Genomic DNA, 72,089 nt, shown 5'->3' with positions numbered 1-72,089 from the left:
TTCCTTTTTTTGGTTACAACGTGTAATTACATGGAGCAGTCAAAAGCAACAGGGGAAAAAGAAACTACGAAAAGAAGTCTGAACTATGTCACCCCAAGACTATTAAGTTCAATAATTCCAGCAGTGAATTCAAGGAGAATGAAATTCATGATGTTATGAAACCGTACATGTGATGATTATGACTGTCGTGACTGAAGATATCAGGGATCTGTAAAAACTACTCTGCTTGCATGTCAGTCTTCTCCATTTCCTATATGGGGCTCTTTCAGCCCTCTTAATAATTTCGCTATTGGTAATTGTAGATTATATTTTGTTTGAGAGCATAAAGACACTGTTGTTTTCTTTAAGAGATTGGTATGACTGGAAAATTGCCCTTGTAAGGAAAGACCTTCCACCATGGCAAAGACCGTCTGACGAAAACGCCGCAGTCTGTTAAAGTCTTTGAGATGTAGCACATCTTCTCAAGTTGTACTTCGTTTTTTATTTGGAAGAGAGAATTATTTTCAGTTCGATCAGCCCTTTCAAAGGTTTATTGAACAAACTAAATGAGATAGTAGCTGTCAGTGCTGACTGAATTCATATGTTTATTATCTAACGATCTAATAACGCAGGGGTCATTTGGTTCATGGGATAAAGTGGGATATCACATGATTAAGTCAGGGCTAAATTTTAGAGAAAAGACATCGTTTTCCCCCCGAACTTGGCATGAAAATTTACTTTAGCAGCTAAACTTAAGTTGTATTTATATACCCCCTTAATAACTTTCATTTCAATTATTTACCACCCTGAAAAAATAATACCACTCTCACAATGTGAGGTATATTACACTCGCGCCACTTCATTACCACATTGTTGCCACGTCATTGCCTTGTCAAAAATTACTTACCCTTCATTTTTTGTTTTTCTTTTATTATTTTTTCTCTTTCTTCTTCTTTCCCCCTTTTCTCTTTCTTCTTCTTTCCCCCTTTTCTCTTTCTTCTTCTTTCTCCTCAACCCCCCGCCGCCGCTGCCATACCTCCGCCTCCGCCGCCACCACACCGCTGCCACCGACGCCGTCATGATTGAACATAGCTCAGTTCGTGAAATCATGGGTAGTTCGTGCAATTTCTACATTTTTGTTAAATTCCATTCCCCATGAATTTCCATGAAATTTAACAAATGGCAAGAGGAGCGAGTTGGACAATTTCCATGAAATTTAACAAACAATAATTTCCATTGTTGTTAAATTCCAGTCCGTGATTGAACATAGCCCAAAAAGGAAGAAATTGCACAGTTTGTCCTTCAAATGGCAATTTCTTCAAATGGGTGTCAATGACAATTTCTTCAAATAGGTGTCGGGCAAGAGGACAGCAATAGCACAAAAATGAAGAAATTGTACAACACAGTTTGTCCTTCAAAGACAATATAAATACAACTTAAGTTTAGTTACTAAAGTGAGTGCTAAGTTTGGGGGGGGGGGGGGGGGGAGGGGGAGGGGTCGAATGATGTCTTTTCTCTAAATTTTATATTATGTTTAGTTGTAGATATAAATTTATCACGGGATAACTTAGTCCGCGAACCAAACAACCGTTTATTGTTAGAGTTACATTGACCGGGAAAATCATTAAAAAAATATTGCAAGTTCTGAAATTTCTGGTATTTATTGGAGTGAAACTGCAATTTGTTTTTAAGAAGCTTCACGTCACTTGGTCAACAAATTATGAAACATGTAAACGCCCATAGCTTTTAATGTTGGGCCCGTGTTTGCACGGCGGCACCCTTCTAGTTTAAATTAAAGGGATAGCTTGAGTCAACCATGTTTTTAATGGATTTTCTATCATTCCGTTAAAACAGAGATGGCCATTGCCATATAAAGAAATTGACAACATTCTTATTTCTAAGCATCATCACCATTTGCTACTCTTCCACAAGACTACATCTCAGCTTCTACCTTTGGAAGATTTTCTTCTTAGTTCTTCTTCAAATAACCCTGAAATCGCACAACCAAGAATAAAAGGTAAGTCAAGCAGTTAATTCCTCAAATAGTCATTGAACTTTTAGAAAAGTTTTACTGAAAGTCACTTTTGAATTTTTTTGGACAATAAGGTCATCAAACTATGCTCATGTTTCCAAAAAAGTAAAACAATCCATTTATGGTAATAAGATCCCTTAACCTATTTTTTAAATTATTAAACTCATTTGAGTATTTCTATTTTATTTCAAAATATGGAAAATATTAATTCGAACAAAAATTTCAGAAAGATGCAAAATTGTGTCTAAGTACACAATAAAATGACACAGTTGAATGGTAGTAGAACTGAGCACATTGCATAACTACAAATTTTTAAACTGACTGTAAATAATTTTCCTGATATATATAATTTTTAATTATCAAAAAATTATTTACTATTTTTATTTTCTTGGAGACAAACTTGTAATATTTTAATTTTATTTAAGTTTTATAAATAAGTGGATTACAATTAATATAAAAATGTACAGCTAATTGTAAAAATGTTTTATACAACTAATTGTAAAACTGAACCAAAAATGTTTTATTATTTTGTTTGTAATATATAAAGTTTTAGAAAGCATATATACCGCTAATTGTAAGAATGTTTTCATTTTTACAAAGTAGTTATCCACCATGATTTTTTTTCTTGAGAAAATTTATCCAAATATTCTACCAATAAAGCAAGCTTATTCTAGTACTTACAAACTAATTATAATAACATGCATCATGCATTTATATAGCGTCTCATATGTTTCAATTATGTCCAAGCACTTCTATTCAGTAAAGTGTTTAACTTCCGACTTTGAGTAATAGAAAAATACCAAAATAGTTAAAAAGAAGTTGATACAACAAAGAAAACCGTATAGCATACTTAAAGTGTGAATCGTTATATTTTTTTATTCTCATAACTTGAAATATTATCTTGAATATTTCTTTTCCATTATTAAATCATGAAAAATATTAATTTGAACAAGAATTTTAGGGTATCGAAAAATTGTGCCTAGGCAATGGATTTATAATTTATATATGGGTTAACGGGTCTTATGTCTAAAAATGGGTTGGTTTACCTTATTGGAAACAAGGATATAGTTTGATAACCTTATTGTCCAAAAAAATTCGAAAATTACTTTAGTGGAACTTTTTACAAGTTCAATGACCATTTGAGGAATTGACTTGTAAGTCAAGATAATAAGAAAACAATTAAAAAATATCCTAATAAATACATAAAGTGAAGCGCCTCTATTTCAAGAATATACAAATCAGGTTCATTACTTAAATATGGGTTTTACAATTGATACTAATTATCAAATTTTTTTAGGGATTTTTACACTCTATGTAGATTTAGAAAAGTTAATTACCCGGTTTAGCCCATGTTTCAAAAATTACCCGAGTTAGCCGCTTTCTCCGGCAACACAATCAGCAACAACAACTGCTGATGGTTTATTCTTTCTTATGCAATTTTTTATTCTTTTTGTTTTTTATGTATTTAAATTTTGTTTCACAATTCTAACGCTATAGTTTTATACGGCGTAGAAGTGTGTATAAACACCTCTATACATTATGTATAAACCCCTCTATGAATAAACACCTCTTGTATAAGTTTATATAATATTGGTTACTAGTGTAAAAGTGTTTTGCACCCCTTGTATAAATTTGTATAATCTTGTATATAAGTTTAAAAGCGTGTATAAATACTTCTTATATATTATTATACACTTTTATACAAGGTTGATACATTGTCTACTCCAGGTGTATAAAGTTGTATATTGTTGTATATCGTGAAAAAGTGGCTATGCTGGGTGTAATTTAAAAATATGGCTACGCAAATCTAATTTTGTATGCTAGATTGTATATTATTGAAATTTCCCCTTTTTTAAACCAGCTACACCGACGAGCTATAAATTCCTATTTATTTCCCTGCACCTCATTTAATAGTTAGATACAACTAGTAGGGGCGGAATTAGAGACATGTAAGGGAATCTAGTAGCTTTTGCACATATCTTGTATATATGTTAAGAGATCTACTAGATATCTATAGTTTTTTTAATTGTAAACTTAGTTTCTCCCTCCGTTCCAATTTAAGTGTCTTAGTTTAATTGGGCTCGGAAATTAAAAAACAAAGGGAAACTTTTGAATCTTGTGATCTTAAATTAAAGATGTGTGTAGTTCTTTAAATCTTACTATCTTAAATTTGCATTGGAATTGAAAAACTTATTAAATATAGAAAGGCACACTTTTATTGAGACAAACCAAAAAGGAAAGTAATTAACATTTAAATTTGGACGGAGGGAGTATTATTTTAGTATTAACTTGGGCTCGTGCAGGAACCCATAAACATCAAATTTTGAATCCACCTTTAACACTTAGGGCACACCTATGCATCTTGTGCGAACAATTAAGTTCAATAATAGTCAGGCTAAATTAAAATGTAAAAACTGCTAACTTGGAGCAATCAAGATTGGGTTCAATTGGTATAGGGCTAGTGAAGTTGCATAGCTCAGGAAGTTGTTTAGTTTTTGAATAATCCACTGGGGCAGCTTTCATGGCAGCTTTGAAGCACATACAAATATCTTTGCGGTCAGGTTGTGAGGCAGCAGCCACTTTAGCCAAACTTTGCAATCCAACACAACAATCTTGGCTAGGTGTTGCAGCCATACCTAGCACAAATCCTCCACAAGAAATTACTTTTGGTATAACATCAGTACCACATTGCATAACTGCATTTGTTTGGCCTAAAATTAGAGCCAGAGCAAACAAAGTCAAAATGGTTTTTGCCATTTTTTCTGAATTCTTGGGATCTTTTTTTTTTCTTTCAGATGTTTAATGGGTTTCTATGAGAAAATTAGAAGAAAGGCTTTTGAGAGAGATGTATGCATGACTAAGGTGGAAAGCCTATTTGTATTGGTTTAGAAGAGTTGGGTATTTAATTGTTTGGATTTCTAACATTAACGTGAAGCCATCTCTTAACTTGGTTAGTTGCATTGTATAAACTACTTCATCATGCAATTCTACTTCATCATGCAATTGAAGTGGGATGTACATTAGTTATGAGAAACAGAATTCAAACTCTAGCAGACATAAAAAGAAAAGAAAAAACGCTAAAATTCTAGTGGACAGAGCCACCTGTTAATTTGTTGGTGTGGAAAATATTAAGTACGCAATAGAATAATCAAGATGCACACAAGCTAAGGCTATAATTTCTCACAGGACAAAAATATTGGTATATAATATGTTAATGACATGCAACAGAAGCATGGATGGCCTTTAAAATCCCCACAATCTGGAGTAAATATATTGGCTCCGCAATCTATAGACTAATATGTATAATTTTATTCATGTAATTCATACCATATTAGTTGGTAACTGATTTGACTAATATTTTATACAATCTGATCTGTGTAATATATATAGGCGTACTAACTACAAACAAAGAGTATTGGAGATGGATGAATTTCGTTGCTAAACAACATATTTCCGTCGCTAAATCTATTTAGGGAGAGACTGGCGACACATTTGCGTCAACCGCTAATATGCTCGTAGCTAACTTCTTGCAATGGAAAATTAAATATGTTGCAAACCTTGTGACGGATTAGCGATGAATGGTACCCGTTGTCAAATTTAGTGACAGAAAATTTCACTGTTATTTTCATTAATTCCATCGTTGAATTCATAATTCGTTTTGTCGTAGGATTTAACTAGCAACGGAAATTCTATCCCAAATCCGTCGCTTTTTTTTTTTTTTTTTTTTTTTTTGTTCTGTTTTAGATCGTTTATGTAATACTAGATGAATCTCCCACAACCGAAAACTGATGCTGGGAAAAACTATGATGCTGAAAAAGTGACCGCAGGACTATGAGATGATCGAATGTATGCATTTTAGCTTTCTAATTATCAATGATTCATTCTCTTCAATAGTAATTTAAGAGGTTCGGAAAAGAAGAAGCTATGTGATAAGTGAATTCCGTTGAAGCTGTTAAACGGTAAAACAATATTATGTTCTAGGATGCCTTTTATTCATTTTTTGTACTAATAAGGTGGGTCAAATAAATTTTATATTTCTGGACAGTATAACAAATCAGAGCTGTAGTTATAATTAGGGTGATAAAATTAGCCCATAAAAATATGATATGTCCAATTCGTTTAAGTTTGAGAGGGTGATTCTCAACCATCTAAAAGTTTGGTTGACATACAATCCAAATTGACCTATGAGAAATTTTGTCGAACTATTAGTAAGTAAAAAGATACCTCTTTTTGTTTGTAATGTTATAAATCGCCATAATAAAGAATTTTTATTTATTAGGTACTTAAATAAATTATAAGAAAACAAACAAAGAAATTAAACTCTCATTACTAAAAAAACTGCCCAAAATCGACGGACTAGGGGTCGTCGGTTTTGATCGCGTCACTTTTGGGGAACCGACGAAGTCCGTCGGTTTTTTAATTCCTTTTAGCCTGGTTTCAGGATTTTGTAAATATATATAAAAAAAAAAAACCGACTGAACCTGTTAGTTTTTTAAATATATTTTTAAATTTTTTTATTAAACATTCTATATAAATAAATAAATAATTTTAAAAATGTAAAAAAACCGCCGCGATCCGTCGGGTTTCTTTAAATTTTTAATTTAAAAATTAAAATGAAAATTGACGGAGAGCGTCGGTTTGTTCATCAATGTGATGGAAAAATCGACGGAGACCGTCAGTTTGTTCATCAATGTGATGAAATTAAAAATCGACGAACCCTATCGGTTTTGCCGTCAGTTTTTGGAGAAAAACCAGAACCAGAAATCTACATTTTATGCAGCCCACCTACCAAAGCAAATGCAATTCAATTTTTAGCTACGAACCAACACTAATTGCTGCCAAATCAATTGCATGTAAAAGAGGTACAACATCAAAAACATACTAATTATCAATCAAACACATCAAATTCATTACTAAATATTCATCAAAACGATTTAAAAAGTCCATCAAAATTCAAACTTTTCAACAAAAAGTACTATTAGTTCTAAAGAGTTTCAGCATATGTCCATAGATGAAATCCTAACTAAATCTCATCATCTGGGGTCCGGGTTACGAATTCATCGTCGTCTTCCTCCATGTCTTCACCTTCTGGGGGGTGGGGGGGAGAGGGAACGGGCACACCAATCGTCCACATGCAATGTGGCTTAGAACTTGTGCCACAAGCGATTTGACAGTCTCTTACATGGCCCTGCTTTCTATCACGATCCAAAATTCAAAGTCGTGATGACACATATTCCCACCCGATAATTAAGCCAACCCAACCATTTACCAATTCAATTAAGTTAGATATGCGAAGTAAGAGATAAGTCAAATTCCCAAATACTAAGTCTTTCATTAAGAAAAAAATTCGGAAATACAAATACCACCCAAGACTGGTGTCACGTGTACAAGAGCCACACGAATACGATACAAGGTAGAAATCCATTAATACATTGTCTGGGTACAAATGAAAGACAAGAATAAATAAAATATAGAGGGAGAAAGGTGCTACAGATCAGGCGAACAACTCACCACGATCTCCTAAAATCATGGTGCAAACTCAAACGGATTTGCGGGTCCTACTAGTACTTGAAACCTAATCTGCACCACAAAGAGTGTAGTATGAGTACAACCATTAGTACTCCGTAGGTATCATAGGTCGAAAACGAAGGAATCACGTATAAAGCATATGAAGACTGAAATAAACACCAAGTGAACCAATAAAGCTGTAGTATCACTGTGACCATTTAAGTATGCTTCATATAATTCAACAAGAAATCAGGTAAGACACATAAGCATATGTCTCATAGGAGGAAAAATGAAATAAGTGGATAATGAGAGTATGAATGCAATGCATTGGCCAATAATAAATCCCGGTACACACATGTTATACGCCATGCCATATAGTCATGACTCATGGGGTACTCATGAGGTCCATATACCTATTGTTGACACCTAATTTTTGCCCTTCAATAATTTTATTTAATTATACAAAGTTCTTGAGTAACAAACTGAGTGAAATACACATTTTTAAAAGTAAAAAATGATTTTACAAAATTATTTCAGCGACATTTTGCCATTTCATATGGAAAAATATCATCAATTATATTATTGTATATCATCCTATGTATTTTTTTATATTTTCTATAATTTTGAAACATATTCGTTAGAATTTTAATTTTAAAATAGTGAGAACAATTGCTCAACTAATTGTTTTAAAGCTATTAATATCAAATTGATAAATATTTTACTTCGTTTAATCAAGAAATTTAATTAATTAAATAGATAATTAATTACGTCTCATTCTCAGTTTTATAATTTATTTGGCCATAATTGCAATTACCTTCAAAATTGATTAGAATTGAAATTGCTAATAATGTCACAAGTTAGTTATGGCCATAATCTAAATAGACAATTGTTTGCTATGCTTTAATTAGGGCTATAATTGAAATAACCAATTATCTTTTCTGCCTAGTCATATTTGAAAAGGCTAATTAGCTTCTATACTTTAAACATGACTATAATTGAAATGATTAATTAGTTTCCATACTTTTAAATTGGCTATTTGTTAAATTAATTGATAGCACATTTGGACAAAATTACCCTTATATATATATATGAGAAAAGACATCATTTCCCCCTGGAACTTGGCAGCAAAACTCACTTTAGCAACTAAACTTAACTGGTAATTATTTACCCCCCTAAACAACTTAACGATAATTATTTACCCCCTTAGCGGCTGGACCGATTGAGTGTATTACACTCGCGCCACGTCATTGCCACATCATTGCCGTGTCATTGCCACGTCAAAAATTACCAACTCTTCATTTTTATTTTTCTTTTATTATTTTTTTCTCTTTCTTCTACTTTCTCCTCATTCTCACCAACACCGCCGCCCCCCGCCACCAACACCGCCGCCGCCCCACCTTCTTCCGCCCTCCACCCCCACCCCGCATTGTGATTTCTTCATTATTGAAGAACACCACCACCACCATATTGAAGTCGAAGTCCACCGTATTACATCACAGAACTTCATCGCTTAAGGTGTCAAACAAGAAATTGATTAGGTTGAAGCCTTCATATACACACAATTTCATTAGGATATCGAGGCAAGTACATTAATCATTTCTTTAGCAATGCCATAAACAAAATGTGAAAGAACAAAAATACAACTATCCTTGTGGTGAAAGCACGTTTCATTGTACACTTCCATTACATTTGTTCTTTAGGAAGTATAGGGGAGTGAGTAGATTCATTTCTCCTCCACCAATGAGCTAATCTAATAAATAATTAACTTTCGGTAGGAGCCCAAACAATAAGCATTCAAGGATATCTGGCTAACTCCTCGCATTTTCATATTTTCTTTTGTTATTTCCTCTATCGTTGATGCTTTCCTTTCCAAAATACTCAACTCCTCTTGAACTCGAAAATCACCACACGGATCAATGTATTAAGTTTTCCTAATACTAATAACCCGGAGCAATACTGACAATATAAGAAACGATATGAGAACAGAGACGAGGCATAACTAAACATAACTAAAAGTACTTTTCTCCGTGGACTTTTAGTTAAACACAACTAAAAGTGCGCGACCCGGCATAACTAAACATAACTAAAAGTTCGCCCCCTCCGGCGGACTTTTAGTTAAACACAACTAAAAAGTCTGCGCGATCCGCATAACTAAATATAACTAAAAAGTCTCCCTCTCTCTCCAAAGATATTCACTTGCATTTCTAAGAAAGCATGCCTCGATCGAGCTTGCATTTTAATCTTCTTATCACGGATAATGTTCCAACTCACATGCTTAATCTCGGTTTACAAATTAACAACAATTAACATAAGTATGAATTCAGCTTGAGACAAGCAACCCAAGCAATAAGCATTCAAGGATATCTCAAGCTAACTCCGCATTTTCATATTTTCTTTTGTTATTTCCTCTATCGTTGATGCTTTCCTTTCCAAAATACTCAACTCTCTTGAACACGAAAATCACCACACAGATCAATGTATTAAGTTTTCCTAATACTAATAACCAGACAATACAGCAATATAAGAAACGATATGAGAACAGACAGGCATAACTAAACATAACTAAAAATAACTGTTTTCTCCGGCGTACTTTTAGTTAAACACAACTAAAAGTCTCATTTACCAGATAACTAAACATAACTAAAAGTCTGCCTCCGGACTTTTTTTAGTTAAACACAACTAAAAGTCCTATGTCGGATCGGCATAACTAAATGTAACTAAAAGTCCGCCCTCCAAAGATATTCACTTGCATTTCTAAGAAAGTATGCCTCAGATCGAGCTTGCATTTTAATCTTCTTATGCAGATAATGTTCCAACTCACATGCTTAATCTCAGTTTACAAATTAACAACAATTAACATAAGTATGAATTCAGCTTGAGACAATGCAACCCATAATTCCAAATCCACCGTTTGAATAACAATAACAATTGTCATTGTTATTGTTAACACAAACAAAATAACAATATGTAGCGTCCCGCCCCCCCTTCTTCGATTACGGTGGGTGCATTCAATTGATAACAATAATATTTCTTTGGAAGACAAGAATTGTAATTTCGGACGGAAGATTGTTCCTTGAATATGTAATAAGAAATTAAAGTAACTAGAGCTTAATAACAAAACCCGAACAACACTAGAGAGAGAAACCAACACGAAGAACAAAGCAAATGTCAATTTTATGCAAATGTCAACTTTATGCATTTGAATGACATTTCACGGTGGGTTAATTTGAGTCAGGTTTGTTAACTCAACAAATTTAATCTCTTTATTTGTGTCAAATCAAACCCATAAATTAAATCTATATACAAAGAAACAAAGAAGAAGAAAAAAATAGTGGGAACGTGTTGAAGTAGAACGCGAGAAAAGAGAGGGAAAAGAATAAGAAAGAAAAGGAAAAAGTTAATTAAAAATAGAAAATAAAATATTAAGAAAATCTTAATATATCATCCAATTAGAAGATGACATACGTACGGTTGGGATCACTTTTAGTGTTTATTTTTTCCTCCCACGCGCTTTTAAGAGATTGAGTACACTTTCTTGCCACGTCACCCGTTAAGGGGGTAAATAATTATCAGTTAAGTTGTTTAGGGGGGTAAATAATTACCAGTTAAGTTTAGTTGCTAAAGTGAGTTTTGCTGCCAAGTTCCAGGGGGAAATGATGTCTTTTCTCTATATATATATATACATACACACACATGTTTGGGCCTTCCCTTTTTCTTTTCCTTTTAAACTGATCGGGCCAAGTCCAATTGGACCAAGACCCGGCCCAAGTTCCTACAGTCTACGAGATATGCTACCAAACGACCATTACAGTCTTCATTTCAAAAGACAAAGGTTTCTTGTGGTGAAACCCTAGCGCCGCGTTGCTCTTTTCTCTCTCATCGCGTCATTGACCCAAAAATGACAAATTCGCAGTGTACAACTGCTTTATGGCAGGGCTGCTCAACCGATTTGGGCAAAGAAATTAATGTTTTGCCCTTTCTCCACCATGCTTTGGCCAAATGAGGTATAATCTTTCTCTTCTTTTACTTTTTCTGCAAATCAAGGTCAAACGAGTGCAAATTCCTTAATGGGATTTGTCTCGTTTCGATTTTGAATACTCATTTGTCATTAGTTGATAGTGATTCAAGAGGATTCAAGAGAATCCTTGAAAACAGATTGTCCCACATCGAATTTGAAAAACGCTTTAAGGGTTTTGGGGTTCTATATAAAGAATCCCACCTTCACATTCACACACACCTTACAAGTCTCAAAAATTTAAAAATTACACTAGTCTTTCTTCGAATAGAGCAATAGTGCCCAGTTTCGTTAGGGTTTTAGCTTTCAGCTGAAACCTTTAAATTATTGGGAACTTAGTCTAAAAAATTATTTTCTTTTGTGGCTGAGCATCGGAGGTGGAGGAATTAAGCTTCCCAAATTCATTTTCGACCAAGGCTGCACAAAGAAGAGGTAAACCCCTCTCCTTTCATTTATTTTTAGCAATTTTGTGTGTTTTCTGTTTATTTAATGTATGATTAGTGTGTGATGGTGTTTATGATAGTTTTAATTTGTGCGTATATGTTAGCTAGGTTGTCTGTCTAATCCTTGATGATAGTTTAGCTTTAGTTTGTGGGCCTTATTTGTATGTTTATGTGCTTTTAACTTAGATATTGCCTTGCTAGGTTAAAGAGAGTTATTAGCATGTTTATATGTTTGTTTAGCTAATTGTTGTTTATTTATGCCCTTATTAGATTTAATTTAGTTGTCAGCCTGTCTCTATGTGATTTATGTCTAATTTAGTATTAGTTTACCATAGTAGTGTAGTATGGCTTAATTAGTTTAGCCTAATCACTCTGACAAGCTTGAGTTAATATTCACCGGTGACAGGTAAGCATGTTTAGGTCCGAGGGTATCGTGCATACTTTAATCATGAATATTCCCATAAACAAGATTTAAGTAAAGAGATAAATACTACACACTTAAATGTTCAATACGAAACAAGAAATTAAGAAAATGAAGTAAAGGTTCAACAAAGTGCTCAACCAAATCTTCAACCCCAAAGTGTGGTGTAAGAACCCTAGCTCCCAAACTTGTGTAAAAATGGCCAAAGATGTTAATAAAATCTCTCAAGTGTTGCATTTATAGTTCTCAATAAAAAGTGACGAAAATGACTTTCAAATTTCAGATTTTCAGATTGCCTTTTTAGCCACTTTTTGCGCTTCTAACCAATTTCTCATTTTCTTCAATTTAACCTCTTTTGACTTGTTTTTCATTTGACTTGTTTTTCACTTGGTTTCTTTCGATCATTTCTAAATCACATAAAACCTGTAAAATGGAAGTAAATGACATCGAATGCACTATTTTATCAATCAAACGTAGCAAAAATCTAAGATTAAAGAATACTTATCAAACCCCCAAACTTAAACTATTGCTTGTCCTCAAGCAAATTAAATCATAAACAATCTCCTTCCAAGTAATCAACTCAATAGTGCACCAACATCATACCAAGTCAAAAAATCTACTTTAAGCACAAACATATGACTTTGATTGGTACCAACAATTAATCCAAGATATATGAATCAACAACTTCTCAAAAACTTGTTTTTTTTTTTCTTTTCTTTTTCAGATGCTTCAAATACCAAACTAACCAAAGTAGCAACCAAGTCGTGACACTAAGTAGGGATCTAGTAGCTCAGTTGGTTGGCTGCCTGAACTCTCGCCTTATTGGTGAGGGTTCGAATCCCCACATTGTAATCCCCTTCCCCATTTCCCCTTCCCCTACCCCCTATGTAATAATTTTTTTTTTTTTTTTTTTAAAAAAGTCATGACACTAAAGCTTCAAAATTTGTCGCTTTATCACAAAACAACTTTCTTTTGTTCAATCTTCTCAATTGGAAAATGGAACAAATTCACAACTCAAATTCGCATGTGCCCTCACACTCAAGAGATAATCTCGCACTTAGAAAATGCAATTCAAAACACAAATGAGATATAAAATGGGAAGAATTTACTCTCTCTCTTTCTCAAAAGTTGTTCAAATGCATACAAGTAGTACTATAGGCTTTCCGTTCATGTATTTCTCCATTAATGTAGAACACTTGGTTCAAATCAATTAGGACTTAAAAGACTGCAATGTAGGCTTTTGGTTAAGTAGGGGCATAATTTGGAAATAGTGACTCAAAACCTCCCTAAGCATTACAATTTTCAACAATCAAAGCACACTTCCTTCAAAACTTTTCCACTGTTTTCTTCATCTTTTCATTTCACCACCTAGTCTTCCCATTATTCACAACTCTTTGTTCTTCCTTCCTTTTTCTTCATTTTTTTCTTTTTTTTTTCTTTCAAAATATCAAGGGAGGTTCCACTTTTTTTTTCCTTTCACATTTTCACCTTTCAAGTAACTTCCACATCACACGTTGCCATCACCCCCAAACTTAGGCTTTTAGCCTATATTTACACTTTCAATGCACTTAAGGAGTTAGGTACCAAAAGATGAATCAATGAAGAACAAAGGGGTAAATTAAGCTTGTAACATGGATGTCAAAGAAAAGGTTAAAGACTCAAAAGGGGTTGACTAGGAAAAATATGCAAGGATAGGAAATTTAAGACGCAAAAAAGGTCTAAGGAAGGCCTAACATCTTTTTTCAAACCAAGTTAGTCTAGTATTTCGCCTTAAAACACATTCCGGGCAAGTTCTAGACTACAAATAATGCAAAAGAACTCTAAAACAAATGTCACCACACATGGCACATGCAAACTCAAGTGAAATATCCAAAATCCAATTGAAACCAATGAACTCAAAGAAAGTCACTTATAGCCTAAAAAGACCATTTAGTGAACAAAAGAGCCAAACATTGAATCAAAAAGTCACAAAAAGAATCTTTACTTCAATCATTTTTCTTTTTCCAAAATCAAGACTTCATATTCCAAGGTTTAAATAAGTTGGTACCAAGCAAGCCAAAAATTAGCCAAGGGACAAAAAATACATCCCAACACCATTTTTACTCCTAAACTACCTAAAACTCACTTCTACACCTAACCTACAAGGCTTATTTACCTTAAGAAAGTGCCCAACTATCTATCATAGGGACAAGCCGACTCAAAACTACCTAAAAACACCGGGTTCAAAAGACATTAGCATCCTCGGGAAAAGAACCACGATAAAGAAAAGCCAAGGATATTGCTAAGACATGACAAAACATGGGCATGCAAAAATAAACAAAAACTAGAATATCATACTAATATAAAAGTGACATAAAAAAAAGATCAAACAAAGAGTCAATCTACCAATATCCTCAAAATTTAAGCTTCTCCCTCCAAAGACAATTAAGTTCCTCCCCCGACTTAAAATGTTGCATTGTCTCAATGCAATTGTAGAGTAAACAGAGTGTAGAGGGGCTCTCCTGAAAAGATGGTGTCAACGAGCAGGAGCATAAGGGTGAATTAGAGGCCATCTTGTGTGAGAGTACATTTCAAGTAGCTCCCTAGTTTCCACCTCAATATAAATATAGAAAGAGAATTAGTTTCCTGGAATCATGTTCAAATCAAGCCACATTGCACCAAGCTACCAAATTACTCCACTTTAAATCATTTTCCAGCGTAATGGTATCACAATGGAGAATACCACACAAGACAACTCTTCATGGAATTGAAACATACCTAAAAAAGTACCATAATTGTACTGCTTCACACACACACACACAAAAAAAAATTAAAAAAAAATCATAAGATCCCATCAATGAACTTAGAAGCCACAAATCAGCATAAGATTGCACAAATCACCATGATCAAGTTCCTTAATGACATTCAGAGTAGGGCAGGACTTCTCAAATAGCATAAAGCAATAATTAGAGTGCATAGAGAAAATTAAGCAAGGCAAAGCACTCCAAGAGTCAATGCACGTCACTACTCCTAATTTTCCCCAAACCCAGACAATCTCCACCCAAAGTTTCTTCCTTATCAACTCCTTATAGTGCTCGGTTACTCAGACTTCACCGGCGAATGAAATCGTCTCTCAAACAATTTATCGAACAGATTGTGGGTATCCTACAGGTAGCTTAGTTTGAGCACCAACAGTGAGTGATCAACCCCCCCCCCCCCCCAAAAATGTTGGGAATTATAGTTCAATGAAGCACAATCACAAATCAATCAGCCAACAACACCAATATTGCACAATAAGTGCCCCAAACTCCACACCAAAACGAACCACATGAAAAGAAAAAAAAATGCAACAAGAGAAATTTAGGGGAGAAAGAGAAGAGGAGAGAAGAAAGAAATAAAACTAGATGATAACATACCTGATCAGTTGAGAATGATACCTAGAGAAGAGAGAAAGAAAAATTTTCTTTTTTGTTGTTTCTGATTGCATGCAGTTTACACAACATCAGCTGCGTTCTTGTGTCCCTTTTTCCGTGGTTGCTGATTGTGTGTGCGTGATTGTTGTTTTGTAGTATGTGTGCGTGTGTGATATGTGCGTGGGTGTTTGGGCTTTTGTGGGTGTGAAATAAAATGGGTGAGAGGTGAATGGTCTAAGTGTTTATAAAACACTTATCTGGACAGCTAGCTGAACTAAAAATAAGAGCAGCAGTGCACTTTGGGATTGCTTTGCGCTAAATTGCTGAGGCCTGATGCCTTAGGCTGCTCATTTTTTTCAAAGTTTTTAACCACAGTAGCCATTCTCAGTCAGTTTTGTGCATTCTTTTGCACTGTGCAGCCACTTTAGTACCCAAATACTATTCATCAACTTCAAAAATTGTGAAACTCGGTAGATTAATCAGAAATAACAAAATAAACATATCTAAAAATTAAAATCACAAAATTGAAGTAAAAATTAAAGAAATATGGGCTGCTTCCCATAAAGCTCCGCATTTAACGTCGTGGCACGACGTGTACCAATTTTACCAATTTTCTCTCCATTTTGAGGATACGAAGTGACTCCTAAACTTTGAATCAAGTTTCCAGCTATGCTCTTGGGGCGGTGGTATAAAAGCAAATAGGCCAACTCACGGGGTGTCGCATCTTACACTTTTTGGCCTTTAACTGAGGCTTGTCATTTTGTCTTCTTGGCATGACAAACTTCAAAATAAAAACACATTGGTATTCATCACCAAATTCCTCCATAGGCTCGGGTGGTTCAATTTCGGTATCACCCTCCAAACGCAATGTTGAAAAATGATTAGAATGCGGTCCAATGCGCTCACATTTCAAACTTGCATGAATTTTGACATTCTCACCGAAAAATGAACTAGAGTCTTAAAAAATTATAGTATAAACTCTTTCATTCAACTCTAGTATCATTTCTTCAACCTTGGCATCTTGCATTATTTTCTGTTGGGTCGGTTGACAATTCACCATTAGCTCCTGGAAATCAATCTTGACCTCATCTTTAATTGAAGACATCGTAAAATTACATTCCATGGCCCTTTGATATTGAGCATCACATTCCTCAATTTTTGCATTCAATTTGGCCTCCAATTTCCGGAGAGCAATTTCAAATAGCTCTACTTCTTGACTTTACTCAACATGCATTTTTAGAAATTCTTCCATCATTCGTGAAATGCCTTCACAAAGGATCCCCATAGACTCCAAGTTGTTGAGCTTGATTTATTAGCCAATCTTGGCTCACAATTTCCACCTTGTCAAGTTTTTCTTCAAGTTGAGAGTTGTTCCAAGCTTGTAAAAATCCACCCATGGTGAAATTCATGTCTTGACTCAAGTCTTCAAGTGCTAAATTTTGGTTTTTCACATTTTCAAGAATGGTCTCCAACATGAGAATTATCTTCTCATTTTGAACATTTGCAACTTCTTCCACTTCCATATCCCTATCATCATCAAAACGAAAAGTAGAATCGTCATAGTGAGGGTTCGGGGAAGGGAAGGACAAATAAGCACAATTATCCCAATGACCATTTTGACCACCACACCTATCATAAACACTCCACTCATAAGCTTGAGATTGTGCGCACAATCCGCCCCCAGGAGAATTCATACAATTTTGCCATGAGTGTGATCCTCCACAATAAGGACAAGGGTCATCAAAGTATGAACAACTACCATCCGACCAATTTTCATAATATGATGTCATTTACAGAAACTAAGAAAATAAAAAAAGACAGAAAATAACTACAACTATATTCACATGTTTGGATCAAAGCAAGTAAGCTTAAATCCCAAACCAACTCAAATACGCCAATTATTCCCCGGCAACGGCGCCAAAATTGATAACGTCCAAATCCACTCTTCAAAGAGAAAGTGTACACGGTCGTCGCAATATAATTTACCCAACTATGAGTCGAGGTCGTATCCCATAGGGAATAATATACTAGGCGATCAAGCAAGCAAGGAATTATCACCAACTAAGCTAAGCCAAACACTTTTTCAATATTTGGTTTTTGATTTCAAAATTAACAAAGATAAAACTAACTAGAAAGCAAGTAAAATGATCAATGACCACTAGCACGGATACAAGAGAATTTATACTCAAGTAACGATCAAATGTATGACGATTTTACAACTAAGATTGAGCCTATGTTAACAGATAATGATTTCTAAAATCCCATTGAAAGTTTTCCAACCAAATCAATGAATTTCACTCTAAGCTTTTCCAAGCCTTAGAGTGTGATATTAAACACAACCAATTAAATCTTAAGTTAACTTTCCTATTCCTAGCTCAAGTTATTAAATGGGGTTTAAAGCCCCAAATCCTTATTAATTAATCTTTCCTAACTTCAATTTTCCTCTTCCGAGCTCAAATCGAAGTACATGGGCGAGTTCTAGAGTTAGCTAATCCCTTAAGAAACATTAAAGAACAAGATTAATTAAAGAAACAAAGACCCATTTTATTAGAAATAAAAATCATTCAATACATAAGCAAAACAAGAGTTTTAATCCAAACTTTAATCATGAATATTCTCATAAACAAGATTCAAGTGAAGAGATAAATACTACACATTTAGATGTTCAACACAAAACAAGAAATTAAGGAAATGAAGTAAAGGTTCAACAAAGTGCTCAACCAAATCTTCAACCCGAAAGTATGGTGTAAGAACCCTAGCTCCCAAACTTGTGTTAAAATGGCCAAAGATGATAATAAGATATCTCAAGTATTGCTTTTATAGTTCCCAAGATATTCCCAATAAAAAGTGATGAAAATGGCCATCAAATTTCAGATTTTCAGATTGACTTTTCAGCCACTTTTTGCGCTTCTAGCCAATTTCTCATTTTCTTCAATTTAACCTCTTTTGACTTGTTTTTTACTTGATTTCTTCCGATCACTTCTAAATCACATAAAACCGGTAAAATGGAAGTAAATGACATTGAATGCACTATTTTATCAATCAAACATAGCAAAAAATCTAAGATTAAAGAATACTTATCAACAAACCTATTTCATTCACCTGGTTCGTCCATCTCTGATATCTATATCTGTATGAGCTGGAACATGTTCATATACCTGTTCCACCAATCTCTTTCATTCTACATCCGCCTTTGAACTGCTTCTGAGATATTGGCTGGAACATGTTGATTGACCTGTTTCATATATCTGTATAACTTTTTGCCTGCATCTGGCCAACACACCTCTCATCACTTTAAGCTCTTCTTCATACAATGCATTCGCTTCTAGGTCATTCATCCACTGCACCTGATGACTTGTGTTCATTCCTCCTCTTCATTTGATGACTCCTTTAGAACTTGTTTTTCATGTGCAAGACAGTGTACCTGTTGATAACGTCCAAATCCACTCCTCAAAGAGAAGTGTACACGGTCGTATGCAATATAATTTACCCAACTATGAGTCGAGGTCGAATCCCACAGGGAACAATATACTAGGCGATCAAGCAAATAAGAAATTTTCACTTTCTACACTAAGCCAAACACTTGATAATATTGTATTTTGAAAAAGATTATAACTAATGCGGAAATATAAACTAACCTAGAAAGCAAGTAAATGATCAATGGCCACAAACATGAATACAAGGGACTCTCAAGTAACGATCCAATATATTTTATGATTTTATAACTAAGATCGGGTCTATGTTAATAGATAACGATTTCTAAAATCCCATTGAAAGTCTTCGAACCAAATCAATGAATTTCACTCTAAGATTTTCCAAGCCTTAAGAGTGTGGTATTAGGCACAATCAATTTAACCTCAAGTTAACTATCCTATTCCTAGCTCAAGTTATTAGATGAGGTTTAAAGCCCTAAATCCTTATTAATTAATCTTTCTCAACCTCAATTTTCCTCTTCTAAGTCCTAGGGTTAGCTAATCCCTTAAGAAATATTAAAGAACAATATTAATTAAAGAAACAAAGACCCACTTCATTAGTAATAAAAATTGTTCAATACATAAGCAAAACAAGAGATTTAATCCAACACTTGATAATGAATAATCTCATAAAAAAGATTCAAGTGAAAGAAGAAAATACTACACACTTAAATATTTAATACAAAACAAGGAATTGAAGAAAGATCTAAGAAATTTCTCAGTAAAGTGGACCAATCTTCTCCTCCAATGGTATAAGTGATGAAACCCTAGCTCTCCAAGACTTGTATGAATGGCCAAAGATGATAATAAAATCTCTCAAGTGTTGCTTTTATAGTTCCCAAAATATTCCCAATAAAAAGTGACGAAAATGGCCTTCAAATTTCAGATTTTCAGATTGTCTTTTTAGCCACTTTTTGCGCTTCGAGCCAATTTTTCTCATTTCTTCAATTTGGCCTCTTTTTTATTTGTTTTCATTTGGTTTCTTTCCAATCACTTCTAAATCACATAAAACCTATAAAATGGAAGTAAACGACATTAAATGCACTATTTTCAATCAAACATCGCAATAATCTAAGATTAAAGAAGAGATAAGTTGGTAAAATACCAACTTATCACCTGTCTGGATAGATCGGACCTAGTTCAATAGTGTCTTGGTTCGATAGTGTCTTGTATTTCTTTTCTTTGTCAATCATAAAAACTTCACACCTTTGATCAAAAAATTCCCCCTTTTTTTTTTTATGATGACAAACCCCATGTTGAGAGTATTCTACCGTGTACCATGTTATTGTGTATGTAACCTATTTCAACCAGTTATTTTCTCTCTTTTGGCTCAATTGAAATAGGTTAATAAACATAAAGTGTGTATGTGCGTTATGTATGTTACTTTTTCTCTCCTTTCCCCTTTTGGTATCATTAAAAAGAGACCACCATCAATCGATTCAATTATCACTATAGCACATGATAGATCTCATGGATATATATATATATATATATATATATATATATATATATATATATATATATATATATATATATCGATTCTGAGAGACAACAATTCGCAAAAGAATCTCCATTAATTGCACGTTGCCCCCAACACAGATATATTAAACAAATACCCAGACCAATAAAAAGCAAAAAGGAAAACAGGAGATAAACATAGGACACATGCGATATCCTAGGTAAGACTAAGAAGAAGGTTTTGAGGTTGAGGAGGTGTCTTTGGTAAGTGCAAAAGAACCAACTCCTGAATAGTCCTTGTATTATCTTTCATTTCATTATCCAGTACAGTCTGCATACTCAAAAGTTGGGCATTCAGTGCTTCATTCTCTTACTCATACTTCGCTTGTAGCATCCCTAGTTCATAGAGCTGTTTTCCCTTTAAAGCCGCAATTTTTGCCTCTTTGACTGCAAGATGATTCCTTAACATTTGCAGCTATTCATCTGCATTCTCGACTGGAATGGGTTGATTAACTTGTTCCACAGACCTAATGACGTCCTTTGTTATCTGATATTACCATACTTCGATTGGTACTACAAAGTGGTCAAAGATGTCACCCAACCAAAACCCATATGCTATTTCATGCCCTTTTGTTGCCTAGAGAGAGATCTTGTGCATGTGTTGAATCGTTGATACTGGGCAGGTTAATCTGGACCTTGGTGTCAAGAAGCTCCATAAGTATCATGTCCAAGAAACTTTCCTCAACCCTTCCTTCTTTCATTGGTACTATCATGCGATGCACAACTTCGAAATACAGTTGATAAAGCTTAGGCATCACATTTCTTGGCACTCTCTTATGTTGTTTGGATGTTGGTTTACTTGAGAATTTCCTTGTCATCTCCATAACACTTTCCATTCCTTGAAGTGAAGGCCACTCATTCTAAGCATACCTTGCCCATCCCTCAGAGGGCACTTGCAAAAGTTCCCCCAGTGTTTGAGCACTCAACACTCAACATGATCTTAACTCCCATTACATTGTTGGTGAGTTGTTCCTCTTGACAAGTAGCGATGACATAAAACACTATAACTTGTTCTCTACACATCCTTATCTTCCTGTTTCTCTGAAGAAGTAAATTTCTCCACCCTTGATACTTAATTCTTTCTAAAAGCACATCTATCTCGGGCCCCCCATGACCAGTAACTACCTTACCTCTGAGTATTGATTGTCTTTGAATAGCCAACACCCTTCTTAGTGTTTGCTCCTTTGAGTCCTCTGGGTTATGATAATTTTTGATGTCCTTGAGGTCTTGTTCTTCCAACTCAGATGATTCATCCTTCTCAATTTTAGTTGATTCATCCCTCAATTTGAACTTACTCTTCTCTCTTATAGAATCAAGCTTGGAATTTCTCCCTTTTGCAGTAGTTTTTTTTTTATACCTGGAGGTTCGCGTATCTTCACTTTTCCTCTTTTTACAAGCTTTTGTAGGCCTGCTTCCTTTGCTGATTCAACAGGTGAGAGGCTGAGACAGGTTTGGTAGTCTTTGCTTTTGCTCTAACACTTCTTTTACTAGCTGTCATAGCTTTGATTAGTTCTTCTTCAGCTTTCCTCTTTCGCCCCCTGGTGTGTGGGGTTCTGTAGCCAGTTGAGGGACCCTCATGCTCCATCACTTCTTTATCGGGCTTCAGAACAGGCTCACCTGATGCCTTTCTGAGCCTGGATCTAACCTTTTTTCCCAGAAATTTTGTAATGAGCATGTCACTGTCATAATTTGTTTCACTCTCTGCTTCTGCCTTATCTGAATTGGGGTGAGGCACCTGTTCTTCTAGTTGGCCAATTTCATTTAACTGTTCCATGGACATCTGAATGTCAATAGTAAGGAACTGTTCTATGGTATTTACAGAAGGTTTAAGGTTTATATCTAATTCAGTTTCTCTTGCTTCTCCCTCACCTAAACTTTCTAGTACCTCAGCCACTATCTCCTCTACTTATTTTGCAGTTTTAAAAAATTCATCTTTCTCTTCGATTTCATTACTAACACCATCAAAACTTACCCTACCCTCAGCATCGTTTATTTCAACAGGCATGTATGTTTCATCTGTAGATTTTTGCAAGTGGTCCCCCTTACTGTGAGATTCCTCGATTTCCACTTCTGGTATATTTTCATCAGTTTTCAATTCACTTATGGAGGTTACTACATGGGCTGCCTGTTCCTTCCACAATCACAATTTTTGGAGCAACCACTGGGCTTATCTATTCCAAAGGGACTATATAGTAGGTTCCTTGTGATTCCAACATTCTGCATAATAGGCTTTTACATTCTTCTCCTTTTATTTCAAATAGACCACCAGGAATCTCCAGGACATCGGAGTGATCAGATGAGGATATCATGGAAGGGTCGAATTGAGAGTTATTTGCGAAAATTGGTTCATCTGACTGACACGATTTTGCTTTGGTTCGCTTAGGGTTTTGACATTATAGATGAGAGGTTGGGATTTTAGTCGTCGGTGTCCCTAAAGTGGATGACTCAGGGATGGTTAAGCTTTCTATAGTGTTTGTGCTGGGAGTACCGGGATGTAGTGGCTTAGTGGAGGTAGATGCCGGTTGTTCCATTGAAGGGGATGATGACTATAAGCCTTTCACTACAGATTTTCTAGTAGAAGGGAGATGTCCAAAGGGAAGCTTAGTCAAGAGGAGGTTTTGAAATTTTGAATAATTTCAAGGTGAGACGGTTTATAGGTTCTAGATGGGTTGCCCCATTTTACTTCTGTATGTTGGACCAAAAAAGGGTTAATTTTATTTTTTTTCACATAGTCTGCATATTTATTTAACATAAGGAGAGTGCACATACCTTTCTTTGAAGAATTCTTCATGATTGCATTTTTCAACCTTATTTTTGTTCCCCCTGTCAACTTGCTCCGGCGTTTTAGTAGCTGAAGAGACACCCTTGCATTATCTTTCTTCCTTCATTCTGAGAGTGAGAAGAATTTTGATGGTGATTCTTTTCGTGTCTTGAGCAAGCACTATTCATGTATCATTCTAGCTTGCTTCTCTGCTCTTCATTCCTTGCAAATTAATCAAGGTTTGCGCATAGGAACCCATGTGTGTCTTCGGTCCCTTTCGTTCCACATAGGTAGAATTGTTTCTTTCTTTATCCAATCCGGCGCCATTTTAACAAATTTGTTCCATAGACCTGTCCCATACTTCCTAATAGGTCTAGTGTATCTTCCCTTTTCTTCCTTATGTCTAATTATTCACTACGCTCTCTGGTTTGTAAATATCAATCCTTGGGTAAAGAATCCACTTATTCTTGTCATGCTTTAATCTCGTCGCTGCTCTATGTGTCTGACTAGAGAGGTTGGATATCAGTTTCGAAGTATGCGTCCACTAATTTGCTCTGACTAGATCAGCTCTTCTTTGGATAGTCTCTGTCTAATTTCCCTGCTCCTTCCCTTTTCTTCATGCAATTTCATTTTTACACTTTCTAACTCAGTATTGTTTTGAGTAGTTTGCTACTGTCCTTCATGGTTTGGTTTTCAACAGTTATCTTTAGAACCTCCGATTGTAAAGACAAAGTGGATGAACTTAGTTGAGCAACTTGTTCCTTTAGTGATCGATTTTCCTTCTTAGCCTTTTCTTTGCCCATTACACTTTTCATGAGTTCACCTTTTAAGCATATAAGGGTGTTAAGTGACTCAATTCTTTTCATTCCCATATCACGATGTTCATCAAGTAGGGTAATCATTAGGGACATGAATTTCTTCTTGGAGACAGGATTCAGCTCGCCTTTTTAAGTCATTAGATTTTACCTTAATTTGTCTCCTTTTCTGGTGCCTGAGTTGTCATGATCGCTATGGTTGTCTGTTTATTCTCCCCGTTACTGAGTTCTTCCTTCTTCTTTATTTTTTCTACTCTTTCTTCATTTTGCTCAGTATCACATAATGGACAGTCTCTAATACTGTGGTCCAACTTTTGACATTTGAAGCAACCCCTATCTTGTGCCCTCTTTAGAATTTTTCTCCCCTTATCTTTGGTCTTCATCTTCAGAAATCTTGGGAGAGTGTCTTACGCTTCTATCTACTGATTTTTCAGAGATCATGCTTGTAACGACCCGTTTGGTCGTTATAGTATTTTTGACGTTTTCGCCAGTTTTCGAACATTAATTAGCTCACCTTTAACCCGAGGGGACCGTTTGTTGACACCCAATTTTGTCCCTCGTTTACTCCGATTTAGTTCCGTGGGCTTCTAATTTTATTGATAATTTAAATACTTTTACTCATTACTATGTTATTACTATTGCTGCTATTATTCGCAAGTACCGTTACCTTATTATAATTAATACTTTAACATTACCCTCACGTTACTATCTATTTATTACTTATCGATCATAAAGTTAAGATAGATAATATTTCTTACTCTATTATTACGTTGCCTGTATATTTTTAGTTTTGCTTAGTATTATTGAATTGTAGTTTATTACTGTTAATTACTAATGGTATGAATATTCCATATATTTCTCAAGTTATTGATATAAAGAAGCTTAAAGAATGAAAGGGACCAAATTTGGATTTTACAAGTCCACGTTTTTACCTCAAAATGAGCCCACTTTGAAATCAATATTCAGCCAAACTGAACAGCCCCATAAAGCCCAATCCGAAATTAAGAGCAGCCCACTTCTTCTACCCGACCCGGCCCACGTCATCATTTTTCATTTCCTATACCTAATTCATTTCCTCCTCACAGCCGCATTATATTCTCTCCCTTTCCATTCCATTTTCAGAAAATAACCAAATTGCACTCAACCATGGCAGACCATTACCACGCCATTTTTGTGCAAAGACTATCTCTCTCTACCTTTGTCTAAGCGCAGTCTAATGTCTTTTTCTCGCTTCGTGTTTGGACAGTACAGCAGATTTCGAAGCTAGAGTCTCAATCTCACCATTTTGAGTACAAATCTGACCAAATCACGTGAACGGGTTGCAAGTTCATCCTCGCTTGCTGCTACATCTGCCGTGACCTGCTGCTTCTGCCGCTAAAAGCCAAACGGCTATTTTGAACATCGATTTCTATTTTGAAACTCCATTTTCGATTTCCCGCTCGAAGAACCCTAATCTGTACCTATAAATACCAACGTTTTGGAACCCTAGTGGTTCAACTTTTTTTAGCCGTCGACCAATTGAAAAAATACACCATCATCTCCCCCAAAGCTTGCTTTCTTTTGAACTTTAGCCGTGAAAAGTTCCTACTTTATCTCTGTTGGCTTCGAGCCATAACATAGATTTTTCAGTGTCATTCGCGAAAGAGAGTATAGATTTGGGACCTTCAAGCCTCGTTCACTGCACCCACAAGAGGTAATATCCGACCTCGTTCTTCCCTCTTTTCCGTCGACATTGCATTATGTGATAGAAAGATCATGTCTTTAGATCTTGATATGTTTGCATGTTGTGCGTTGAGATTCTGGAAGAGTATTTAATTTAGTTTGTTTCTTTTAAATCTGGTTATAAAATTATATATATGGTATAAGAATATTCCATACAGAGACATATGTGTGGTTTGGCAGACTAGTAAATTCTAATAACAAGCCATGCGAATAACTTGAAATGTTATGTTGAAATTTTTGCAAGTCCATGTTCCATGTGTCCATCTTTAGTCTATGCGTAGTTAGTTTGAAGCCATAGTGTGTGTCGGTTTCTCCTGCATGTTCATATACAGCTCAAAGTTGAGGTAATAAGAGAAAAAGAGGATTTTTCAGGGTGGTTAACCATCCCCTGTATGCCTATGATATTTTTTTTTTTTTTTGCTCTAATCAACAATCGTTTCAGCTTAAAAAATGAAACTGCTTCTGCGTACTATTACAGTTGATTTTTGCAAATGGTCGTTTTAAGAGTTCTGTAATAAACACTCTGTTTGGATGGTATGCTGAAATTTTCTGCGAGTTCATCGGCTAAAAGTTTGCTAGGAATTCATTTGTTTAGATACTATGTATATGATATGCCCCAAACATGATTTAGAAGTTAGAGACCACATCCGAAGTGTTTGAGCAGTTTCTTATGCAATTGGCGCATGAATATATTATTTTGGTGTTTAAGTACTGTCAAAATCATGATTCAAAGTTTAGTATTCGTTCTGTTGAGTTATACTTTAGGATATTCTGTTTGGTTTTAGTATGGGTAAGGGTACAGATCACATGCTTGAACATGGCTTTAGATATCATGAATATAGTTTTCCATTTCCTATTCTTTACCAGATTTTAGACGTGATTTCTACCTAAAATGCTATTCGTGTCTTTGTTCAAAACATTGAGTTATACTTTCCTAGTTTAATGTTTGTGGTTCACTGAATATAAACAAGTATCAAAGTAACGAACCTGTGTGTAAAATCTTCAGCAGGACGCTAAAATATGTACGCTTTCAGTTTTATTTCTGTGCAGTCATTTTGAAAGGGATATTCTGGGTCCTGCAGTTTGTTTAAACTTAATTTCCGAATGTGCTTAAGTATAAGTGAGAGTCTTCTGTTTGTTTTAATAAATTGCTACTCGGAAAATATGTTTCTACTTAGTACGTTACTTAGAATACTATTTCAGCAATTGCTCCCTGTTTTGAGCTAGGAATCAGATTCGACGAAATGAAGTTAAATGTTTTTCAGCCATCACGTCTCCATATACCGTCTAAAAGCAACCTTCTTTGTTTACTCTACCCTTGTATATATATCAATGGGAGTACCAAATTTGTTTGAGTTCATATGAGATTTGCTGAGGGCATGAGTGTTTGTGTTGTTTAGAGATTTCTAAAATTAAATAATAGTGTGATTTCTACTCTCTTTATTTCTGTTATGAATGTTTGAAAGGTATGTAACTTCCCTCTAATCGTTTGCTGTTTTATTTCTTGTTTCGCATGTACATCGGAGTCGAAGAGTTCCACTTGAGACTCGACGTCACCGCAAGACTTGAAATGCGCATTTGTATATCCTTCAGTGCTTCTCGCTCCCTTAAATACATCTCAACATGAATGAAAAGCGGGGAAAAGTGGACGAACACTCTGTCATAATTATCCTTCAAATTCCTATCTTAAAGTGTTATGCTTGTTGTTTCTTTTTTTTAGTTACCTAGGAAAGAATGTCTATTGATTGCTGTTGGTGTTTGCTGTTTTTTTAAAACTCTAGGCTTTGATTGTCCATTTGGTTTACTGTTGGTGTTTGCCCTCTTTTTTTTAAAAAACTCTAGGCTTTTGATGTCATTTGGTTTCATTTTTAAACCTCTGTTGGATTTACCTTCCGTAAGAATTACATAGGAAACTTATTTATTGAAGTTGGCTAGTGTTTATTAGATGGATTTATCATATAAGTTAAGTAAATTGTGATGTTTTTCTCAAACCTTAACTTTTCTACAAACGGAAACACCACTTCATTTTGACTTGAGTTGGGAAGAAGTATTTGGCTTTAGCCATTTGTCTGCAAGAAAAAAAAAAATTCAATCCTTTTCACTACAAACACTAATAACTTGTAAGAATAGTTTTCCCAATTGAATCTCCTCTACAAGTGTTATTTTAGATAGCACTATTATACTTTCGTTTAAAGCTTTAACAACATTTATAAGTCGTATTTTTAAATAGCGTTAGAAGTACTCTTTTATACAAATTGTTATTCTCTACAAGTCCTATTTTAAATAGCATTCTTATATATCTATAACTTTAGCAATACTTACAAATCTATTTTCTTTTCTATAATATTACACTTACACTTAGTCTAAGATTAACCATTATTAATGGAATTTAGAGGATGCCTAACACCTTCCCTCTAAGTTAGTTGAACCCTTACTTCAAATTTTTGGTTTCGAGACTTTAAAATAATATCAACTTTAGATAATGACTTTAATTAACTCTAGGTGCTCTAATTCACCGTAAATAATTAGGTGGCGACTCCTTAACTTTAATTAACCTCGAAATTACCGAAATGTTGTAAATCATTTTGACCTCAGTTGAAATGGGGTATAACACCTGTTGACACGCTTCCCAAGGTGTCTGGACTGGATTCGGGCAACTTTTGGGGAAAATAGGCTCAAAGTGAAAAATGGTTGACCCAAAGTTGACTTTTGGGCAAATGAACCTTTGTCGGAATTCTATCAATTCCGAGAGGTCCGGATGGTCGTTTAGAATTTGTGTGTGTTTTTGGTTCGGTTCCTAATACACTTGGATGCATTTCAGGACTTGGGTTGGGAATTTGGGATTAAGGCATCGGGGTTGACTCGGTCAACGAGACCACCGTTAGAAATTTTGAGACCACGGGCGTGTTCGTAGCGCGTTTTTATGTGAGACTATGTGTTTGGTATGTGAGCAGATGGCCTCGGAAATTAGTCAAAAAATCGGATCGAAAGGTGAAACTTGGGTTAAGTTTAGGTGTCGGTGTCACGCTTTGGCGCCTGACACCGCAACAAATAACACCGCTAGAGCGGTAGCCCTGCCGCCAAAGCAGTGAAGAGGATTTTAGCCTCGACCGCTGAAGCGGTCGAGTGACCACTGGAGCGGCACCGCTAGGGCTGTCCCAGTGCCGCTGAAGAGGGTGACGGGTAGTTTTGTAAAGTTAATGAAGTGTTAAAAAACCTAGACCCTCATTATATCCCATTTCAATATTTGAGCTTGAAGAAACTGCTCTTAAGGATATTTGGAAGAGAATCGTGGAGGTAAATCCTACTTATTTCTTCACTCTCCCTTTAACCATAATCATGCTAGATTCACCCTTTCCCCATTAATAAACCCATGGTGATGGGAGTTAAAAGAGGGTTCTGGAAGAACATTGTCCCTAGGATTATAAATGATAAATTGGTGATGTTTATGCTAGATATTGACTAGTTTAAGCTTATTAATCATATATCTTCCACTTTTAGCATTGAATTTTGGAATTGAAGACTTAGGGTTTATACCCAATTTGGAGGTTTTGCTTGAAATTAGAAATTAGACTAATCCTTGAGCTAAATCAACAATTAGTGGTTGGGTTATGATTACCTAGTACTCAATTTGATATTTTACCCTCGAATTTTCTGTTTTTCCCTTGTGGGCCCGTTTTTCCCAATTTCTAGGGTTAGAATTGACCGAATTGAAATAGTAGCAATATTAGTATCATTCTTCATGATTTCTAATATAGAATTCGATTATACTTAGACTACTTTGGTTCTGAAATTCAGCGAAAGGGTAAGGCAAAGGAGTGAGTTGTTGGTGTTGCGGTTCGACAATCCAGGTAGGTTATGGCTTACCTTCGTATTTATATTATAATGTCAGAGATAGCATGTAAACCTTCGGGTATGAAGTCGGGTTGAATATTGCCTTAGGTTGGGCCCTGTTGTGTATTAGGACTAGCCACCCCGTTATGTGTGCTTTGATTGTTCCATTGTGATGGTTTGATGCCATGATTAGTCGGTAGATATTGGAATCTGTTTTATTGTCTTGATTGAGATAGAATTGACATACCCGTTGTTGGTATTTATACTTGGATATGTTGTTGGCGTATATTGATATATTGTTGGCATACCATTGTTGCTATTGTGATATGATACATTGTTGGCATACCCCATTGTTGGTACTTGTGATTTTAAACTTGATTGTTGATGATTGATTAACGCATTGCACGCATTCTCACACATTCATGATGCATGGCCGATACGCGGTGATGATCCGGTATCGTTGATTGTGTGAAACTGATATTTGACAGACTCTTTTACTTGAGTGATTGTCAAAAGGCCGATGTCCGATGATCAATTCCAGAATCGTTGATTGTATGAAACTGATATTTGATAAACTCTTTTACTTGAGTGATTATGAGAAGGCGTCATGTCCGAGGTTCAATTTCGGAATCGTTGATTGTGTGAAACTGATATTTGACAGAATTCTTTACTTGAGTGATTGTGAGATGGCCAATGTCCGATGATCTATTCCGGCATCGTTGTTGCATGGCTAATTCCGATGATATCTCGGAATCATTGTTAGTGCATGGACTCCACGGGTCCCCCAGGGTGGTGCCAGTGAGAACCCCCAGTGGGCAAAGATCCGGGGTCCCGTCTGTCTGTTGGGCAAAGATTCAGGACGGGTGGTACTTAGACTTCGCGAGTCACGTTGGGTTGTGCTACCGAGACATTGATATTTCCGTCCAGAGTACATGTGTACACCTCATTTGCATGGAATTGCATTGCATTCATGCCATTATTGCACTGCATTGCATTATGACTTGATTGAGATGCTTGGTGATTGGATTGTGATGATTGGATTGGTTCGGATATATTCAGACTTGACATGTTTGGGTTTAGATGCTTTACACAGGCGATGACGGATACTCGATTGTGATTATATTGTCTTATGCTGGTTGGTTTATTTGCTTATCTGCTTTATTATCGAATTGTGTTAACTATGCTTAGTCGACGTGATGCCTACCGATGCGCGTTGTTTGTCTTGATCTGCAACTTGTGCATTCTTTTATGAATGCGAGTACCGAGTTGGATCCACTTCCGTGACCGTGGGCGATCGACGCTTGACTTTCTCTCGAGTTTCGGGTGAGCATGGCGTCCGCTGACCTTGAAGACTTTCCTATCATATGTTCTATTTTTATTTCAGAGACATAAACATTTATGTATTAGTATTCCAGATTATATTATTCTCCTTAGATGCTCTTGTATTATTCAGACTAGAACCTGAGGGTGTTTATTGTCTTTCGCACTTTCTACTATGTATATATAGATATATCGTAAGACTTACGTATTTGTTCTATTCCGTTGTTTAAATTCATTCTTTCGTGTATTTATTCATTGTTGGGTTGATGGTTCGCTTATCGAGGTGGGAAGGTAAGTGCCCGCACGGCCTAAGCAAAATGGGTCGTGACAGTGCTCCTTTTTATCAAGATCCTTTTCTCAAGGTGTTAACCTTATGATGAGAACCTTGCTCTGATACCACAAAAGCTTTGCATGACCTAGGTGTCCGTCCCAATATATACCTACTTCTCGCCTATGGACAAAACACGTTACCTAACCTATTCTACGAACATGTTTGAGGAATAAAAACAAACAGAAGGTAAATGACACATTATTTTTACGTGGAAACCACCCGGCTCACAAGGGCGATCAAAACCATGACCTGCAGACCTACAGGATTTACTCCAAACTCCACTACAACTGTGAGTCAATAACAAATTAAGTTACAAACTCTGCAACCTAATTTCTAACCTCAACCTTGCTACCCAAACTCTGACTAGCAAGCTATCTTCAAGTAGTAAACTCCTATTTGAAGCTACAATATTTGGTATCTACTTTTAAGCTTCGTAATAAGCGGATAAAGATACAACTCGATAGAACAAACCTTATACAAGATTGTAGACTTAAGAACTGGAAAACATTATTCAGTAGAACAACTCCTTCAATCCGTCTTCTTGCACTAGGCACGCAACCCTAGATTCTTGAATATTGTTGGATAAATCTTCTCCTCGCTCAATATTCTGAATTCTCTCTTTTTGGGTGCGCAAACTTCTTCTTGGTAAGACCTGGGTATTTATAACAATTGAAGCTCACAGGTCGGTGACAAAACCTTTCCTTTTTGGACTATAACACGCAATAAGGTTTTGTGTTGTACTTGGATTCTTGCCTTGTTGAGTCGGCTTCTTTTCCTTGTAGAAGGGTTACTAATCTCGACAAATATGGCAAGGAATCTTTCATACTTGACCGCCAAGTCTTTACCATAATTCCTCTACAAATCCTTGTTGTTGCAGGATTTGTTTGGAACACGTTCATGAACCTGTTTCATGCACCTCATTCGTCCATCTCTGATATCAGCATCTGTATGCGCTGGAACATGTTCATATACATGTTCCACCAATCTCTTTCATTCTGCATCTGCCTTTGAACTGCTTCTGAGATATTGGCTGGAACTTGTTGATAGAACTGTTTCATATATCCGTATAGCTCTATGTCTGCATCTAGTCAACTCACTGCTCATCATTTTAAGCTCTTCTTCATACAATGTCTTCGCTTCTAGGCCATTCATCTAATGCACCTGATGACATGTGATCATTCCTCCTCTTCTTCTGATGACTCCTTTAAAACATGTTCTTCATGTGCAAGACACTGTACCTGTCTGGATTGATTATGTTTGTGGACCTGGTTCAATAGTGTCTTGGTTCAATAGTGTCTCGTCTTTCTTTGCTTTGTCAATTATCAAAACTTCACACACTGATCAACATAAGCCTCTACAGAAAATAAACAATGAGTAAGGATGAGATAAATCAACTAAATCAGTAAAATCATTGTATCAGCATATAAAAAGAAGTATGCACAAATTCACCTCCATAACATGGTATGATGCTCAAATCATAATCAACACGGTAATATGAGAACGTAATGCAATGTAATGATCATATCTACTCATAACCCTGCACACACACTAAATCTAACAGGGTTGTTCGAGAGTGTGATCCATAGGGGACAATCGCGTTGTGCATGCACCGCATGGACGATATCCACGTGCAAGTATGCATAATATCATGTACTATCAAACTCATAATTAATAAATCAATCTCTATACGGACGGTCTCGACATGCTCATCTCATGATCTTTCTCAATTCATATGCAATCACATGTCAATGTATGACATATCAATATCAAATACAAAGAACCTCAACTAAACATGTCATCTTACATGCTATTAACTCTAACAAGCCTAGCAAGGCATCACTTATCATATTGTATTCTCTAGTTTTGAGATTCTTTCATGATATCAACAAATCGATCAATAAGAAGCACTAAAAATTAGATATATCATGCAAAATCACATAACATGAGATGTCACTCGGTACCCGTAGCAGCGATCCTCACCTCGCCTATACATCACCCCTTACCCCTTAACCCATTCATTAACAATTAATTGGAGCATCCCTCACTGAAGGTCAAGTCTTAACTTACCTCGATCTAAAGTTTCATAAGCTCAAAGAATCGTCTTGCCTTTTCTCAAAGTCTCCAAACGATCCCAATCTATTCAAAATTGAGTTTGACGCGATAAAATGAAGCCAACAAGACTCATATTGACAAATACAGAATCGGTTCAAAAGTCAAACCCAAGCCCTAAGGTCAAAATCAAAAATTTATTGCAAAATCAGTTTATCCATGACCCAAGAGTTTCACGTCTAAAATTTCACCACAAAATACTAACTAATTGACCTCCAAATTATAAAACTTCATCCTCATAAGTTTAGAGCAAACACCCCCAAATTTCTCAACCAAATGATGGATAAATATATCTATAAATGTGGTAAATCATAAGTTGATATCAAAATTAAGGTAATTAAAACATGAGTAGATATCAAAATTAAGGTAATATTCTTATCCCTTGCCGAAAGAGAAGATTGCCTCTAATACCACTCAAATCTGACTCCTAGAGCTCAAGATAGGAAACAAAAAGTCCAATCCCAATTTGGAAATTATTTAAGTATGCGCGTGTTGCATGTCCTTAATCGCAAACGTGGGGCCCACTTTGCGATCGATGTCAGGGATAATCCTGCTTGAACAGGCCAGTGCGCCTATGCCCTGTTCTTCACTAACATGATACGCACCACACAACTGCGCCCTAGTGATTAACCAGTCTATGCTATCGCGATGCACTAATTTTTGTTGCACCAGCAGCCGAAAAACCTAGTGTTTTCTCTTTAGCATTTTGGTGTTAGGAAACTTCACCAAACCTCTCAGGATGCAAGACAAATATGCAAACCACTTCAAAAACGCCCTACGAACCTTTTAAAACACTCAGATCGCCGATTCAAGATCGTCTAAGAACATATTTGACTGTGGTCAACTCTTATTCTTCAAATTCCGTACTTCTCAACTTCAGCGTCCGAATCACTTCCGAGTCCCTCGGGACACGGCCAAGCGATCCAACTAAATCCTAAAATACCGTATGAACCTACATGAATTTTTAACCTCAATTCTGAGTCCGTTAATCCCAAATGTTGACTTTGGTCAACTCTTAAGTTTTCAAAATTCCTAATTTTTATTTGTTCTTCTCTTAAACGCATTTGAGTCCCTCGGGACCCATGCCACCCGTTCACGCAAGTTATGAATCACCTAACAGAACCACAAAAAGTCTTAATTAAGGAAAAGTTCCCTAATACTCAAAATGACCGGACGGGTCATTACATTCCCCCCTCCCCCCCCCTAAAGACAGTTCGTCCTTGAATGTGCTCGGAATAGTACCTAAACAATCGAACAGCTATAAATACATGCTATAAACCTCCACTAGATTTCTCATGCAAAAATCACAGAGATAGCATCACATGTACACTTTAACTGTCGAACCCTTTTAGTTTAGCTCCAAAACCTGTATTTCCATTTATTCATCCCCGGAACTTTCTCAAACGATCGTTTCTCATTTATTTGAACCATCTCACTCTGAGTTACTTAACTTTTGACTATAACCATTCTTCCAAACACAATTTATTGCCACAAAAGATACCATCATAACCATAATAATTCCTTTTTCACAATAGTAACTCATTGCTAAACCTGTATCGGGACAAAAATCTCGATTTCTAACTTATATTTCTCTCACCCCCTCCAATGCCATCATTGGTATCTGGAATCCTGATAAATTATGTTTCCACACACCGTAAGTCTAAATCAAGAATTTCTCTTGCTAGAAAAGAACTCTTTCTTGTCTTGACCCAATTCTAAACATTTTTGCCCGAGATGAAACTACTTTGTCAACAAGCGACATCTAATTCCACATAAAATCTTCAAATAGCATGTCCGTGGCAATAGTAATTATCTTTTCGTGCCAAATCTGTAAAAAAAAAAAAAACACTGATCACCCAAAAGGCTTCCCTATATGCTTTCATACATCCATAATGCATCGCCTAGTATCTCTATAACTTATTAGAACTGAATGTATAACCGTCATCAACAAAATATCCTCAGGTCCACTCATATACCTAAAGAATACGAGGGGAAACCTATCATACCTCCCTTCGTAAGCTGTCAATTTATCAAATCTGATGAAACTAGTCAACTTGTGCAACCTTAAAAGTTCCCCGCTGATATATTCATATGACCTCTGATGTTTATTGAGCAATTTTGGCTCGGTATCTAGCATGTGATCCTATGAGTATCACTAGTAGCCACCCAAACATATTCTAAATCCTTCCAGAATAAGTAATAAGTTCATATGTCTATCGTGACTCGTTTCATCTTTCACTCATAAGTAACTAAAATTGTGCCAACATTCTCAATCTCAAATGTTGAATTCTACCCAGTTTGTAAACTCGAATACCGAGGAAATATACCTTATGACTTTACTCCTGATGTTTCTTTATTCAGGTTAGTCATGCGAACCTGGCACAACTTCAAGGATCCCGAATACATGGAATACTCCAATATGTGAGCCACTAGTCTTCTTCAGCGAAGACGTTCACCATTCAAATACTTCAATGCAAGGCTTGTGGCTTCGTACACTATACATCTTTGAACACGCCCTGTTATACTTAGCAAATCCAAATGTATCAAATAACGCAACTCATGCGCCTTGCCAAATACCAATCCTCCTATGTTGTTTGTAACTAACTCACACAACTTTCTATTTAGCTCATAGCACTCCAATGCAGTCCACCATCAAGAATGTAGTCCTACCTCAACTTTAGCCCCCTCATTCAAAGACGTTATGAAGTCACACACATTAGTACATCATAGATCACATTTTCACCATTCTTGTCACGTCAGTCAGCCAAAATATGGACTTCACAATTACCTAGTCATAAAACCACCATGGCATTTGCCATAACACTTAGATTGTCTGTAGACATCATTCGCACTTAACAGTTTACACTTTATCCGAAGGATGCAAGATAGTATCACCATAATCTATTCATAACTCGAGTAATCGCGTTGCTTTGAATTCAAGTCTTTTTTTTTCTGTAAATGAACCTTAACCCCCCACCCCCACCCCCGATCAATAGCAAGGTACTTTTATCATGATTCTTCAATTCCTTAATTGGACACATGATATAAAGATACGGACGCTTTGATATCCGCATGCTTGCCTATCGAGATTCCAGAAACGAAATGAAAATTTCCACCGGACATAACTTTCCGGTTCTAAGTCTTTATCTAGGAAAAGATAAGCGAACATAACAATAACACCCTAAGATTCAAGGGATCACGATTTACCCTATCGAGATCCACGACCACCATGCCAGTACAAACTAGCTCGTGCGTAGAGATAGGGAAGGTAGTTAGTTACGTCAAACCTATATTTATCCCATTATCCCTAATTTGCATCCCATCTAATTTTTGCTTGAATTCTACATTGCTCTCTACTATTCACTACAAACATTCGATTATACACACATTCATTCATCATTCAAGCAATGTAATTCATTCATCACTCAAGCAATTTACATTACTGTTCCATGAGATTGAACATGAATTTTTTTTCTTTTATTATTTAGTTCTTCGATTATTATTAACTGTCTTGCATAGATTTTTAATTATTATTCGTCTCTTCAATTGCTTAATCAAATATTACAAATAATTGGGTTAATTTCATTGTTAAAGATCCATTTCAAACAAATTCAATTGTTCCTAATAAACGAATCTTTGGCTAAACAGTTGGGGATGTCAGTTTGAAGTTGTGGTTAAAATTTGAAGCTAATAAAAATCTGAGCTATTTAGTATAAATATTACCCATTTTCGTGGGTCGAAGTTTATAAGAGATGAAACCCAATGTTTATATAATATTGTATAACTTGTATAGTAATTTAAAACAATAAAGCATGTATTATTAAAATTTATACAATTTTATACAAGGTTAATACGTTGTGTGTATAATATTGTATACTGGATATATAAATATTGTTGCAGAAATCAATTGGTTATAAACTGAAAATCTAACTACGTGGGTGTAATGTATTATATTGGGCTCTATATTTTTGATGAAATTTCCTTTAAAAATTTTATATTTCGACATACCTTAAAATCGAAAATCCTAGGGATCTAGTAGCTCAGCCGGTTGGCTACCTGAACTCTCACCTTATTGGTGGGGATTTGAATCGCACATTTTAATCTCTTTCCCCATTTCCCCTTCCCCTACCCCCTATGTAATAAAAAAAAACAGTTTTTTTTTAAAAAAAAATAATCGAAAATCAAATTTTTTAAAATTTAAAACTGAAAATTGGCCAACAAAATTGGAACCCAAATTCGCATTAATTGGATTTGTTCAGATGTTTTATTCTTTTTATTATTATTAGTTTATACCACCCCTACCTAGAAGGCTAGAACTTCTAGAAACATATTCTTCCCTCCCTTATTCCTATTCAAAGCTTGAAAAGTCTCTCACAGCCAACCGCGCAGACACGGAGGGCGTTCTTGAATTTAGACTACACAAATCATATTTATTTTATTCAAACGTTCACAGCATACTCAATCTTGTTTGATTATTTATTGTTTTTTCCTTCTCCCATTGATAGGAAAAAGGATTTTAAGCTCTCTGCCCCAATCATCAATATTTAAAAAATTAAAATTAGCTACGAACTTCATCGTTGTTCTAAATGTATTGTAGCTAACAGATTTTTTTTGACAATCCGTCCGGAGTTATTGTTTGATAAATGATCAGTATGAGTCAGACTCAATAGAATTTGATCAATTCTATTTTCTGTCGTTAAGTGGAAAACTGAATCAAGAATTCTCTTTCTTCATCCTCCTCGATCGAATCACTGTTCGTGACCCAGGATTCTATTTTATCATCAATCTGATCCCGCTAAATAGGATTAGCGACGAATTTGTCCGTCACAAAATCCGTTTTTTTTTTAGTAGTGCATTACTCAGTTGTTGTTCCAATGGCTTCAACAGATGCTCAAATGGAGAAAATGAAGATCCGTCAAAACTATCAGAATCACTGGCACACCGATCTCCTTCGCGCTCCGCAGTCAGATCCTCTCTGTACGTTGTCGCTTCACCTGAAATTTCATTAGTATTGCTTAATTTGTTTTTTTGATATATCTGATGTAAACAGTGATCTTTTTTTTTTTTTTTGGGATATTTGCAGTTTGCTGTTTTTCGCTTTGGTGGTGAGTTGATTTACATACGCTCTCCTCTATTCCTTTATGCTTATGAATTTTTTAGCCCATGCTGGAAAAAGTGGTCAAATATTAAAATGGTGTGTAAAATACACACTTTTGAAACGTTTGAGTGCGTAAAGTGATTCCCGTGGTCAAGGGGTGTGTAACAGGGATTTCGGGACAACCTCAGGGCCAATTTATGTATTAAACCTTTACTGTTTTACCCAATTTTCCAAATCGATGTGTTTAATTTCCATATTTGGATGTAGAATTCCAACAACAATTGTTGGATGATTCCAATTTCATTTAAGTGACTTCTGTTATTCTGTACTCTATAGACCCATCAAGTCCATCTCCTATGGGGTAAGTTCCGTTGTAAGAGAACAAACAACGAAATAAATATAACTAGTGGCAAGTTCCAAGATCCGTGGTGTTGTGAAAATCTCGTTAACGTGATTTCCGTTAGCAGAATTATATGGAGTTCTTAGAATCTAGGACTATTAGCCAGCTTTCTTTGCATCAGCCCTTTTCCCCCTTCAGCATAACATATATATGCTTTGAAGTGTATTCATCTTAGTGCAATATGATGAAAAGATCCTGAATAAATGAAATCGCAAGAAATGTTAAACAGTTCCTTACTGATACTTCAAAGGTTTTATTCAGAAACACATACAATCGGTTAAGGGTTGATAAAATTCAGTTTGGAACTGAACCTGCATCATCGAAACAACCTAATTCCTTCAATCTTCCACTAATGTTAAACTGTCATTTGTCAACAAAGTAGCTCTATCTTCCAGTGAAATTGCTTCTCTTATTTGAGTGCCATTTATTCAAATTGCTTATCAGTGTACCTTTGATTTGTTTCAGCGGTCCTTGTGCATCGTACATTCTCAGAAAACGAGCTCTATACAATGATATGTCAAGGTAAACATTTTCTTTCTCTGTTTAGATGTACACATAGCTATTAATCCTTATAATTTTAAAATATTTGTTGCTTTTAGGTATACATGCTGCGGAGGCTATATGCCTTGTAGTGGCAGATGTGGAGAAAGTCATTGCCCTGAGTTATGTCTTTGCACAGAGGTTTGGTGTTTCCTGAATGTTCCTCCTTCAAGATTTTTATAATTTATGTGATATAGAAACTATGAGCTTATTCCTTAGGTCTTATTTCATTTTTGGCCTATCGGCCAAAATTAATTATGGGCACTAGCCAAAATATACAAAACGTATACATTGATTATGTATATTATATGTAAATTGTATGAATATTACATGTATACTATATGTATATTTATACTTAATATACAAAATCTAAGCATTTGCTGGCTATCTTGTAAAGTAGGACACCAAAACGAATTGGACTGTAATTAGCTATTTACTTTCTTTAGCCGTCCTGTATATGTACTTAATCATGTTCTACTCTTCAGGTTTTTCTTTGCTTTGCAAATTCAGTTGCCTCAACACGCTTTATGTTGCAAGACGAGTTCAATCTGCAGACAACAAAATGCGATAATTGCATAATTGTAATTTCAGTTCCTCCTTAGCCTCCCCTTTCAGCTTGTAGTTAATTTCATTTCCTTTTTTATCTTTTTAGCTAATGTGCTTTGCCTTTATGTTGTAGGGATTCATGTTTTGCCTCCAGCAGGTAGCATGTATATTCAGCTGCATTGCTTGTATTACAGGAAATGACGAACTTCAAGAGGCTTCTCAGGTTCTGAACTGTTGCTCGGACATGGTTTATTGCACGTAAGACACTTGACTAGTATATTAGAAACAAGAATTTAACTTATATATATAGACAGTGTAAAAAAAAAAAAAAAAATCGATTGTACTATCCATCTCTATTAACTTTCCTTTTTCTTTTGGCAGGGTTTGCAGCTGTATGCAGGTATGTGCTAAAACTTGAACAAATTTGGCATCTGCAATATATAGCATAGATTTAACTTATTCCTGGGATTTTCCTTTCTTCAAAAAAGAAGTACTGGTAAAATTATCTAACTAGAAGATAAGTCAAATCAAATTTTTTTTCAGATACAAAAATCATAATTGATTTTATATCAATCCAATTTTTGGTTAAGTTATCCAATTTTCAGATATTCTACTCTGATTTCTTGGTTACAAAATTCTTGGTGATTTCTTTTCTCCTGTGCTATTTCATATGTATAAAATTCGATTACTCTTTCCTCTTTTTTTTTCCCCATAAAATATTCTGATATATTGCTGTAGTGAATTAGCATAATGTTTACGTAATGAAGCTTGAACTGATAACATAGAGGTTGAGCATTGTGTTATAAATTTATTATCTCCTTCAATTTATGTGTCATATTTTCTTTTTTAATCTGTTTCAAAAGGAAAAACAATTTAACTTTAAACTTCTTATTTTACTCTCAATGAAATTATTATAGTTGCATAATATCTATGACTTATTTTAAATCTTAAATTTCGAAAATCTAATTTCTTTCTTAAATTTTGTGGCAAGTCAAACATACATAAATTGGGATGCAAGGCAGTAATAAATTGCAATTGAATTTGTTTAAAATAAATTGGAAAGAATATTTTGGAAGAATAATTCAAAGTTGAAGTGGGAAACCCAGATTGTTTAGGATTTGGTATTTGCAAGTTTGTTTTAGCCTATGCCTGGGCAGATTTGTAGAATAAATATCATATAGGAAAAGGTTTTACTATTTTGAGCTAAAGTAGGTTTCTTACTATTATAAATAAAGATGTTGCTAGCTATTTTCAATTATAAAGATTGCAGAGAACTTTCAGATATTTATAGTAAAATATTTTTTCTTCAGAACATCTAATGTTGATGTTGTGGTGTTTCAAAATAAATTTGCAGACACAGCACAAGGTTGAAATGAACAAAAGAGATGGAAAGTTTGGAGCAAGGCCAACGGTAGCACCACCTGTTCAACAAATGTCTCGTTTGGATCAGCCTCTTCCTCCAACCATTGCATATGCACCAACCCAAAACACCCAATCATACCCACCCCCACCCCAGCAACCTTATGGCTACCCACCCCCACTACCCCAGCAACCCTATGGATACCCACCACCACCACAACAACCCCCCATGTACCCTCCCCCACCACAGAAACATAATGGTTATCCTCCAGCCAATTATGCTCCAAGCGGTGCTGGATACCCCCCACCCGGTTATCAACGGTGAAATGTCACTACTAAAAAAGCAGGAATTAGCGACAGACAAATTTCGAAGCTAAACAGCAAAATCCGTTGTTAATCCTATTTAGCGACGGGTTATAATAAAGTCTGTCACCTATGAGAAATTTAACAATGGATTACCGACGACATTGGTAGCTAATTCCCCTTTTTTTTCTTTTTTTTTTTGTGTGTGTGTGGTGTGTTAAACTTCATCTTCTTTTTGAAAGATTCATTGATCTCTGCAATAAAATTTGGCTACTAGTACAGCTTGTGGAACCTCAGTTGTTGTTGAATTGTAATTCTAACGAAATAAAATTTGTCAAGTTCGTATTATGACTGCCTCTTTGTGGTTGGTCGTGTTGCTTTCTTTTTGGGTTTGGAATTGTGGCTCTTTACCTCACATGCTTCTTTTTTCTTGTTCTTTTTTTTTTTTTTTTTTTGGTTATTTTGTTCAGTACACCTTCCCATATTCCTAATCCAATGGCTTGACCTACATATATCTCTTATACACGTTAACACGAATGATGTATTCTCGTTTTGATTATTTAAATACGATGTAGGGTGAGGCCTAATACCCCACTAGGAAGGTGGCTCTGCACAAAAATAAAATGGCTCGATTATTTGAGATTCGGGCTACTCTAGTGAGGTATGCATGGAGGAATTCATTCATCTCCATTACACTCTTTTTCCATAAGAGCACTCAAAATAATTAAACGCTTTTGAAATTTTCTGATGGATTTTCCTTGCATAGGATATCCAATTTGGTTAATGCTTTCCTTTCTTTTTCTTCTTATTTCCTCCCAGAGATCTTCCCAGGGTATGAGGCCAAATTATTTCCCGATGAGTTCCCAGCCGATTTCTATAATCTATTCACAAAGTTATAGTAACTCTTTCAAGTTTCTACCCAAAATATGGAGTATACAATAGGGACTAGCAAGAACATTATTATTTATATTTCAAGACGGAGGACACATGTTATTCTTCAAATTTACAGTAAAAATATTAAAACTCAAACCATAGCCGAAGGTAACAAAAAAGAACATTAATCTCTTTCTTTTTTTTTTCTTTTTTTTCCCCCTTTCTTTGGGAGTAAGATAGAACCATCTGATTTTTCTTCTGTGTATGTGTTATGACTTCAAAATGTTGAAATCACCAACTAAAGCTGATGGACTCAAAATGAAGATTGGCTGCTAAACCAGATGAACATATGTTAGCAACTTCATGTCTCATCTTCTTTGGTCCACACACAAGAACTCCAACACTTGATTCTTTCCTCTCAAACAGGATTCCTGCAACCAAAATATAGAACATTCCTCTCAGTCAGTTCCACTCAGGGACAGAGTAACCTGATCCCATAAATAGGTGTCAATTAAATCCCCTTAATTTATCGGAAACTATACTTTCTTGATTCGTCTCAATTTATGTGATAGTGTTTGACTGGGCACGAATAAAAGAAAGAAATGAGGACCTTTGTAACTTGTGGTCTAAAATTAGCCACATATATTTGTGTGGCGATCATCTCACACAAATATAACATTTTTCGAATCCCTTGATATAAGGGAATCTTCTAATGTAGCGGCATTCTGGTTTCAAATTTGTTTTAGGTTGCAGGTTCGAATTCACTAGCACTGCATTTTCTTTATTTTTCTCGTTAGAATTTCTGACTCCAGCGTCTGATTTTCATATATCATCATCATACTAAATTATATCTATATGTTACTTTAATTTATCACTTTATAAGTTCAACTATAAAGAAATACACTGTCCCAATTTACCAATTTACGTGAAGGGGTACGGAGTACGAAGGTCAAAAGTACAAGTCAACGTATCTAATGATTCAAAATATTTAAAAAGAGTTCGAAAAAATTGTAGTAAAAAAAGAAATTGTTTGACTTCCCAAATAGTAATACCTTCACATAAAATGGTCCGTATCTAGTAGCATATTTTAGAGAACTTACTCTTTAGGTCTGGCCTTTCACCAAAATAGAGATTAGTAGATTGAACAAGTGATTGTTGAGGCAAACTCTCCAACTCCCTATCTGCATTATAGAACCAAGAATTTGGTGAGGCCATTGGAGTTGCCCCTTCCATATTCTGAATCTGGTTGGCTTCCATGGCATTGTGTCTCTTGTTCCAAACAAAAGCTGCAGTAGCTGTGATGGCTATGGATAATGACATAAATAACATATACAATACATACTTTTTTGGGTAAGAGTAGATCTTATAGGTGTTTTTATCAATAGGGTATATGTAAAATCTAGTTAAAACCCCTAGCGAAACGAGGAAAATAATGAAGGAAGATGATATTATTGCGCCGAGACAAAGCCAACTATTTTTGCCAAGAATTGGAGTGATTGGCACTTCAGAAGGATTGGGTTTGAACCAAATAGTCCTCAAATTTTTGTTGCTGTTTTCCATTGTGAGTTCTTTTTCTCTTGTTACATAAGCCTCAATTTGAACCTTCAATTTTGAAAATTCTGATGCGGTGCTAGAAATTGGAAGGATAAGATCTAACATGGTGAGGTCTGTTGAGTTCTTGAATACACTAATGAGGAGGATTTCTGGTGTATTGCATTTTAGTGATTCACTTGTGTGGATTAGTTCCCTTATGATGGATATAAAGGGGGTAATTCCACTCCCTCCACTCACCATAACCAATAAGTCATGCCTGCAAAACAAGAACATGCTGTTAATTTATTGTTCCATGCACATTAGTACACACATATAAAATGATCTCATTTTTCAATTTTTTCCATCTTTTAAAGCTATACTCTAGATCAATTTTGTCATCATTTTTTTTAATCGAAGCGGCCTCTATACCTTATTCAAGCGATGATGCTGATTGTTAAAGTTGAGGGTTCTAGTGGTCAATGACGACACTAGTATAATTTGAACAATCTCAAAAAGGCCTTTCCTTGACCAGGATATAATCAAACATGTTTGGAATATTTTAAATTATTAATTACGGTGGATTGTAGTAGCCTAGTGGTACTTTTTATATAATTTTACATATATAATTTTATTTCAGATCAAAACTAGAAGAATCTACACATCACATGAAAAATTAGGTATTTTAATTTGATTTTGTACTCCAAATCCCGCCACATAAAATGGGACGCAAAGAGTATCATTCCAAGAATTGAGAAGATACGATCAAACTAAAATATTTTTCAAGAAAAATGGGATAAAAAATAAAGGTATGTTTACACCAGCCGATCGGATTTACTATTTACTTTTCTTAGCTAGTATTCATAGATTATATGCAGTTATACATATCTTATATATACGCCAACTATTTTCTGTTGAAGCGGTTGGGTGGATAACTATTTAATTAGGTGAATTCTTCAAAATAATTAAACAAAGGAGATTGATGATTTAGATGGAAAAATTGACACTCTCTTAGAAGTTCTTTTTTCGTACCTCAGAAAATGAGTGGAAGCAGGTCCATAAGGTCCTTCAACAGAGACAGCTAGATGATCAACAGGATTGGGAGAAGAAAGTGTCCGGTAAAGCTTCTTTGACCAACTTCCTTCTCCTTTAATTACAACACTGAGCTTCTCAGCCTCCAAATTACTGCTTGAAGTAACTGTAAAAGGATGCCATTGCATCTTTGAAATGCTTGGTACATTCAGAAACATGATGCTAGTAGCACTGTAATTCAAACCTGGAAACCAACAATTTAAAACCAATATCAAACGTTATAAATTGGATCCACATGTTATAAAATCATTTAACGTGTCTATTTCTAGTTGAAACTCTTGTTCTGTCATTTGCTTGGGGTTAATTTCCAGATAATCATCCAATTTTCAGTTGATTGCATCAGTCATAAAGCTATTTTTGTAAAGAAAAATAAGTTGGCCTATGCTTCTATATCACAAAAAAGTTAAAAGAAGTTAGGTGCTAATTAATCCGGTCCTACAAGCAGAAGTAGGCCGTCGATTCAACAACTCACCATGTATAATTTCCACGCGCACCACTTAAAAAAACACAAAAGAATAATTTTAGGTCTTACCCTACTTAAAAAAAAAAACAATGATGTGCCACATGTTGAAAGACATTCGATATTTGGTTGGGTCAGAAAAGAGGTCTTTTTAAGTGCGTATATGTATATTGTGTAAGGTCAGTCGCTTACGTGGCTATACTTACATGACAATTTTGTACCTATGGAAGCGTAGATGCGTTTCCTAGGGTCGAATATAGCTTTTATTTTTTGGCTTTTTTAGAATTTTCTATAAAGACATAGTTGAGTTATTTTTTTATTACAAAAATATAAAAAAATTTGACCTTCCTCAATAAATTGAAAGTTAGATGACCAATCCATAAAGTTACCTCTTACTACTTTTGTAAGTTGAAAAATTTACCTTTAGTTTTGGAGAAGTTAAGCTCGACAGTTTCACATGGTAGAATTCGAGCAGACACCAAACGAACATTTTTTCTGGATTGTAGGAATCTCAAGTATCTATCAATCATGAAAAGGTAGAAACCAGGCAGCATAATGCAGGCATAAGAGAACCCAACATGGAAGACAAAGAATATGATGAAGAGGATGTAAAGGTGATGTGCGTAGAAAAAGAGCTCAAATATTTTTCTCCTTATGCGTGGGATTGTTGTTGCCCACATCACCAATCCACATAGCAATGCCAACTCTCCAGCCAAATTCGAGATGTCATTCTTTGCCCATTTCAACATCTGTTAATATCAATTACAAACTAAAAGTAAGTAAAGTTGATCGGAGATTTAAGTTCTATGCACCGATCATGTAAATTTAATATTTATACAGTTAGATCACTTATAGATAGCGGTAGAGTGAGAATTTTTACTAAGGAAAATTCAAAGTATAAAGAAGTAAACGCATGTAAGAAGCCAAGGGGATTCATCGTCTGCTATATAAATATAGGAGGGTCCAAAATATAAAGGAATAAACACGTAGGAAATCAAGAGAATTCAACTTCTACTATATATACATTGAAAAAGAGCGTGTGTAAAAAAAAAAAAAAAAAAAAAAAGCATCCCCTAGCTTCACCCCAACTTATAAGATAAAAATGGTAACTAACCTGATATATGACAAGTTAAATCCACCCACTAACTTGTGGTAGTATCTTTTTCCTGTTTTTGATTATTGGAGGAAAAATTTCTTAAAATATTTTGTCACCAGAGGAATAAGAGTTGACATTTGACAATGTTCCAATCAAGATCTATAGGTTATTCTTTTAATTTATTTTATGGAGAGTACATTTTTCCCTTAAATAAATAAAAGGAGCCGACCACCATGGTCAGCATGTCAAACCCAAAAAAAGGAAGAATCCAAACCACAGAATAAGATGGAATAGAATGTGCCGCAATTCTCCTTCCCTTTTTCTTAATTTTTATTTATTTATTTTATAAACAAAAGGGAAATTAGAGGAAAAACATAAAAAATAAAAAAAATAAAAAAAGAAACAAACAAATAAAGCATATTACACTCACTTCATCATGGCGAAACAAGAACTCTACACTACTACGTCATGTTTATGTAATCGAATCCGTATTTAAAGAAGTAGTCTTTTGTTGATAGAGAGAGGCAATTAGAATTTAAATCCCAGACACAGTTAACTATGATTTTCATAACGTCCATTGATGATATCATCCCTTGCATTAATTTATATATATTGTTTCTTTATTTCAATGTGAAATTTAAATGTTTTTCGTCACTTCTCAAAGTAATATAATTTTCTTATTTTTAAGTATATTATATTGGACTACATCCATAAAACATTCATTTCATCTTTAGATAACACGAGAGAAAAATCCAAAAGCAATATAATGGTGTACTTAATTACCTCGGATAATTGATGTGTGGTAGCCCAATAGATAATGTAACAAATGCCATGAGTAGAGAATAAAGTCATAACCATATGTCCTAGCCATATATGGTACTTTATGCTTGCTTCTGAAGTCAGACCAAATATTTGTAGCACTGAAGACCCTCTTGTTACTGGAAATAACAGAAAAGCTAGGCAAATATTTCCAACAAGTCCTAGCCTCAGTGCCACTGAATCCAATTTAGCTTGCCACCTGCGCGCCAATTTTTAATTGATCACTATCAGTTCAATTTCGCATAATTTAAGAGCATATTTGATCTTTTTCTCTTATCAATTAGCTAATTAGATTAATTAAGGGCTCCCATTAAATTAAGGACATATTTGGACCAACTATTGAACAGTAAGGACATATTTGAGCTAAACTATTAACGAAGAAAGATATTTGCTCAATTTTGACGAAGAGCATATCTGCTCAATTTCGAATACGTTATGGGCATACCTAAACCATTTCCATAAAACAAATTCAATTTGTTTAGATAACTATATTTACGACCAGAGGAAGTGTGATTTGTTCTTAAGTTTTGGCTATGCAATTTACATATTCTTTTATAATATTAAATCAACTAAAAGATAATTACAAATAACTAATCGTTCATAATAAGTGGAACTAGTTATTTTTAAAATAATAAGGTAGACAACAGTGGCGGAGCCACATAGAGCCGAGGGTGTTCATCCGAACCCCCTCGGCGGAAAAAAATACTGTTTTTACTAGGTTAAAATTATGTATATATTGTAGATGTTGAACCCCCTTAGGTTTCTTCGTATGTTTACTTTTTTATATTTTGAACCCCCTCGGCGGAAATCCTGACTCCGCCACTGGTAGACAATGTGCTATTATATATTAAAATATATAGAATTATTGTGTAAAAAATAATTGTAAATCCTTTAAAAAAAAGAAATATACGTGTACTATATTAAAATATATTTTGAAACAAGTAGCACTATATGTGCACACCTAATATTATAAAATTAAAGATAGAACATCGTACACTTGTTCTCCACTTGCTGCAGCAGACTTTGGTGTGATTTTGATAAAGCTGATATGCAAGTAATTTGAAAATGACCACACCAAGAGGGCAATGAACATGATAAAAAACATAAGTTCGGTCCTCGAAACAATCCCAAGACCTTTGATGATCACTGGCCTTCTCCATGTAGCCAACTTATGTTTTCTGTTAAAAAAAAAAAAGGAATAATCAGTATATTTTTGTGTATATTTAATTTTTTGTGTATCGAAGAAAAAGAATTTAAGAAGACTTGCATACTCTTTGATTTTGCTATCGTGGCAATTTTTCCCTAGATGGAGGTATATGCACCCCAAGGCAGCAATAAATAAGACAGGAAATGTGTATATCAACATTGTTGCACCTATAAAAAATCTCAATGTTAAATTTACGATGAAGAACAAAAAGAAATTATGTAAAGTCCAGTGAGGGGAAAAAGAAATAGTTGAAAAATATAATTAAGTAAATGAAATTGCGCTTGGTCTCTCAAATGACTTAAATTTTTAGATAAAATGATCACACATAAATGTTCCTGAATTCAAAGTTCACCGCCATCTAACACCACAAAGAATTTTCATGCATAGCTTGACTAGCAGCCCATCAAAGACTGCAGACCCAGGGGAGACTGTACAGATTTGGCATTTCCCAAGACAACCTCTGTGTAGTATGTGGCAATAATGAAGAGACAACTGCTCACTTGTTCTTTGAATGTCATTTATCAAACAGTTGCGTGGAAGGGATCCTAAAATGGTTGAAGATCAACATACACAACAAGGAAGGAGTGGGATTATGGAAGAGAATGATAAGGAAAATACAAGGCAGAAAATGCAGGGAATTCGTTATGGCAGTTCTAACAGCTCTAGTGTACTTCATATGGAAGGCAAGAAATGAAGCTCTCTGGGACAACAAAGTAACTCTACCTCAGAAACTGATTGAGAAGGTGCAACAGGAATGCAAAGTAACAGCAATGGAATATGTGGCAAATGGAAGAGCAAGCAGAGGGAAGGATTGGATAGTACATCTATATAGGGAAGAAAATACTTAAAGTATAAAGGTCACAGATGGATAGGATTGGGAAGAAAGAAGAGATAGATAGGGAACTTTGATTATATTTTACCTACTGTATGTTGCTGTATTTGCGGAAGGATGAAGGAATAAAATTTTCAGTTTACCAAAAAAAAAAAATTTCATGCGTTTGAATCATGAAAAAGTGTCAGACCCGCACGTGAGAGGTATAATGAAGATATAATCAATTGAAATAAAAGTTTAAGATGAGATAGTCACACACTTCGTTATACGGAAAAAAAAAGGCAAGGTAAAGAAGTACTAGGAATATTCTAACCTTGAATTCCAAAATATGTAGAGTTGGTCTGAGCTCGGAGATAGGGTAACCATGTCTTCTTATAGACATAGGTTGCTGTCATAATCCAAAGGAAAACATAACCAACAGAGACTGTTAGAATTAGGGCCATTATTGCTGCTCTAAAGCCATTATTTGATGATCGTTGAGTCCCTTTTGGATCCATAGTAATGTAGTATATATGTATCTTATAATAGGATGAAAATGATTCTGGATGAAGAATGTTAAGGAATGATAGCTTATATATAAAGAGGAATAATTTGAAAAACAATAGTACTATTTGTGTGTGTGTGTGTGAGCTCATGCTAATATTTGAAGCAGCATGATACATGTACCTAATCTCCGAGTATTACGGCTGCATACTTCATCTTTACGTTGGATAATAATGTGTTAAATTCCATGTTGATAGCTAATAAAATGTTAATTGGAAAATAAAGCTAACAAAATGGCTTAATGAAGAACAGGGGCACGTGGATATATAGCTCCACTTACCTTCATTGCGTGCTTCATGCAATACTGCACTTGCACTTTTGGAAACTTAAACAGCCATTCTATTTCAAGTAAAGATAGGGTTATACTATAAAATAATTAAAAGAAAAGAACAAAAGAAAAAATATGGTTATATCCTTTTCTTATTTTTATTTGCCCTTAAAAATTTCTAAATTAAAGAATTACAGGAAAGGTAATATTCTGAGCTAGCCTCCTGTTATACACTAATATTTGAACAGGACCCGTTAACTTTTACCAAAAGAAAGAAAAGCTATCGGTCAGCCCTATAGTTGACCGATATAGCTCGATCGTAAGTTGTATGCGCTAATAACGTAAAATATTTCTATACTATAAGTGTATTTTAATTAGTTATAATCGGTTATATTCGTTGAGTCATGAGTGATATTCAAAAAAGAAAATGTGTTCTACCAAATTGAGAGAAATATTGGGATTTGACTTGCAAAGTAAATGAATACGTGGAAAACTTGTGTTTCTGCGAGACTAGGAGACGCAGTGGGCGTGGTGGATTCGTGTTTACACGTGCCCCTATATTTACGTGTCAAATTACGTTCATAAGTATGTAATTTAAGTCCGCTAAATTATACTTCTAAGCTTTCAATTAATTAATAATTTTGACCTTTTAATTTAATATCAGATTTCTTTCTCTTTTGAGTTCATTCTAATACTATACTGATGCTCCAAATTTTATACTCCTTGATGTATGGAGATATTTAATTACGAGTATATTCTTTGATAAGGAAAGATAAAATTAATTTAGACAAAAGCATTTTTAAAATATTGAAATACAACAATTACAAAATTATTCAGGCAAGCTTAATGCCTAAGTGAATAAAGCCTTTGTCTTAGGCTCCAAGATCTTGAGGCCCAAAAAGTTAGTATTTAGATTCATAGCTTAAAACTTATGTTTTAATATATTGAAGTTTATAGAAAAAAGAAGTACAAAATCGTTGAAAAAAGATGGTGCCTGGAAAGGAATTTTTTGGAGACAATGATTGTAACAGATGAATAATTAAAAATGTTAGAAGCTAAATTTTTAAATAGATTTTATACAATTTTATCATAAAAGTTTAAGGCCTCTTGCTATAATTTAACTTTTAAACCACTAATTTTATTGAATCGCCTCGTCATCTAATAGCCTGTTTGGCCAAGCTTCTAAAAACAACTTATTTTAAAAAGTACTTTTTTCAAAAATACTTTTAGCTAAAAGCAGTTTGTGTTTGGCCAATTAATTTAAAAAGTACTTTTGAGCAGCAATTCGTGTTTGGCCAAGTATTTAAAAAGTGTTTCTATGTGTATTTTTCTAAAAAGTACTTTTCAAAAAAATACTTTTGGGCAAAAGCTATTGTTTTTAGCTTCTGAAAAACTGTTTCTGCTACTCTCCAAAAGCACTTATTTTTTCCCAAAAGCTTGGCCAAACACCTCACTTTTTTTAAAATAAGCACTTATTGAAAAAATAGGTACTTTAGGGGGAAAAATAAACTTGACCAAACAGGCTATAAGTGTAGGGTACAATTGGTAGCTAATAGTCATAGTAAATCACCAATTTGAGTGTTCTTGAGGATACAGGGGAAAAAATTGTTAAATAGTATTAATTTATCATATTTTGACTAAATAAGATTCCAGATGTTGTTCTATTTGCCTCAGAGATAGGCAACTTATTGAGCACTTTGTAGGGTGACAAACAAATTAGAGAAAAAGTTGCTGTTACAATTATGTAAAAGCTCCACATGGAAATTAATATTGCCAAACAAATGGCAAATGCTAACTGCAATAGTTCATGCACGTAAACCAACTTCCATTTCTAAGAGCTGAATAGAGTAAGATAGCGTTCCTCCACTAATTTGGAGAACATAGTTGTCACTTGTTTCCATGGGACATGGCAATGATTCTGTTGAAAACAGATGTTTGTTGAACCCCTAGGAAAAGATGTCAAATCTCTAGGAAATTTCTGCGATAGTACTGCACTAAAAATTATGCGTATATAGCTAGAGTTAATTCATTATACTGTTATCTAAAATGGGATAAAATTACGTATTTAAAGGTCAAAAAAAGATGGTACATCTTTGTAATATATGTCACTTAGATTTTTCTTGCATGAGGATGAATTTCTTGAAATCAGTTTCCTTGGACGTATGAAATTGAAACTTGAACAAACCTTCCCATGTTTTGGTAAAATGAAGCAAAGTTGAGCTCAGCCAACTTGAACTCATTATGACGTATCAAAAACAAGGGCTTGACCCTATACTACGTGCATCTGGTACATTTACCCATTGAAAATTTTACAGACTTGTTTCATCCTTTATTAAATATAATAAGCAAAAATATATAATATAATATATTGTAATTTGGAATCCAAATTTCTTTGCATTTGTCTATATTTTGGTGAATAGAGCTTATGATGCATGTGTTGGTGATAAGTAATAGTATAAGTATTCGCAAAATAATTAAGATGTACAGAAATTAAATTTTCCCAAACTCCATGGGATAAAAAGAAAAGTAAATAATAAGGATTTACAATAGTTCTCAAGCAATGATGGATGTACGACACGAGTATTGGGTCACCTAAATACCGTGTTTTCAATATGAAGTACATATATGTATGTAAAATTCTCAAATTTTTTAATAAATGTTTAGATTCTGAACTCATAGTTTAAAAAATGTACCAAGTTTAGTAGTAAGAACCTAAAAATTTGAATTCATCAAATTAAAATGCTAATCCGCCTTTAATCTCAAGACATTTAGAATTAAGGATAACCGTTATTATACTGAGCGTTAAAAAATAATATAACCAAATGGTCTATAGTCAAAGATACACAAAGTCTAAACGAGCGATTTGAATCCTTTCCTCGCTGGCTAGTTGGAATAAATATCTCAACAATAACTTTTATTAAAACTCATTTTTCTAACCGTGTTACCTATAAAACGAATCCCTCTTTTATTTACTGAAGAAGACGCAAGTGATACAAATGAATACACATTTGATGGCTAATTCTGTAAATCAAAATCTCGAGTCGGAGGCTTCATCTCTAAATTTCGGCTTTTTAAATAAGAGGAAATACATAGTCGCTTAGAATTGCATAAAACAATTTAGTGCAATTCGAATATAGTTTTAACATAAATTAATTGTCGGAAATTCCCAAGTTTTCTAGAGAAATCCACCGTGCAGAAAAGCAAAACAATCCAACAAACACGACCTTAAAAGGTGCTGATCTGCTGATGTCACCAAAATATTAACGGTCCGATTTTTGCCGTCTTCAATCTTCTAAACGCTTCCTCATAGTAACTTACATGGGCCTTTTAATTAAAGGTGACAAAAAGGTTTTAAAATTGAGTTGGAGTAACTCTAGTTTTTTTAATTAAGTGGGGGTGATAAACTTTAGATTAGTGATTAGGGAGTTTTGACTTGCCCCAAAGCTATACTTTTAATACTTTGATCTCAAGCTTTGTTTTTTACACTCTGCCCCTAAGTTTTATTTTTAACACTTTGACCCAACCCATATAAACCCTACAGAGCCAAAAAAACGCGCCAATTTTTCTGTTTGCCTGCGCCGTTTCCACCATTTTTTGCTCTTCTTTTTTGCTTCGTTTCTTCTTCTTCTTGCTTCTTCTTCTTCTTATTCTGCTGCTCGTTTCTTCTTCTTCTTCTTCTTCATCGTCCAATTGCTTTCTTCTTCTTCGTCTGCCATTGTTGCTCAAAAAAGAAAAAAACAAGACCACCCGATTTTGCAATTTTTTGACTGGATTTCATTCGTGTAGCACTGGGAATTACTTCATAAGTGTTTCCTCTCATTCCATTGTTCTGCTTTCTTCTTCTTCTTCTTCTTCTTCTTCTTCTTCGTCCGCCATTGTTGCTCAAGAAAGAAAAAAACGTGACCACCCGATTTTGCAATTTTCTAACTGGATTTTGTTGGTGTAGCACTGGGAATTCTTCATAAGTGTTTTCTGCTCATTTGGTAAGTACAACAATACTGTTTTATTTCAATTTTTCATCCGGGTATAAATCTCTGCGGGATTTTCCAACAACTTACGATGAGGCCGTTGTAGTTGTTGCAACGTGATAATGTGTTGTTGCAACTTCTACAACAGATTATGAAGTTGTTATAATTGTTGTATAAATAACTAAACAATCGAGTGAGTTGTTGCAAATGTATTCCACTTGTTGCAACAACTCAACGATGTGTTGGAGTCGAAATTCGCTTTTGTCGAAAACGTAACCCAAAAAGCTGAAGTCGCTTCCAACGATTATTGACTTGCTGCAACATGTTGTCTATTTGCTGCAATAGGTATTCCACTTGTTGCAACAACTCAACGATGCATTGGAGTCGGCTTTTTTGTTTGAAACAAACCCAAAAAGTTGAAGAAACAACTTCCAATGTATTATTGACTTGCTGCAACAAGTGGAATACCTATTGCAACAAGTAGCCAACTTGTTGCAGCAAGTCAATAATCTGTTGGACATCTTCAACAGTCTGAAACAGAACCCAAAAAACTGAAGCTGCTTCCAACAGATTATTGACTTGCTGCAACAAGTGGACTACTTGTTGCAACAGGTAATACACTTGTTGCAACAAGTCAATAATCTGTTGGAACAACTGCTGCTGCTGTTTCATTTTGTTATAGTTTGGTATGTACTCTCATGACCCATTTTTTGTTAAACAAAATATCTTCAGGTACCTCGAACACCACTATTGGGGGACTCAATAAAAATAAGGGTTGATTGCCATGGTGAATGGATCGAGAAGAACAATCGATATATTTAGCGATGGAAGGGTAGTGACACGTTAGAGGCGATAGCGATGACTGTCCAGGGAGATGTTCTGTTTGATGATTTTGTAAACCTAATGATCACCTATTGCGAATTAACTCGTGAACCAAAAGATCTTGCCATCACTTACATGCACAGCTCTTTTGAAAATCAGAGGGTCTTGCCATTTAAGATAACTGATCAGGTTCGTTTGCGTGCTTATTTGAATGATGTAGCTAGGCCCATTTTAAGGGTATATGTTGTTGGAAGCCTGGTAGAGAACCAAAATTTATCTCAAGACCAACAAGATGTGTTAAATAATGAATTAAATGGGGCGGATGTGGATATCCCAGATAACGGAAGTGGGACTGACCCGATTCCTATACCCAAAGTTGCGAGCAATACAGTGGGCACTACACAATTAATACAGTCTAGCCATGTTCCAGATGATGAAACAGGTTTTTATAAACGAATGTCATTCAAGAACAAGGAAGCACTAGCAACTTCGTTGAAACTTGCTTGCTTGAAGAAAGATTTTAGAATCAGGAAGCGATTAATTCGCATACTGTGTATTGCTTCAGATGTGTACATCCGGAGTGCAAGTGGTGGCTAAGGGCTGTGAAGCTTTTAAGTTCTGACAGATTTTGTATCAGAACCTACATAAAGCATCACACATGTGGTTTTGTGCACATTATGAGCCTTAATCCACACGCTACAGCGAAAGTCATTGGTGAATACTTCAAAGATAAGTTTCCTTACGGTAAAGGCCCATCTACAAAAGATATGAGTCAATTAATCCGTACAGATTTAGGTTGTAAGGTAAGTTATTGGAAGGTCTAGAAGGGCATGGAGATCGCAAAGGCTTTGACAAGGGAGACACATGAGCATGGGTATGCGGTGCTTGATGCGTACCGTTATATTCTTCATTCTGCAAATCCAGGAAGTAAGACGGCATTGAAGGTTGATGAAAATGGGAATTTCAAGTATTTTTTTGTAGCCCATAAGTCTTGGATGCTTGGTTTTGCGCAAATGAAAAAAAGTCATAGCTGTCGAAGGGACATTCTTGAGGAGCAAGTACGAAGGAGTGTTGTTGTCAGCAGTCACACAAGATGCGGAGAATCATATTTTTCCAGTGGCATTTTGTGTAGTGGACAAGGAGTGTGATGCTTCGTACAAATATTTTTTTGAACAAATGAGAAACTATATAGAGGATACCCTTGAGTTGTGCATAATTTCTAATAGACATCCAAGTATCAAAAAGGCGGTTTCAATTGTCTTCCCTACATGTCATTATGGTTTTTGCATGAGGCACCCAAGGGAAAAACTGAGAACCACCTTTCATAATGGGGCGGTTGTATCTCAATTTTATAAAGCAGCAAAAACGTACAATATTGATGTCTTCAATGACCATTTCAATCAAATCAGAGATTTGGTTCCTGGGGTCGCCGAACATCTTGTACGTGCTGGATTCCACAGATGGAGCAGGGCATTCTGCCCCGAAAATAGGCATTTGCACATTTCTGTTTCCAACAAGTAACATATCTGTTGCAAATAATAGGTAACTTGTTGCGGCAAATATTGTACTTGTTGTGATTTTTCCAACAGCTGAGCCTCAGCCACCTGTTCCAACACTAATATGTTTGTTTTGTCAGGTATAATTTTATGACGACAAACGTTGCTGAGTCGGTGAACTCAATGTTCAATGTTGAAAGAGAATTTCCCATTACTGCTCTATTTGATTCCATAAACAGGAGGTTTACTAAGAAATTTCATGAGAGGCGTATGGAGTTCATCGACTCACCAACCATCTTTGCTCTCTCAATGGAAACAACATATCAAAATTTGTCAACTTGGGTAATAAGTTATTGGCCCATCAAATTGCCAACTACAAGTTCAGCGTCATCGGTCACGGTTCAGTTGCAACAGTCGATCTGCAAAGAAGATCTTGTACTTGTAGAGTTTTTGACATGGACAAAATACCTTGCCCACATGCTATGGCAGCACTTCGAGTCCAATATGGTGAAGACTTTAGAAGGCGGATTTATGACTACTCATCTTCATATTATAGGGTGGAGAATTACATAATTGCATACTGTGAGGAAATGAATCCCGTGCCTTCTGAAGAATCTTAGGAAGTTCCTATGGAGATTTTAGAGAGAGAAATACCTCCTCCACATGTTGATTCGAGCAAACCGGGAAGAAGACGGACAAAGAGGAGGCGTGGAATCGAGGAATCATTTGCAACGAGGAAAAACAAATGCTCTATATGCAAAAAAGCTGGCCATAAAAAAACTACATGCCCAAACCAAATTGTTCCATAGTTGTTAAATTTGCAATGTCTTGTAATAATAATTACTATTGTTTGTGTTTGTGAAATTGGATTTTATGACATTTTTATGTTGTTTCTGTTAGCGAACTTGGTTTAAATGATATGTTGATCTTACTCAAATCACCAATGTATGTTCTGTGGTTTTGTAATTTTTGAACAGTTTCCACCAAGTAAAAATTCTGTTGCAACAGCTGTGTAACTTGTTGGGATTTTCCCAACTAGTAATCGGACTTGTTGCAGCAACTAACTTAACTTGGTTTTCCAACAAGTGATATGACTTGTTACAGTAAGTTATTTGGTGTTTTGAGTTTTTACAACAAATGGAATGAGTTGTTGCAGAAACTCCTTAACTTGTTGTGTTTTATCCAACAAGTGATATGACTTGTTCAACAGCTATGTTACCTGCTGCAACAGATTATGCAATTGCTGCAACAGGTTATGCAATTGCTGCAACAGATTATGCAATTGCTGCAGCAGATCATGCAATTGCTGCAACAACTAGGATATGAGTCACATATATTTAGTGATTAATAGAGGGAACCAATGATATTTAGTGTTAAACGAAGGGATTCAATGATATTTAGTGATCAATATATTTATCTACTAACATCCTTAATGGATTAGACTATAATTTCATTGATAGATGGGTAATTCTAAGCGTATACTTCCCAAATCGAGCAATCGCTGGAGTAATTTGATGAGAACTACTTGATTAGCCCATATTTAGATGTAAACAAAGAAAACTAATGATATTTATTGTTTACTATATGTACCTAACCACTTTGATGGTATTCTGAGTCAGGACATATGATCGACTAAGCGTATTCTTCCCAAATCGAGCGATCCTTGGAGTAATTTGATGAGAACTACTTGATTCGCCCATATTTAGATGTAAACAAAGAAAACCAATGATATTTATTGTTTACTATATGTACCTAAATAATTTGATGGTATTTTGAGTCAGGACATATGATCAACTAAGCGTATTCTTCCCAAATCGAGCGATCCTTGGAGTAATTTGATGAGAACTACTTGATTCGCCCATATTTAGATGTAAACAAAGAAAACCAATGATATTTATTATTTACTATATGTACCTAACCAATTTGATGGTATTCTGAGTCAGGACATATGATCAACTAAGCGTATTCTTCCCAAATCGAGCGATCGTTGGAGTAATTTGATGAGAACTACTTGATTCGCCCATATTTAGATGTAAACAAAGAAAACCAATGATATTTATTGTTTACTATATGTACCTAACCAATTTGATGGTATTCTGAGTCAGGACATATGATCAACTAAGCGTATTCTTCCCAAATCGAGCGATCCTTGGAGTAATTTGATGAGAACTACTTGATTCGCCCATATTTAGATGTAAACAAAGAAAACCAATGATATTTATTGTTTTCTATATGTAACTTGTTTAAACAGGTTACTCATCTGTTGCAACAGATAAGCCACTTATTGCAACAGTTTATCAACTTGTTGCAACAACTAACCCATCTGTCGCAACAGATGTGTCAGTTGTTACAACTTCTTCAATAACTGCTAGATTTGTTGCAACAACTGACTCATCTGTTGCAACAGATCACAAACTTGTTGCAATAGATCAACAACTTGTTGCAACTTCTTCAACAGCAGTTAGATTTGTCGCAACAACTGACCCATATATTGTAACAACTGACTCATCTATTGCAATAGATTATCAACTTGTTGCAACAACTGAAGCATCTGTTGCAACAGATTACAAACTTGTTGCAACTTCTTCAACAGCAGTTAGATTTGTCATAACAACTGACCCATATGTTGCAACAACTGACTCATCTGTTGCAACAAATTATCAACTTGTTGCAACAACTGACGTATCTGTTGCAACAGATTACAAACTTGTTGCAACAGATTATCAACTTGTTACAACTTCTTTAATGTACCGTTAGATTTTGTGACTTGTTTAAAACCACTGAAACTACTGAACATAATGTACTGAACACAATTTAAATACTGAACACCTAATAGATACTTAACAAAATGTCTTAGAAAGGTACTGAACACCTAATATATACTTAAATTACATAATGTCATAAAAAAAACACCTAATATATACTTAAATTGTTCAACAGGCCACATTTGGGCTCCAAAAAATGCAAAATCAATAAATTGTTTATCAGCCCATCTTAGGGCTCCAACACCTTTTCAATGACACCTAATGCCCATCTCCATTGCATCCTCCCCACAGAGTTGTCGCCGAGTAGACTTTTGGGTTTTGTCACAGTTGTGCCGGTAAGCAAAGCCTCCATAAAAGCAATTGACCACGAATCACATGCCCTACTAGTGACATTGCGGAGGAGATTCTTTAGCCTATTGAATGCCCACGGTTCATTGAGTAACTTTGCAGGCAAGTGTGCGAACATGCCACTCTGTTTCAATAACTTGGGCCATAATTCCATTACCGGCTGCATGAAACAAAAGAAAGCATCATCTTCGTAGACAAAAACGTTGCAGTCATACACATTTACCACTCCCTCTTCAATCTTGAACTCAAGAGTGACAAAATGTGTGACCTCAATATTCATCACTGTTAAAACCCTCTTTGCACCAACCCACGAGCAGCCACCCGGGTAGGGTCTAAGCAGCCACCCGGGTAGGGTCTAACACCTCTACAATAATCGACCATGTCATTATCCCACTTGAATTCAGCAAGTCTAACCTTCATAGGCACGACATTAGGAACTGTACTCTCATTTGTCAATTCTGCGTACCTCTTGAGATTGTTGTTGTAAAAGTTGAGGTCCAGGATTATGGAGGTCCAGGATTATGTCAGTGGAATCATAGTACTCAGGGAAATTAATTTGCCTCATACGCATTAGAAGCAGGACTTCATCTACATACTAAAGTAAAAGTAGTAAAATAGTTAGTTACTTGTTGTAAAAAATAAGTAACTTATTGTTAAATGTATTATCTACTTGTTGCAACAAACTAGTTAACTTGCCGCAACATTCAACAAAATAAAGGACCTGTTGCAACAACTAGTTAACTTGTTGCAACAGATTATCTACGTGTTACAACAACATACTGAATTAGATAGATATATACAAGTGTTGAAACTTACCCAATCCTCCCACCAAATTTTCATTCTTGTCAAAGCCTTGAAGTCTGCTGCTCCAAATTCATGCATTGAGTACATAGTTTTCCCACTCTTTTTGGATTTGATTACAGTCTTAACCTTTTTCTTTCTTTGGGCATGTACAGGCTTGAAAATGTCCACCTTCTTTAGCACTTTTGGCCCAACATCAAGAAGAGGAGTCTCAATTGACTTACTGGGAGTAGAAACAGATTTTCTTGATCTAACTTGTTACATCCCGTATTCTCGTGCGTTAAGTTACATCATAGGTTAGTCACATAAGCTCAAAGGACAGGATTATGTTTGAAGTTATAAGTGTTTATGTTATGTTCAACAAGTGATAAGTAAGAGCACGAAGGTTGGAGGTTAAACGAATCGGAAAAAAAAAAAAAAAAAAGTTTCGCTGCGTTTGGGATGTTGAATAACTCATACAGACTGTATGGAGTTTTGGACATATCCAAGTATGCAAATAAAGATATCGGTGTATAAAAGTTTTAGGTCTCGAAATAATTTCCGTGGATGAACAAGAATCGCTACGTAGTCGATGAACAAGATCACTACGGTGACTTCGGAGCAACTATACAAAGGGGTTTAACCCCTCATTTTCAATAAAGAAAACAGCCCAAAAATATTTCCCAACAATTCTAGAAAGTTCTCCAACCTTCCCTCCATTAAATTCCAACGCAAGTTAAGTAAAAATCTCCGGATTCGGTTCCGCCGGCGATAGTTACGATTATAATATTGTGTTGCGGTGAATTTGTGGCTTGGGAGTAAGGCAAGTATTGGAGATATCGCGGTATTAGCGGAAGTAAGGTATGAATCTTTCTCTTTGGTATCATTTAAGGCTTATTTACGGAGATAAATTTATGGAATAATTATGTAGCAAATTCGTTTGTGGAGGAGTTGGAGAAAATATCATGTGGAGTATTTGATGGAATATTTTGGTAGTAATGAGGTTGTTGTTGTTTCTGTTATTGTTATTGGTTATTGATTGTTGGTATTGAGAATTCGGGCTAGGCATATAAATAGGGGAGATGCTGTCCGAATTTCGGCAGACCTTAAAAGGAATTTATTTAAAGACTTAAGATAAGAGTGTGACAATGAGCCTAATGATAATACGAATGGTTGCCTATGTAGATTATGAGATGACGAACGATCCTAAATAAATCGCGCGACAGGAAGCAAGTTGGAAAGTCGGAGAGTAAGCTCCAAAGGTATGTTAAGGCTAGTCCCTTTCTTCTAAAGGCATGATTCCTTTCTTATGAATCCAATAGGTGTTTTTCAAATGTCCCATGATCCCTTTATGTGAATCCATAAATGTTTTCCAAGAATATTCTTATTCTCAAAAGCTAGAAATTCATGATTCATAGAGTTCATGATTCAAAGGCATGACTTTTTTCTTGATAATCCATAAATATTTTCCAAAATGTTCCTATTTTTCGAGTCAAAGATTTATGATTCTATAAGCTTTTATGACAACAACAACGGACATGTTTTTACAATATGAATGACGATGTCAAAGATGAGAATGTTTCTATGATGATGATGATTTTAATTCTAGAAATTCCAAAGCTTATGATGTTAATACTATTATGAGATTATTGAGCTTATTTCATGATTTTCTTGATTTTATTCATTGTTGTTGATCTCACCTTATAATAATCGTTCCTTCAAGGTGGGATAAACGATAATGATTGATCCATAATATAATCGGAGGCTACCGACCTTACGTCACTCCGATATAGTTGTGGCTTTGATTGGGCTCTCATGCATGCTTTATATATATGAATGTATTTTCTCACACCGAGCCGCGCTATAGTCGGCGGGTACGCACCTATTGTGCAACCACCGATCGCCTGGTATTACACACCGAGTCCCGAAAGGGCCGGGTACGTTACACACCGAGTCCCGAAAGGGCCGGGTACGTTACACACCGAGTCCCGAAAGGGCCGGGTACGTTACACATCGAGTCCTGAAAAGGCCGGGTACGTTATGATGATGATATTATATCTATATATGTATGTAAGAAAAAGTTTTTTTTTAAAAAGCTGAGCATGCATGACATCCGCCTTATGAGGTATCCGATGTACAAAGTTATCTCTCTTATTCCATGTTACCTTCCATATCTATATTATATTACTATTCATGCCTTACATACTCGCACATTATTCGTACCGACGTCCCTTCTTGTGGACGCTTTTCATGCCACGCGTGTATACAAACGAGTAGAGGATATTAGTAGAAGATGTTCCAAATTGGATTGGCGAGCTCTATTTCGTTCCGAGTGTTGCCGAGTCGAGTATCTATGTTATGGTATCTTGATTTATGTTAGAGACTTTGCGGACGAGTCACGTATATAACATGTCTTGTAAGCGGCTCTGTAAGCCGATGTATCATTATGCATTATGTTACAAATTTCATATGATTACAGATTTTACTTGATTTGAGAAAGACGAAAAGCATGTTTTTTGAAAAGCTTTCATTATGCACTCATTTCATGATTTAAGGGTCCAGTAAGATTATGAGTATCACGAGAATCAGTGGGTTCGCTCGGCCCTAAGTAAGGGTCGGGTGCCCATCATGCCCTATCAAAAGTTGGGGTGTGACATAACTGATGAAAGTGCCTTGGCAATTGCTTTGCCCCTCCTCCGAACATAAACAAGAGTATAAGGTGAGGAAAGATTCTTTGATGGATTGATACCCCTCTTGGATATCAACCTCTGGATAGAAGTGTTTGTGGCTTCTTGAGCCTGCACTAATTCCTCCACCTTTCTAATCAAATTATTCATTTTGTCCTTGCAAGTGGTGCACTCACAAGCACATGAGGGCACCTTAGAGGTACCGGCACCAACATCAGCAAATCTTCTACCACTCAATCCACCACCACTAAAATTACCATCAAATCCGAAAAAATCACAAAATCTAGCAACTGGAGTAAATCCACCAATATTAGCATCATCATCTCTTAATTTTTCCCCATCAATACTTGCTGGGACATCATCACCAACACCACCACCACCAACAACAACAACAACATCAACAGGCAGAACAACACCACCAATAGCATCAGCACCACCAACAGCATCAACAGCAACATCACCACCGACACCACCAACAACAACAACACCAGCAACATGACCACCACCAAAGAAGAACAACATCATCGACCCTAGTGATGGTCGCCACTCAGCCTAATTCCCTTGAACCCATCAATCAACAGCACGATTTTATGGGCACAAGGGACAAGGTATGGCATCTCCAACTCTCTTATTGTTGGGACAAGCCATGGGTTCACAACCTACAACAAGAAAGTAGATATATCAAAATGGTGCTAAATCATAAAAAGCAAAACCTATTTAAAATAAGTTATCAGGTTGTTGCAAAAGGTTACACATCTGTTGGACATTGTCCAACAGATAGGTAACTTGTTGCAGCAGGTATCTCATCTGTTGGACATTTTCCAACAGATGGGTAACTTGTTGCAGCAGGTTACTCATCTGTTGGATATTGTCCAACAGATTAATAACTTGTTGCAACAGATTATTGTACTTGTTGTAAAAACTTACTGTAACAGATTCAGAAGTTATCAAATTAGCAAATAAAGTGATCTGTTGCAACAGATGTGGTACTTGTTGGAGATTTTCCAACAGATCGGTAACTTGTTGCAGCAAGTTTATCATCTATTGGACATTTTCCAACAGATGGGTAACTTGTTGCAGCAGGTTACTCATCTGTTGTAAAAAACTAGTTGCATGTTATAACAGATTCATCTATTGGGTAACTTGTTGCAACAGGTTAATCATCTGTTGGACATTGCAACAGATGCATATTTTATTGCAGCAGATTACCAAAGCTGTTGCAACAACTAGTCATCTGTTGTGTTCTAATGCTTACAGCTTCCTTAGGGGAGTTGAAAAGGTCAACAGTCAATTTTGTGTTGTTCCTGGCAGTGAGCCATCTAAGAATTCTTGGATAAGTAACTTCTTCGAAGTATTCCTTGACTTGATGCCTGAGGTGAGGAATGACTTCGAATGCCCAAGCCTCGAAAAAAAGATGCCATCAAAAATCAAAATAGTGATTGAAATAACAAAAAAAAAAAAGGATAAAACATTGAAGAAAATTTACCATGAAAGCCCAAGGGAAGCCATATAGGTTTTGTGTCTTCCCCGTTAGCTTCAAATCCTTTATCAAATATTCAACAGTCAAGCTAAAGCTTTTAAAACCCCAGGCATAGTTGTTGAAAGCATCATAGTCCTCAGCAAGTTTAATCAGTCCAAGCGGTGCGTTGGTGTTTAGGTCTCTTGCCCAAAGAACACCGTGCACAAACCAAACTAAGCACAGTGCCTCCTTGTGCTTTTTTGAGAAAGTTTTGGACTCCAAATCTTGCAACAATTTCTTTTGAATGTAGCTCTTTCCCACTAAGTTTACCAAAGAGACATCATTCTTAGTTTCGGAACCCTTTGCTTTCTTGGCTGCCTTGGGAGTCTGGGCTGGCTTGGTTAATACAACAGTAGGAAGAGGCTCACAAGGATAACATCTCAATCCGGTCACTATGGCAAAATCCTTCATGCCAAAACAAACCGGCATGCCACAGTAATTAATCCAAACCTCATCCTTTATATCACAAATAATCCTATGCTTCAAAAGCTCAGACACCATTGTCATTCGAAATTGGATACCGGTATCTTCAGGCAAAATCTAAATAGAGCCCAAAGCAGCTAGCCCTAAAGAAATTCTCGAACCCCTACTGCCGAAGAATGCCCCTAAAGGTGTCAAAACTCTTGCCCATGCTTTGATCTGACCACAAAATCACTGGACAAATTATTATTTCCATTCAGTGGCATCGTCACGCTGTACTTTTCAATGCTGAAACTCTTGACGACCTTGTCAATGAAAGGTCTATTAGGATCTGTGGCAATACTAGAAGACTCAACAAGATTGACATCCACATTATGTTTCCTTTTTCTTCTTAACTCGGCCAAGGTCTGATCTGTTGATTCTTCTTCTTCTTCATTACCCTTTTCAGTTTCTGCATCTTTTTCACCTCCTTCATCCCCTTCATCTCCTTCTTCTTCATCTACTTCTTCTTCATCTTCTTCTTCTTCATCTCCTTAATCATTTTCTTCATTATCTTCATCTCCTTCAAAGATTTTCTTCATCTCCTTCAGCAGATTTTTCATTATCTTTTTCACTTTCTTCTCTAGTTTCTTCATCTTTGTCTACTTCATCATCTCCTTCATCTTCTTTATCTTCATGTTGCTCTTTACTTTGTTCATTTTTATCACTTTCTTTTCATGCCCAACAGAGGTTTCGTGGGTTTCCTCTTTTTCTGAAGCCCCAGTTTCACTAACTCTTTCCTCTAGATTTGTTAATTGACAAATAGCAGTCACAAGTTTATCTAATGGTGTTTGCACCTTGGCTCTTTTACTACTTTCTCAAACTCTCCTTTTCTTTTAACTGGAGCCATTTTATCTACACACAGGAGATAGAAAAACAGTTTTAATTGATTAGTGCAATATTCAAAGTAAAAAGGAAAAAGGAATATGTTGCAACAAGTAATCAGTTGTTGCAACAGATTAAGAATATGTTGCAACAAAATATGAAGTTGTTGCAACAACTTATTACTTGTTGCAGCAGAATCTTAAGCTGTTGGAAATAGAAAAACAGTAGCAACAGCTTAGCAACTGTTTTGATTTTTTACGTGCCAGCTTGTTGATATGTTTAACAATCGATTTTGTTCTTTGCAAAACCTCAACAATTGTTTTGATTTTATCCAACAGCTGTTGGATAAAATCAGAAAAGTAAAATCAAAACTTTTCCTAAACCATACCATGACAGCAAAAACATCTAAATTTAACTACAAAACATCCATATTTCACTACAAACACACAACTATCAGAAATCTCACTCACAACTTAAACAAAATACACCAAATAAGAGTTTTTTAACCATGCAACCTCAGCAGATGTTTGCAACTGTCAAACAAGTGCTGAATTTGCTGCAACAGCAACAACAACAACAACAACAACAGCAACAACAACAGCAACAACAACAACAGCAAAAACATCTAAATTTAACTACAAAACATCTATATTTCACTACAAACACACAACCATCACAAATCTCACTCACAACTTAAACAAAATACACCAAATAGGGGGTTTTTTAACCATGCAACCTCAGCAGAGATTTGCAACTGTCAAACAAGTGCTGAATTTGCTGCAACAGGTAACCTCAGTTGTTGGAAAACATCAACAAAATTGCAAGCCTTTTTTTCGAAACAACAAGGAGAAGAAGAACAAAAACAGCACCAAAAATCATAATTTCACAACCACAACCACTATTTACAAACTCACAAACCCCAACAAGTGCAACAAATACCCGAAACTACAACAAAACAAACAACATTCAAGACAAACTCATGTTCTTCTTCATCTTCTCTAACCAAAATCATCATTTTCACACTCTGATTTCAAAACCCTAACTTTTGAACCAAGTGAAAGAAAAACTTTACCTAAGAATGAATAGAGAAGCAGTAGCAATGGAGAGAGAGAGAAACGAGTAGCAGCAACGACGAGGAAGAGCAGTGATTTTGAAGAGGAACGAGCAGCAGCAGCAATGGTGGGGGTGGTCGCCGGTTTTTTCTGCTTTGCCGCCTGAGGAATTGCCTTTTTTTTTTTTTTTTTTTTGAAATAGAATGGAGTAGTTGGGGTCGTGGGGTGGGTTGAAAAAAGTTTTTGTATAATGTGTGTGGGCTTTTGTGTATTTTGTAAAAGATTATAAGTTTTAAAAATTATGATTCAGTCCCAACTTAAGTTAATCACATTTTTAAGACAAGTTTGACCTTGGCTGGTCAAACTTGTCACCATTTCTAATTAGGAGACTTTTTTGTCACCATAAGTTAAATTTTCCAACTTACTTAAACACGTCCACACCAAACTAGACTAATCCTAGCCATCCCTATATTTTCCTCACATTTGACGATCAAGAATCCAACGGTCATTATCTCACAATGACTAAAAGCCCCTTTAAAAGGTTATTATCTTCAAAACCTTTAGTTAATCATAAAGGGGTAGTTTGGCGGGGGTGTTAGGTTGAATAATGTTGGTACTAAATATTAGTATAATGTTTGGTTGCAAATTTAAGTTCAGTATAATTAATATTAGTAGTACTTAAACACTCTATTCAATATTTATTCTTATACATAGTAAATCATGACATTATAACAGTACTATTTCTATCCTAACACACTTTATTCAGTACAATACTATTTGAAAATTATGCAATGCATGTTTGTTATGAATGGGCCCAAACCAAAGATAAATAAAGGGAAAAAAACATAACTAGGCCATAGTTAAAAAATAATTCCAAGAACGTAGCAACATTAGTTAGTTTTCATTTCATAGCAATTAAATATTAGCAACTCCCCAAAAAAATCCCTAGAATTAAGTTGACGGAGGATCAATACGAAACTTTTCCTATATTTTTGGACAGAGTATTTATCTTCCATAATTGAAACAATCATTCAAATTTGTTTGGTCCTTTCCTTTTCTAAGGTATATTTTGCAGAAATAAAAATAAAACTTACCAAAGATTTGTGTATATATCTAATTATACTCGTATATATATATATATATATATATATATACATAACAAATACTAGTGAAATATACTTGGTATTTTCGCAAAATATATATTTTACAATAAATAGACATTGTATTTTCACACAAAAAAAGTATTTATACCATAGATATACATGGTATTTTTTCAACTGAAACATACTATTCATGTAGTATATTTATCCCATAAATATGCATAGTATTTTCACAAAATTATATTTATACCATGTATATACATGATATTTTCACAAAAATATATACAATATAATAAAAATATATATGGTATAACATATATAACCAATCTGAAATAATGATAATGGAAATAGATATTTTTCTATTTTGCTCAATCTGAAAAGTACGATTCAAATTTTCTATTTTGCTCAATCTGAAAACTATGATTCAACCTAATGACTGGGTAGTAGCATGCAGTTGGACAACAAAAAAAAAGGAAGAGAAAATTGAGATAATTGGATGTATTGATTAAAGAAGAACGAGAAAATGATATGAAAAATAGAATTAAGATAAAATATTAAGAGAATAATTGTGGATGTGGATCCCTAATTTAATGGAATGAATTTACTTATTCTCCCTGATTTGGTGGAGTAAATGACCGTGAGTGAGTGTACCCAAATGTTATAAAAGCTGCTATTTTTGTTCCACTTTAAGAATTATGCTAATTTTGTTTATAACCCAGGGTGATAAATAGTGTTGCGTAGGAAAAATTGCGGTTATGCGAATATTGTTGAGTCTAAACTCAAAATCTGTTTCTCCTTATCTCCATTCTAGCATCTCGAATTCTCATCCCCTTCTTTCTATCATTCGTATTTCAGTCAGATTCTTATTGTATTGCTACTCTGTTTGAATTAATACAAGTTGGGAGACGCGTTGAGAATTTGGTTTGTTACAATGTTATTTTAATACAACAAATCCAATAGTCGATAAAAATTAATGCAAAGATAACTACTAATTTCAGCATTATCCATCCCAACATTACTAATACACTTTATCCAGTATTATTCTTATACATCCTAACAAACGAACCTAAATTGTCGGGAATTTCCAAGTCTTCTCTTCTAGAGAACCCCCGTGGGGAAAAGCAAAACAATCCAAACAAACACGGCCTTAAAAGGTAGTGATCTGAAGTCACCAAAATATTAACGGTTCGATTCTTTCCGTCTTCCATCTTCTACCCCCTGCTTTACAATAATAACTTATATAAACACGTCCACAAAGAAACTAGACTGATCCTAGCCATCCATATTTCCTCCCATTCGACTATGAAGTATCCAACGGTCACTATCTCACATTCACTAAAAGCCCTCTAAAAGGCTATTATCTTTTAAACCTAACCCTAACGTTCCCAATTAGGGCAAGCTCTGTATGTATCTGTTTAAATTTATATGCATATATTTGTTTCCTGTATTTGTGCACGCATATACTCATTCAGTCATTCTGTCTCAAATTATCTGTTGTGCTTTCTAAAAATAATTGTCACAACTCACAAATTATCTCCTTCATTCATTTCTATTTGTACGGTACATTAAAAATTTAGTAAAATGTTTGATTGCAAATTTAAATAGGGTACAAATAATATTAGTATTACTTATATATCCTATACAGTACTATTCTTATACGTCGTAATTCATGAAATTTAAAAATAATAATACTATTTCTATTTTAATACACCTTATTCATATAGAAATTATTATACAGTACATGGTATTTAATAAAACAAATTAAACAGTCGATAAAAATAATGCAGCATCATTAATTCCAGTATAACTAATCTCATCATTACTAATTTCAACATAACTTATCTCAACATTACTAATCAAACATTATTAATACACCTATTCAGTACTATTCTTATACACAAGAACCCAAGTTCTCGGAAATTCCCTTGTCTTATTGAGAAACCCCCGTGCGGAAAAATTAAACAAATCCAACAAACACGGCCTTGAGAGAAAATATGAACGGTCCGATTTTTGCCTTCTTCAATCTGCTACACGCCTCCTCACAATAACTTAATTAAACACGTCCATACCAAACTAGACTAATCCTAGCCTTTCTTATATTTCCTCATATTTTGACAATCAAGAATCCAACGGTCAATATCGCACAATCACTAAAAGCACCTTTAAAAGGTTATTGTTATCTTCCCAAAATAAACCCAACCCTATCGTTCCCAATTTTACTCAGCCGACCCTCATTTCTCAAAATTCTATTCGTCTGTCAATCCAGCTTTTAGCGGCGATTCTCCTATTGCTGTAAGTGTGCATGTATTTATTATCTGTATATGCATACATATTTTTTCTTGTCTTTGTGCATATATATATATATATATATATTAATTTTGTGTGATTAGGAAAAATGTTTAGGTGTTTAGTGTTTGGAATACCTTAGAATTGTACTCTCTCCGTTCCAATCTACGTGGCATCTTTCTAATTTCGAGATTCAAACAAGTCTTTATTTGACTGTAACTTTTTCATTTATCTTTTAAATATTTTGAATTATAGTAGTACTTTTTATGTAGTTTTCAAATATGTAAATTTTGTTTCAAAAAGTATAAAGATTTCATGTCCGAATTCACGGTCCAAATTAAACTGGTTGACTCTCGAAATTAGAATTGTGCCACATAAATTGGGATAGAGGGGTTAATATTTGACGATGAAGTGAGTATGGGTTAATTTGAGCAGATGTGTGTGTTTCATATTTATTCACACTTTTTTTTTCTGTATATATGTTTTAGGATTCGATTCTGAAATGTAACTTTGTGTGATTCTGTTCAGGTGTTTACTGTTTGGAAAAAATTAGAATTGTAATATTTATAATCAGGTGAGTGTTTTAGATGTGATTATGGGTTGATTGGTGGTTAATTTGAGCAGATATGGGTTTGTTTCCTCTTGTTATATGTAGTTAGTTTTATTTCGTTCGGCGAAATTGATGCGTTAGGTTATAGTTCTACGGCTATGCTATATGCTAAGGGGTCGTTTGGTTGTTTGTTAGAGTCATGTTAGTATTAATAATGCAGGGTTTAGTTATTTCATTTTCTATGTTGTATAAAATAATACATAAATTGACTCATAATTTATAGTACATATTTTAGTTATGCAGGTCCTAACCAAACACTGTGCCAGGTGTGCTGAATTTTATACATTGCAACTAAAATGCTACCAAACATAGTACTTCGTTCGTCCCGATTTAAGTGTCTTACTTTCCTTTTTGGTCTATCCCAAAAAGAGTGTCTCTTTCTAAATTTAGTAAGTTGACAATTCAAACATTCTACATGGCAAGTTTAAAACCACAAGATTCAAAGGACATTTTTAGTACGTTACACACAACTTTAATTTAAGACAACAAGATTCAATAATCTATTTTTGTTCCTTAAACTTTGCGTCCAGTCAAACTATGACACTTATATAGGGACGGAGGGAGTAATAGTTATGCATACATGAATAGTTCACTTTCTAACTAGCAACCAAACGACCCCTAAGAGCATGGGTTCTGAAATCCTTAGATCTTCCCTCTCTTTGTGGAGCGCATTGGATCTTCTATTGTGTTCCAATTCTCTATTGCTTGGTAGATCTGTGCTTTTTTGCTTGAG

The 72,089-nt window shown here is 35.2% G+C and overlaps 6 protein-coding genes across 8 annotated transcripts in view; 2 read left to right on the top strand and 4 right to left on the bottom strand.

The window, feature by feature from the left end:
* Positions 1-1,667: 1,667 nt before the first annotated feature.
* Positions 1,668-4,992, bottom strand: LOC132054873 (non-specific lipid-transfer protein-like). The gene is made up of 2 exons (XM_059446832.1): positions 4,434-4,992; positions 1,668-1,969 (listed from the first exon to the last, which is right to left on the bottom strand). The coding sequence occupies exons 1-2, from the start codon at positions 4,766-4,768 to the stop codon at positions 1,960-1,962; spliced, it is 345 nt and encodes a 114-aa protein (XP_059302815.1). The 5' UTR covers positions 4,769-4,992; the 3' UTR covers positions 1,668-1,959.
* Positions 4,993-11,725: 6,733 nt separating this feature from the next.
* LOC132053544 (uncharacterized) lies at positions 11,726-42,267 on the top strand. Of its 2 annotated transcripts, XM_059445627.1 has the most exons (9): positions 11,726-11,966; positions 38,561-38,650; positions 38,757-38,778; positions 39,637-39,693; positions 39,771-39,852; positions 40,197-40,292; positions 40,391-40,515; positions 40,639-40,657; positions 41,612-42,267. In XM_059445627.1, the coding sequence occupies exons 2-9, from the start codon at positions 38,569-38,571 to the stop codon at positions 41,939-41,941; spliced, it is 813 nt and encodes a 270-aa protein (XP_059301610.1). In that variant the 5' UTR covers positions 11,726-11,966; positions 38,561-38,568; the 3' UTR covers positions 41,942-42,267. The 2 variants fall into 2 exon arrangements, with proteins under 2 accessions (XP_059301610.1, XP_059301608.1); XM_059445625.1 differs by lacking the exon at positions 11,726-11,966 and having other exon boundaries at positions 38,086-38,650.
* A 598-nt stretch (positions 42,268-42,865) lies between these two features.
* Positions 42,866-50,360, bottom strand: LOC132053543 (ferric reduction oxidase 2-like). Of its 2 annotated transcripts, XM_059445624.1 has the most exons (8): positions 50,142-50,360; positions 49,061-49,163; positions 48,785-48,967; positions 47,754-47,988; positions 46,296-46,623; positions 45,355-45,598; positions 43,893-44,602; positions 42,866-43,223 (listed from the first exon to the last, which is right to left on the bottom strand). In XM_059445624.1, the coding sequence occupies exons 1-8, from the start codon at positions 50,323-50,325 to the stop codon at positions 43,084-43,086; spliced, it is 2,127 nt and encodes a 708-aa protein (XP_059301607.1). In that variant the 5' UTR covers positions 50,326-50,360; the 3' UTR covers positions 42,866-43,083. The 2 variants fall into 2 exon arrangements, with proteins under 2 accessions (XP_059301607.1, XP_059301606.1); XM_059445623.1 differs by having other exon boundaries at positions 48,785-49,163.
* Positions 50,361-60,797: 10,437 nt separating this feature from the next.
* Positions 60,798-64,030, bottom strand: LOC132054202 (uncharacterized). The gene is made up of 2 exons (XM_059446248.1): positions 63,474-64,030; positions 60,798-61,089 (listed from the first exon to the last, which is right to left on the bottom strand). Exons 1-2 carry the CDS (start codon positions 64,028-64,030, stop codon positions 60,798-60,800), a joined length of 849 nt encoding a protein of 282 aa, XP_059302231.1.
* Positions 64,031-64,113: 83 nt separating this feature from the next.
* Positions 64,114-65,510, bottom strand: LOC132054872 (uncharacterized). Its single transcript, XM_059446831.1, has 2 exons — positions 64,992-65,510; positions 64,114-64,907 (listed from the first exon to the last, which is right to left on the bottom strand). Exons 1-2 carry the CDS (start codon positions 65,451-65,453, stop codon positions 64,698-64,700), a joined length of 672 nt encoding a protein of 223 aa, XP_059302814.1. The 5' UTR covers positions 65,454-65,510; the 3' UTR covers positions 64,114-64,697.
* Positions 65,511-70,594: 5,084 nt separating this feature from the next.
* The window catches only part of LOC132053542 (protein BPS1, chloroplastic-like), a 3,484-nt gene continuing 1,989 nt past the window's right edge, over positions 70,595-72,089 (top strand). Inside the window, exon 1 of the mRNA XM_059445622.1 lies at positions 70,595-70,752. The gene's annotated coding sequence lies outside the window, so the exon portion shown is untranslated. The remainder of the gene's footprint in view (positions 70,753-72,089) is intronic.

The sequence above is a fragment of the Lycium ferocissimum genome, chromosome 4 (genome assembly GCF_029784015.1).
Source record: "Lycium ferocissimum isolate CSIRO_LF1 chromosome 4, AGI_CSIRO_Lferr_CH_V1, whole genome shotgun sequence".
Lineage (NCBI taxonomy): Eukaryota > Viridiplantae > Streptophyta > Magnoliopsida > Solanales > Solanaceae > Lycium > Lycium ferocissimum.
This window is presented reverse-complemented; position numbering and strand designations above follow the sequence as displayed.

What these genes read in the sequence shown, in the direction of transcription:
- LOC132054873 (XM_059446832.1), bottom strand. Translation starts at nt 4,768, where the DNA reads ATGGCAAAAACCATTTTGACTTTGTTTGCTCTGGCTCTAATTTTAGGC.
- LOC132053544 (XM_059445625.1), top strand. Translation starts at nt 38,548, where the DNA reads ATGGCTTCAACAGATGCTCAAATGGAGAAAATGAAGATCCGTCAAAAC. An exon ending in TCCGCAGTCAGATCCTCTCT is followed by an intron (nt 38,651 to 38,756) that starts GTACGTTGTCGC and finishes GGATATTTGCAG; the next exon opens with TTTGCTGTTTTTCGCTTTGG. An exon ending in AATGCGATAATTGCATAATT is followed by an intron (nt 40,293 to 40,390) that starts GTAATTTCAGTT and finishes TTTATGTTGTAG; the next exon opens with GGATTCATGTTTTGCCTCCA.
- LOC132053543 (XM_059445623.1), bottom strand. Translation starts at nt 50,325, where the DNA reads ATGGATCCAAAAGGGACTCAACGATCATCAAATAATGGCTTTAGAGCA. An exon ending in GCAGCAAGTGGAGAACAAGT is followed by an intron (nt 47,989 to 48,784) that starts GTACGATGTTCT and finishes ATTGGCGCGCAG; the next exon opens with GTGGCAAGCTAAATTGGATT. An exon ending in GCTTCCACTCATTTTCTGAG is followed by an intron (nt 44,603 to 45,354) that starts GTACGAAAAAAG and finishes CTTGTTTTGCAG; the next exon opens with GCATGACTTATTGGTTATGG.
- LOC132054202 (XM_059446248.1), bottom strand. Translation starts at nt 64,030, where the DNA reads ATGATGTTGTTCTTCTTTGGTGGTGGTCATGTTGCTGGTGTTGTTGTT. An exon ending in AAGGCACTTTCATCAGTTAT is followed by an intron (nt 61,090 to 63,473) that starts GTCACACCCCAA and finishes GTAACAAGTTAG; the next exon opens with ATCAAGAAAATCTGTTTCTA.
- LOC132054872 (XM_059446831.1), bottom strand. Translation starts at nt 65,453, where the DNA reads ATGCCGGTTTGTTTTGGCATGAAGGATTTTGCCATAGTGACCGGATTG. An exon ending in GCTTCCCTTGGGCTTTCATG is followed by an intron (nt 64,908 to 64,991) that starts GTAAATTTTCTT and finishes CTTTTTTTCGAG; the next exon opens with GCTTGGGCATTCGAAGTCAT.